At 36.9% G+C, this 65897-nt stretch overlaps 1 protein-coding gene and 1 pseudogene across 2 annotated transcripts; one reads left to right on the plus strand and one right to left on the minus strand.

The window, feature by feature from the left end:
• Nucleotides 1-10978: 10978 nt before the first annotated feature.
• Nucleotides 10979-12010, minus strand: LOC308346634 (olfactory receptor 11H6-like; the record flags this gene model as incomplete). The annotated part of the gene is made up of 1 exon (XM_080809697.1): nucleotides 10979-12010. The coding sequence occupies one exon, from the start codon at nucleotides 12008-12010 to the stop codon at nucleotides 10979-10981; it is 1032 nt and encodes a 343-aa protein (XP_080665823.1).
• A 12870-nt stretch (nucleotides 12011-24880) lies between these two features.
• LOC308346635 (olfactory receptor 4Q2-like) lies at nucleotides 24881-44484 on the plus strand (annotated as a pseudogene). Its single transcript has 2 exons — nucleotides 24881-24959; nucleotides 43566-44484. The product of its transcript is annotated as an olfactory receptor 4Q2-like (transcript).
• The last annotated feature ends 21413 nt before the right edge of the window (nucleotides 44485-65897 follow it).

Raw genomic sequence — 65897 nt, forward strand, 5'->3', positions numbered from 1 at the left:
TATAATTCTTTACCACTTGTCATCTTGATTATGGGAGTCTGAAAGCTCATATAAAACATACTTCCTCTCCATAATTCCTGTCTTTTCAGATAAGGCAGTTTTTTTTACATATTAATAGTTGGTAGAAATAATCATTTTCTTATGTGGAATTAGCTATAATTTTTATTTTTACATTGCATAATGCAGGTCCAGAAAATGACAGAACCCTATTTCAAGAACTTTGGGGTAGCCATGAAATTCCTCCTCCAAGATCACTCATGAAAATAAGAATTTCTAGGAATCCTCATTATAGCTTGTTTTAAACTTTTACTCTTTTATTATATTCACATTTTCCTATATTTTTCTACTGTATTCTGTTTTAATAATCTGTTACAATGTTACCTATTTTCTAGGCTCAAATCTTTAGAATTTCCTAAAGGAATTCCACAACTATTATTACTGAAAGAAAAATTAAGTTCTCATTTTTGAGCCAGAGGGTACCAATTTATTATGGACCTAAAGGCAGAAGCAATTCTAAGAGTGACATTTATAGTGATACAGGGCTACATACAGAAAGTAAAAAAATGTCTCTGTGCTATTTCTTATGTTCCACATAGGAGTGAAATTGTATAATTGTCTTCCTCTGCTTGACTTATTTCACTTAGCATAATCCCCTTGGGGATGGGGAGATTGGGTAACTGGATAATGGGTATTAAGGGGGGGGCACATGTTGTGATGAGCACTGGGTGTTATATGCAGCTAATGAATCACTGAACACTACATCAAAAACAAATGATGTACTGCATGTTGGCTAACTGAACATAGTAATAATTTTTAAAAAAAGTAGAATACCATCAAAAAAACAATCTAACCTTACACTTAAAAGAAGAACAGCAAAGGCCAAAGTTAACGGAATAAAGGAAATAATAAAGATTAGAGTAGAACTAAATGAAATACAAAGGAAAAAAAAAAGAAAGAAAGAAAGGTTCAATGAAACCAAGAGCTAGTTCTTTGAAAAGATAATTAAAATTGGTAGATGTATATCCAGACTAATCAAGAAAGAACACAAATAAATGAAACCAGAAATGAAAGAGCAATATCAGCTGATACTACAGAAATACACAGGAGTATAAGAGAATACTATGAGAAATTACATGCCAACAAATTGGATGGACTAGAATAAATGGATACATCCCCAAGAAACATATATTGAACATCCTAAAAACATTTTCCAAAGATGAAACAGGAAGAAATTAAAAACCAGAACAAAACAACTGGTAGTAACAAAATCAAATCAACAACCCTAAAATTCCCAACAAATAAAAGCCCAGGACTTGATGGATTCACATGGAAATTCTAACAAATATTTATAGAACAGTTAACAGTGAGATTGGCTGAGCTGGTTAAGGGCCAACTCAGGTCATGATCTCAGGGTTACGAGATAGAGATCACACTGGGCTCCATGCTGCACACTGAATCTGCTTAAGATTCTCTCATCCTCTCTCCCTCTTCCTCTCCCCCTCTCTAAAAAAGATAATTAAAAAGGAACAATTAATACATGATACATTGCATCAACAAGAGAAATGAGAAAAATCATTCTATCACTCCAAAAGGTGGAGAAAAAGCATTTGACAAAGTACAACATCCATCCATGATAAAAACCCTCAACAAAGTAAGTTTAGAGGAAACATACTTCAACATAATAAAGGCCATATACGAAAAGACTCTTATCTAACATCATACTCAATGGTAAAAACCTGAGAGCTCTCCTTCTGAGATCAGGGATAAGACTAAGATGTTTGATTTCACCCCTTTTATTCTTCATAGAACTGGAAGCCCTAGCTATAACAATTAGACAAGAAAAAAAAATAGGCAACCATACTAGTAAAGAAGTTGTTCAACTGTCACTATTTGAAAATTACATGATCTACATACAGAAAACCCTAAAGACTCTACCAAAAGAAACAAAACAAATGAACAAAGTAAAAAAAGAAACAAACAAAAACCATATTCATAAATATAGAGAATAAGCGAATGATTACCAGAGGAGAGGTGGGTAGGGGCAATGCGTAAAACAGTAAAGAGGATTAAGAGTACACTTAACCATGATGAACACTCAGTAATGAATAGAATGTTGAATCACTATATTGTACGACTGAAAGTAATATAACACTATATGTTAATTATACTATAGTTAAAAAATAAAAAGAGAAAAATAAAGAGTTAACATCTCAAATTATTCAAAAAAAGAAAAGAAGAAGAAGAAGCTTCCAGTTCATTCTACAAGGCCAAACTAGACAGACTCCACAATAAAAACCAAACTACAGGCCAAAATCACTCATTAACACAGATGTAAAAATCCTTAACAAAATATTAGCAAATGAAATCCAAAAATACATTAAAAAAATCATTCACCATGATTAGGTGGGATTTATTCTGAGGATGCAAGGATGGTTTAGTATTTGCAAATCAATAAACATAATACACCATATCAAAAAAGGGAAGATAAGAATCATATGATCATCTTAATAGAAGCAGAAAAATGACAGTATATCATCCATTCATGACAAAAATCCTTAATGGGCACCTGGGTGATTCAATTGGTTGGGTGGTTGATTCTTGGTTTTGGCTCAAGTCATGAAACAAGAAATAAGCATAATGATGGCAGTGTCGCAGCCTAAAAACATTAGGGGTACTCTATTCAGTATGCTTTTTACACCCAATCCATTTTCCTTTGTTTTCTTTTTCTTTTTCCTTTGTTTTCTTTTTTGTTTTCATACTGAGGTATGATTGGCATATAAGAGATGATGGGGATTAATAAGTGCACTTGTGTGGGGGCGCCTGGGTGGCTCAGTGGGTTAAAGCCTCTGTCTTCAGCTCAGATCATGATCTCAGGGTTCTGGGATCGAGCCCCACATCGGGCTCTCTGCTCAGCAGGGAGCCTGCTTCCTCCTCTCTCTCTCTCTCTCTCTCTCTGCCTGCCTCTCTGCCTACTTGTGATCTATATCTGTCAAATAAATAAATAAAATCTTAAAAAAAAAGAAGTGCACTTGTGTGATAAGCACTGCATATTGTACAGAAGTGCTGAATCTCTATATTTTATACCTGAAACTAATACCACACTGTAAGTTAATTGGAATTTAAATAAAAACAAAAAGTTATCCATATTTAAAGTGTACCTCTTGATGTCAGAAACAAGTCTAAATCCTTGAAGTCATCATCCCTTTAACCCAAGAATGTCACCTGGATAAAATGAATACCTGCTTTAATTCCTTCCTCAAACAGCAATAAGCATGTGATATTCTGCAAGATGGCCACTATCAGAAATGCTCCCATTATAACATTTTATTTATACCAACATATCACAATTAAAAAAAAAACACCTAGCATACAAATGTTAAAAAATAAAGGGTGATAAATTTATCAAATCATTAAAATATGGTTTTCAAAGAGTTACATATGAAAATGTGAACATTATTCTTCATGTAGCAATAGATGGAAAATGAACCAAAAGTTTTGAAAACATTACTAACAGTTTAGACACAATAAAGCCTTTTCTTAACCATCTCTTGTTTTCCTTATATTTAAAGAATATTATTATTATATTTCACCATAATTATTACAATAATTCTACTAACTCTACCCTCCCTTTTATACTATATTCCACAATTGGCCTATTTTGTATGCTTTTTTTCAACAATTTATTTCTCATCCTATTCTCTGGTCCTGAACCAATGTTTCAAATGTCTCAGAGAAGTAATATTTCACAATATATGTTACAAATATTTAGTTTTAAAAGATTATATCAAGATTTGACAAACTAAAAGAAATAATCAAATATATTTCACTTGAATATGTGGTATAAGATAATCTTGAAGAGATTATCTTGTTTCAACAAAACATGAAACAGATGATTATGCAGTGACTCATATGGCTTTATAAACTGTGAAACACATACGAATATGCTAAAAGTTTTTGTGGAGCTTTTACTTCAGAGTAGTTATTTGGGGCCGCCTGGGTGGCTCAGTGGGTTAAAGCCTCTGCGTTTAGCTCAGGTCATGATCCTAGGGTCCTGGGATCAAGCCCCACATCAGGCTCTCTGCTCAGCAGGGAGCCTGCTTCCTCCTCTCTCTCTGCCTACTTGTGATCTCTGTCTGTAAAATAAATAAATAATATCTTTAAAAAAGGGGATGCCTGGGTGGCTCAGTTGGTTAAATAGCTGCCTTCAGCTCAGGTCATGATCCCAGGATCCTGGGATCAAGTCCCGCATTGGGCTCCTTGCTCAGCAGGGAGCCTGCTTCCCCCTCTGCCTGCTCTGCCTGCTGCTCCCTCTACTTGTGCTCTCTCTCTCTCTCTGACAAATAAATAAATAAGAATAATTTTTAAAAAGTTACCTTAAAAAAGTCTTTTAAAAAAACAGTAGTTATTTGGAACTTGCATATGATTTCAGTCTTAACAAATTCCTATTAAAAAGTCCAAATAAATTCAAAAGTTCTAAACATAACCTGCACTGAAAAATAATAATATAAACACCCAGAGGAGTAATTTTTGTGACCATGGATTAGAGAATTGTTTCTTATACTTGACACCAAAAGCAATAGCATTGTTATGTATTTAATCCAAAGGATACAAAGAACTCAAACTAAACAACTGAAAAACAGGTAATCATGTAAAAAATGGGCAGAAGACATGAACAGACACTTCTCCAAAGAAGGCATACAAATAGCTAACAGACACATGAAAAAATGTTTATCATCACTAGCCATCAGGGAAATTCAAATTAAAACCACATTGAAATACAACCTTATACCAGTTAGAATGGCCAAAATCAACAGGACAGGAAACAAGTGTTGGAGAAGATGCAGAGAAAGGGGAACCCTCTAACCACTGTTGGTGGGAATGCAAGTTGGTGCAGCCACTTTGGAAAACAGTGTGGAGATTCCTCAAAAAATTATAAATAGAGCTACCCTATGGCCCCACAATTGCACTACTGGGTATTTACCCCAAAGATACAGATGTAGTGAAAAGAAGGGCCATATGTACCCCAATGTTCATAGTAGCAATGTCCACAATAGCCAAACTGTGTAAAGAGCTGAGATAACCTTCAAAAGACAAAGGGATAAGGAAGATATGGTCCATATATACAACAGAATCTTATACAGCCGTCAGAAAGGATGAATACCCAACTTTTGTATCAACATGGACAGGACTGGAGGAGATTATGCTGCATGAAATAAGTCAAGCAGAGAAAGTCAATTATCATATGGTTTCATTTACTTGTGGAGTATAAGGAATAACATGGAGGACATTAGGAGAGAGGAAAAGTGAATTGGGGGAAATCGGAGGGGGAGATGAAAGATGAGAGACTGGATTCTGAGAAACAAACAGAGGGTTATGGAGGGGAGGGAGGTGGAGGGATGGGTTTGCCTGGTGGTGGGTATTATGGAGGGTATATATTGCATGGAGCACTGGGTGTGGTACATAAACAATGAATCTTGGAATACTGAAAAAAATAAAAGTAAGAGGTTAAAAAAATAAAGAATGCACAGGCTTAAAAAAAAAAAAGAACAAAACAAAAAACCAAAGGATACAAAAATAATGATTCAAAGGGACACAAGCACCTCAATTTTTACAGCAGCAATGTCCTCAATTGCCTAAATATGGAAAGAGACCAGATGTCCACTGATGGATGAATGGATAAAGATGATGCGGCATATATATATATATAGAGAGAGAGAATGGAATATTATTATTCAGCCATCAAAAAGAATGAAGTCTTGCCATTTGCAAAACATGGGTGGAACTAGAGGGTATTATGTGAAGCGAAATAAGTCATTCAGAGAAAGACAACTACTATATGATTTCACTCAGGTGAAATTTGTGGAATTTAAGAAACAAAACAGATGAACATAGGGGAAGGGAAGGAAAAATAAAATAAGGCAAAAACAGAGAGGCAAACCAAAGAGACTCTTAACTATGGGGAACAAACTGAAAGGTTTGGAGGGGATGTGGTTGGGGGGATGGGATAATTGCCTGATGGGCATTAAGGAGAGCAACTGAGGCAATGAGCACTGGGTGTTATATGCAACTGATCAATCACTAAACTCTACCCTGAAACTAATACTACATATTGGTTAACTAACTTGATTTCAAATAAAAATAAATTTAAAAATATATTTACGGGGCACCTGGGTGGCTCAGTGGGTTGAGCCTCGGCCTTTGGCTCAGGTCTTGATCTCAGGGTCCTGGGATCGAGCCCTGCATCAGGCTCTCTGCTCAGTGGGGAGCCTGCTTCCCTTCCTCTCTCTCTGTCTGCCTCTCTGCCTACCTGTGATCTCTGTCAAATAAAAAAAAATCTAAAATATATGTGTGTGTATATATATATATATATATATTTTTTTTTTAAGAAAGTAAAAAGCCTACAGATTAGGAGAAAGTAATTGCAAATTACATATCTGGTAAGGGACTTATGTCTAAAATATGTTATTAATACTTCCTACAATTCAACAATAAAAAGACAAATAACCCAGTTTAAGTGCTCAAAGGATTTGAATATATATTTCCCGAAAGAAGATAAACAAATGGCCAAAATAAGCACATGAAACAATGGCCAGTAACATTAAGGGAAATGTCAACGAAAATGAAAAGATAACATTTCACATCTACCAGGATGACTCAAGTCAAAAAAGCAAAAAAAAAAAAAAAAAATAAATAAATAAATAACAAATATTGGTGAAAATACAGAGAAAGTTGAAATCCACATTATATACATTGTGAGTATGATATAAAAATGTTGTAGCTTCTTTGGAAAATAGTCTGACAGTTCCTCAAAATGTCCAATTTACAGTTAACTTATGATCCAGCAATTCTACTCACAGGGATATACCCTATGGAAGTGAAAAAGGTTCAAATAAAGATCATGACTGTTCACAGCAGCATTACTAATAATAGTCACAAAACAGAAACTACTCAAATGTCCAGCTGTTGAATAGATAAGGAAATGCTTTATATTCAAAAGATAGAATTCTATACAGCCATGAAAAGAAACAGTACTGATACATGCTGTGACATAAATGAACCTTGTAAACATTATCCGAAGGGAAAGAAAGAAGCCAGTCACAAAATGCCACATATTGTAGGATTTCATTTATGTGATGTCCAGATTAGGTAAGTAAAATGGACAGTGGTTGCAAGAATTTGAGAGAAGGGAGAGTAGGGTACAGGGAGAGTTATTGCATACAGGCTTTCTTTGTAGAATAAGGAAAATTCTAGTTGAGAGTATGTGATATAGCATTCTTGAGACTGCGAGTAAAGGTATATCTAGTAACTCCAGCAACTATAGCAGTACCTGACAGCTACTAGTCATTACACCCTAACTTACAGTAGGCAAAAATGGGCATATCAGGAAAAGGAAAAGCATTGTTCATCCTAAATAAAGCTCTTATCAAAAACAATTCTTAGGGGGCACCTGGGTGGCTCAGTGGGTTAAAGCCTCTGCCTTCGGCTCAGGTCATGATCCCAGGATCCTGGGATTGAGCCCCACATCAGGTTCTCTGCTCAGGGGGAGCCTGCTTCCCTCCCTCTCTCTGTCTGCATCCCTGCCTACCTGTGATCTCTGTCAAATGAATAAACAAAATATTTGAAAAAAAATTCTTGGAAGTAAATATATAAAAGAAAAATTGCATTGGCAATTGCACTGGCAAACGTCTGGATCTAAATATTCAGAGTAGTTTCACTAAAACCTGGTGAGAAAGTGGGGAGACATGTAATTATGATCAATGATGAATCACCTTTCATAAGACTATATCTTGCCCTGTTTTTAGTATTGACACAAGAATTAACATTTAAATGTTGTTTTCTAAATTCAGCATATATATAAAGTATCATGTCATCTGCAAAGAGAGAGTTTGACTTCTTCTTTGCCAATCTGAATACATTTTATTTCTTTTTATTGTCTGATTGTTGCTGCTAGGACTTCTAGTACTATGTTGAACAAGAATGGCGAGAGTAGACATCCTTGTCATGTTCCTGACCTTAAAGGGGAGGCTGTCAGTATTTTCCCATGGAGGATGATATTTGCTGAGGGTTTTTCATGGATAGATTTTATGAAGTTGAGGAATGCTCCCTTTACCCATATACTTTGAATCGTTTTAATCAGGAACGGATGCTGTATCTTGTCAAATGTTTTTTCTGCATCAATTGAGAGGACCATGTGGTTCTTCACTTTTCTCTTATTGATATTTTATATCACATTGATTGATTTGCAAATGTTGAACCACCCTTGCATCCCATGGATAAATCCTACCTGGTCATGGTGGATTATCTTTCTAATGTACTGTTGGATCCTATTAGCGAGGATCTTGTTGAGAATCTTGGCATTCATATTCATCAGGGATATTGGTCTGAAATTCTTTTTGGTGGGGTCTTTGCCTGGTTTGGGGATCAGGGTAATGCTGGCTTCATAAAAAGAGTCTGGAAGTTTTCCTTCTGTTTCTATTTTTTGAAACAGCTTCAGGAGAATAGCTATTATTTCTTCTTTGAATGTTTGGTAGAATTCTCCAGGGAATCCGTCAGGTCTTGGGCTCTTGTTTTTGGGGAAGTTTTATGATCACTGCTTCAATCTTGTTACTAGATATTGGTCTATTCAGGTTGTCAATTTCTTCCTGATTCAGTTTTGGAAGTTTATAGGTTTCCAGGAATGCATCCATTTCATCTAGGTTGCTCAACTTACTGGCATATAACTGTTGATAATAATTTCTGATGACTGTTTCTGTTTCCTTGATGTTAGTTGTGATATCTCCCTTTCCATTCATAATTTTATTAATTTGGATCCTCTCTCTTTTCTTTTGGATTAGTTTGGTCAATGGTTTATTTATCTTATTGATTCTTTCAAAAAAACCAGCTTCTAGTTTCATCGATGTGTTCTACTGTATCTCTAGTTTCTGTCTCATTGATCTCTGCTCTAATCTTGATTATTTCCCTTCTTGTGTGTGGGGTTGTCTTAATTTGCTGTTGATTCTCCAGTTCTTTAAGGTGTAAAGAGAGCTGGTGTATTCTGGATTTTTCAATTTTTTTGAGGGAGACTTGGATTGCTATGCATTTCTACCTTAGGACTGCCTTTACCTTATCCCTTAAGTTTTGGACCAAAGTGTTTTCATTCTCATTTCATTTCATTCCTGGTTGATCCAAACATTCTTAAGCAGGGTGGTCTTTAGCTTCCACGTATTTGAATTCCTTCCAAACTTTTACTTGTGGTTGAGTTCCAGTTTCAAAGCATTGTGGTCTGAGAAAGATTCTACCCCCAAACTACTAGAACTCATACAGCAATTCAGTAATGTGGCAGGATTAAAAATCAATGTACAGAAATCAGTTGCTTTCTCATACACTAACAATGAAAATATAGAAAGGGAAATTAGAGAATCAATTCCATTTACTATAGCACCAAGAACCATAAGATACTTGGGAAGAAACTTAACCAAAGCGGTAAAGGATCTGTACTTGAAGAACGACAGAACACTCATGAAATAAATTGAAGAAGACACAAAAAGATGGAAGAGCATTCTGTGCTCATGGATTGGAAGAATAAACATTGTTAAAATGTCTATACTGCTTAGAGAAATCTATACTTTCAATGCCATCCTGATCAAAATTCCACCGGCATTTTTCAAAGAGCTGGAACAAACAACCCTAAATTTTGTATGGAACCAGAGGAGATCCCAAATTGCTAAGGAAATGTTGAAAAACAAAACTGGGAGTATCACGTTGCCTGATTTCAAGCTTTACTACAAAGCTGTGATCACCAATACAGCATGGTACTGGCACAAAAACAGACACATAGACCAGTGGAACAGAGTATAGAGCCCAGGTATGGGCCCACAACTCTATGGTCAAATAATCTCCAACAAAGCAGGAAAAAATATACAGTGGAAAAAAGACCGTCTCTTCAATAAATTGTTCTGGGAAAACTGGACAGCTATGTGTAGAAGAATGAAACTCAACCATTCTCTTATAACATACACAAAGATAAACTTGAAATGGATAAAAGGGGGTGCCTGGGTGGCTCAGTGCATTAAAGCCTCTGCCTTCGGCTCAGGTCATGATCCCAGGATCCTGGGATCCAGCCCCACATTGGGCTCTCTGCTCAGCAGGGAGCCGGCTTCTGTATCTCTCTCTCTGCCTGCCTGTCTGCCTACTTGTGATCTCTGTCAAATAAATAAATAAAATTTTAAAAAAATGGATAAAAGACCTCAATGTGAGGCAGGAATCTATCAAAATCCTAGAGGAGAACTTAGGCAGTAACCTCTTTGACAACGGCCACAGCAACTTCTTTCAAGATATGTTTCCAAAGGCAAAGGAAATGAAACCAAAAATGAACTTTTGGGACTTCATCAAGATCAAAAGCTACTGCACAGCAAAGGAAACAGTCAACAAAACAAAGAGGCAACCCACGGAATGGGAGAAGATATTCGCAAATGACATTACAAACAAAGGGCTGATATCCAAGATCTATAAAGAACGCCTCAAACTCAACACACACAAAACAGATAATTACATCAAAAAATGGGCAGAAGATATGAACAGACACTTCTCCAAAGAAGACATACAAATGGCTAATAGACACATGACAAAATGTCCATCATCTAAATTCAGCATACATAAATTTTGACTCACTTGAGAAAATTTTAGCAATAAATGTAACATAAAGGTCAGATTGACTTCATGTATGCATGTGTGTGTGATATTAGCAGCAAAATTTTAACTAGTATTAAATCTAAGGGTTAGAAAGATTAGTGATTTTTCCTTTTTATTTGAATTTGAAAGATTTTACTATTGATAATTATCCCTAATAATAAAAATGAAGAGATGGATACAGTTTATAAACATTCTATTACAATGACTGTTCCTCAACCCAAAGATATTTAATTCCATTTATACAACTGAATATCAAGCTTTTAATTATTTATTTACATACATTTTTTCAGTTGTGAACAAAAGTACTTCAAAGATTTCTTCCATGCCTCTGACTAAATCTCACAATCCTGAATAATTTTCTCAGAGCTACCTTCATCTCCTTATTTCGGAAACTATAGATCAAGGGGTTGAAAAGAGGAGTTAAAACAGAATAGAACAAACTCAGAATCTTCTGTATCTCAGCTGGATTGCCTGCTGTTGGGCTTACATATATGACCATGATAGAGCCATAGAACAAGGACACCACAGCCAGATGGGAGCCACATGTGGAGAAGGCCTTGTGCTGACCTTCTTCTGAGGGGACCCTCAGCACAGCTCTAATCACCAGGATGTAGGTGCTGGTAATAAAAAGGAAGGTGGAGAAAATGATTACTGAGTTATAGATGGCACAGATGATCTCAGTGGCAGGAGCTGGCACACAGGACAGCTTTATAAGGATATCTGGGTCACACAGGAAGTGATCAATCTTCTTGGAACAACAAAATGGGAGTTGAGAGATGAGGTTCATAGGCAACAGGAAGTATAGGAAGCCACACACCCAGCACCCAGCTCCTATTCTGATGCAGCGCTGAATAGTCATGACAGTGGGGTAGTGCAGGGGCCTGCAGATAGCAAGGTACCTGTCAAAGGCCATGGCAGACAAGAAGAAGGTCTCGGTGGCACCCATGGAGAAGAAGAAGTAGGACTGGAGGAAGCAGCCATAGAAGGAGATGGTGCTGGTCTCAGAGAGTAAGTTGGCCAGCATATTAGGCACAATGGAGGTGATAAACCAGATCTCCAGGAAAGAAAAATTGGCCAGCAGGATGTACATTGGAGTTTGCAGTCGATGGTTCCACCTCACAGCACAGATAATGCACAGATTTCCAGTTAGTGTCAGAATATAAGTCCCAGAGAAGACTGAAAAGAGGAAAACCTGAATTTCACAGGTATAAGAGAAGCCCAAAAGGATGAATTCACTCACAGAGCTAGAGCAATTATTTATGTTCAAATATTCATTTGTTTGTAATGCTGTAGGAACAACAAATTTCCATGAGATAAATGACCTTTTAGTATTACTCATTAAGGCAAATATATTGATTACGATTATATCACTCTGCATGTCAATAAAATAATAATATAACTCATGGAGAAATATCTTCATTATTTTTAACTGTTCATAGTCCTATTCTAGATATAACAAATATAAAGTGAACAGATACTTGCCTGTCATCCTGAGTGTTACAATCAAAATTGTTGGTATTGACAATAAGCAATTCTATATACAAAGATCTACAATGTTTGGTCAAGCAGTTAATGAATACAGACTGAAAGAATACAGCTAAGAGATAACTCAGCATTTTTAACATACAAAGATATTAAGATAATAATATTCATTAATCTTTGCTCTATTTGTGAGAGAAAAATGTCAAGTGGATTTGAAGACAATATCCAATTTGTTAAGTACTATATGCAAGATAATTAATGTTTTATTAATTAATAAATAATTTTTTTGTTAGGTTATGGACAATACTCATATCTATTTTAGAATAGATTATAAGTCAATGTTAAAATGAGATTTAAAAAATTAACAGACAGGAAGCAAAAAGTTGTTGGCATGGATGTGGGGAAAGGGGAACCCTCTTACACTGTTGGTGGAAATGCAAGCTGAACACTACAATGCCATATGATTGGTAAGGAGGGTAAGTCTTCAACTCTCAGGTGTTTTATATGGAAAGGACAAAGACTCAAAAGTTATGTCTAGAAAATAGTGGTTCTCATAGTATGGTCAGGAACTCCTGATAGTCTCTGAAGATTTTTCAGGGCATTAGGGTCAAAAGTAATTTCACAATAATGCTAAGATATAATTTGCTTTATTCACTCTTATTTTTTCTTGATTACTGAATGGAGTTTTCTAGACTGCATGATGGGTGATCTCCTGCCAAAATGTTTGCTCTGACAGCAAATGTTTGGTGATTCAAACCAAACAACATCCTACTGTTTTCTCTTAAAGTAAACTTTAAAGAAATTTATTAAAAATATTTAAAAACACAATACTTTCCATTGATTTTTGTTATGTTGACAAAAGTAATTATCTTTGAATTGACATTTATGGTAATCTGATTACTTTATTATTGCCACTTTAAAAGGAATTTAGTATAAACTTTATTTTTTGTTTTAATTTCTAAGTGGTAAATATGAATAGCTATAACTCATATGAACAAAACCACTTTGGGGTATTTGATGAGTTTTAAGATTTAGAGGGGTCCTGAAATCATCAAGTTTGAAAACCACTTAATTTGCAAAAATTACATCTATCTATAAATAAAATGAAAAGATTAGATTTTTTGTTTTGGTTTGGTTTGGGTTTGGAATCGCATAGATAGTTGCATGTTAAGCTGTAAATAACACTGTGAGGTCATAGCAGATTTCAAGTATACAAATTATTAACTATTGCTACCATACTGTACATTAGATCTGTAGAACTTACTCATCTTGTAACTGAAGAGAAGTAAAAGTACTACAGGAGGTGATGGATAATTAATTTGGTTAATTAGTTTGACTGTTGCCATCATTTTATGATGTATATCAAATCATGTCATTATACCCTTAATACATACAATTTTTGTCATTTTTACCTCAATAAAGTTGGCAAAAATGAACTATAAAATAGGACAGTTTGGAAATTAAGAGCAAATAAAGAAGAAAAATAAATTAATCCATATTACTAAAGTCTTAATTATGAATTCACATATATTCATAGTCTTTAAAGGAATTATATACTTTTAAGGTTTTTCTTAAAAACAAACTTTGAAATTTGAAAAGTAACAGACTCATACTTAGGAAGAATTTTTCTAAAACAGTAATTTCATCTAAATTCCAAAGTAATCACAGATAAAAACCCAGACTGATGCCCTGGATTTAGTATGTAGACAGTGTTACAAAATTGCAGCCCACTTAACCCCTCAATAATCTCCTATTACTTCTGCCATCAACTTTGGGTTTTCCCTCTTCGTGTTTTTCTTCATTTATTCTACTATTTCTTTATGTGTGTGGAAATGTCTCTAAACATCTTAGTGTCTACCTATTTTTCTTTGTTTCATTTGGCTTTTTTCTATTATGAGTACATGCATGCATGTGTGTGTGTGTGTGTATGTGTGAATATTTTGCAATTCTTTCCACATCTATAATTTATTCACATGTGATTACATCTTCTCCAGATTTCATAAAACAACTGCCTGGAGTCTAACCTTCTAGCCAGTCAAGTTCTTTCTCTTGCCTCCTCCCCCAACTTTGTATTTACCTTCTCTTTTCATAATCTATTTCTCCAGTGTAACTGAATATGTATGAAAGTTAAATATATTTCATTTTATATATGGACACACATATATACACATACATATTACATATATTTATGGAACGAGAGAGGATGTGTTTTTACAAATATTTTCAAGTTGAAAAACTGATGAGTAAAATACTTCTTTCTTCAAAAGGAAATTTTTTTAAGATTTTATTTATTTGTCAGAGAAAGAGAGCACAAAGGCAGGCAGCGTAGCAGGCAGAGAGACAGAAGGAGAAGGAGGCCCCACACTGAGCAGGGAGCCTGATGCAGGGCTGGATCCCAGAACCCTGGGATCATGACCTGAGTCGAGGGCAGCCATTTAACCCACTGAGCCACATATACATCCCTCGAAAGGAAATACATCTTAAAGATATTCATAAAAATCCTCATCTTTAACATATAAAAAACATTTTGCAGATTGAAATAAGGACAGGAATGTGAGCAAAACTTAAAAATACAGAATAGAAAAAATACAGATACCCTGAAAGTAGAATGTTGCGTAGTAGAAAACATCATTAAACAAGGCTTAGAAAAGACAAATTACTTATTAGACATTAAAGTCAAATATGTATCATTCATAAAGCTATGTCAAAGTTCACTGTGCTCAAAGAGGCTGATCCTCAACTTCTGCAAAACATGAATAAAATTTCCTTCTTTCTTATCCTCTAAAAATAACAGAAATTAACAGGGCAATAGGCAATATATCACTTGAGTTTCATTGAAGGAAACAGTCACTTACTGGAAACACATTCACTTACTGGAATTTTCTCTACCTGCAGACCCCAACTCCTACACAGAGCAATACAAATGGGGAACTAGCAAACTACTTTAAGAGTTCTAATACATTTTTGAAGTAACATTTGCTTATAAGCTCTAAAAAAATGCCTGGCTTTGATCCTGAAGAAAAAATATTTTCATAATTCATATATTAAGTGGTGGAATATAAAACTAGGAATGGGTAGAAGGGGGACATAGAGGGGCTCGGAGTCATGTGAGCTTTACCTTACCTGCAGATACAAGATGGGTACCATAGAAATCTGTATGGTTGAACACCATTTTCTATATCACAGTGAAAACTCTAGTCTCAGATCTCAGAAAAAGAACAAATATAATAGTGTTCCATGCACTACTGTGGGGATTCATAGAACTGTGGACCCTTTTAGGAGAAGAACATCACAAAACCAGTCATGGGCCTCTTCAGGCTTGCCCTCTTATACTTCTCTTGCTTATATAAACTGACAAAGCAACAGGAAACTTGACAGTTGAAAAGAGAATCATAGTCTCATGATCTACACAGAACAAAATGAACAACTGAAATAGGAAGCCCTTTTACTTTCTGTGAGGATCATCTTCGGGGAGTGGCTCTCTAGAGAGGGAATTTATAAAACAATGGCCCCATTTCCTGACTCCACATGCTGGAATTTGTTCAAATTCAAACACGTTTCCCTACTTTATTTTTTTTTTAATTTTTTATTCCTTTTCAGCGTAACAGTATTCATTGTTTTTTCACCACACCCAGTGCTCCATGCAATCCATGCCCTCCCTAATACCCACCACCTGGTTCCCCCAACCTCCCACCCCCCCGCCCCTTCAGAACCCTCAGGTTGTTTTTCAGAGTCCATAGTCTCTCATGGTTCACCTCCTCTTCCAATTTCCCTCCACTCCCTTCTCCTCTCCATCTCCCCTTGTCCTCCATGTTATTTGTTATGCTCCACAAATAAGTGAAACCATATGATACTTGACTCTCTCTGCTTGACTTATTTCACTCAGCATAATCTCTTCCAGTCCCGTCCATGTTGCTACAAAAGTTGGGTATTCATCCTTTCTGATGGAGGCATAATACTCCATAGTGTATATGGAACACATCTTCCTTATCCATTCGTCCATTGAAGGGCATCTTGGTTCTTTCCACAGTTTGGCGACCATGGCCATTGCTGCTATAAACATTGGGGTACAGATGGCCCTTCTTTTCACTACATCTGTATCTTTGGGGTAAATACCCAGTAGTGCAATTGCAGGGTCATAGGGAAGCTCTATTTTTAATTTCTTGAGGAATCTCCACACTGTTCTCCAAAGTGGCTGCACAAACTTGCATTCCCACCAACAGTGTAAGAGGGTTCCCCTTTCTCCCCATCCTCTCCAACACACGTTGTTTCCTGTCTTGCTAATTTTGGCCATTTTAACTGGTGTAAGATGGTATCTCCATGTGGTTTTAATTTGAATCTCCCTGATGGCTAGTGATGATGAACATTTTTTCATGTGTCTGATAGCCATTTGTATGTCTTCATTGGAGAAGTCTGTTCCTATCTTCTGCCCATTTTTTTATATGATTATCTGTTTTGTGTGTGTTGAGTTTGAGGAGTTCTTTATAGATCCTGGATAGAAAGTTTTTAATCACTTCAGATTTTAACACACCTCTCTTGGTAACTAGGAAAACAGATAAAAAATATCAGTAAGATTTTAGATGTATTAGCATGAGTAACTAACTTAAACTGACATATGTAAAAACTAAAATCATAGTTGGGCAATAACCCCAAAATGCACAATCTTTTGCAAGAGCACATAGAACACTTACCAAAATAACCACTTTTCTGGTCCAAAATGCAAGTCTTAACAAGGGTTAAAAGCATAGATTTTATGTTCTCAGACAACTGTAGAATTAAGTAGGAAATCTGTAACATAAAGTTAACAATACTGAAAAAGAAAAAAAAAAAAGAAAAAAGGAAAACCCCAGATATTAAGAATAGAAAATTTTAAACGGCATCACTACAAGTCCTACACACACTAAATGGTTAATAAGGGAATATTATGAACCACTTCAGTAAAAATTTATTTTTTGAAAGAGAGAGCCAGAAGAGTGGGGGCAAGGGGTGAGAAACTCTGACTGACTGAGCCACCCAGGCACCCCTTGAGTAAATTTTAACTTTTAGACAATGAATGAAAAAACTGAAACGCAGAGTAGACCAAAACTACAACCATTAAATATGGAAAATTTTAACAATGTCAAGCATATTAATGCTATTGAATCTTTAACTTAAAACCATCTCCAAAAACTCCAGGCCTAAGCAGTTTCATTGATGAATGCTTTCAAATATTCATGGAAAATATTTACATGATTATTCTTTCCAGCACCAGGAGACTACATATTCTTCTCAAGCACACGCAGAATATTTTCCAGAGCATAAATTAAGTCACAAAACAAGCCTTAAAATAGATAGGAAGATTGAAATAATAGTATTTTCTCCAGCCATAATGACATGAAACCAGAAATGAGTAACAGGAAGAAAACTAGAAAATTCACAAATGTGTGGAAATTAAACAACACACTCCTGAACAACCAATGGGTAAAAGAAGAAATCAAAAGGGAAATAAAAAAAATAACTGAAACAGGGACACCTGGGTGGTGGCTCTGTTTTTAAGCATCCGACTCTTGATTTTGGATCAGGTCATGATCTCAGAGTTGTGGGACTAAGCCCCTCCCCACCCCATTTGTGTTCTCCTCCTCTTTCTTTTTCTCTCAATAAATATAAATAAAAAATAACTAAAATAAATGAAAATGTGCACACAACATATTAAAACTTATGGTGAGCAGCAAAAGTTTTAAGAGGTAAGTTTACAGATAAAGGCATACATTAAGAAGAAAGATACCAAATGAAAAGCATGATTTTACACTTCAAGGAACTAGAAAAAGAATAATCAAATCCAAAGTTAATAGAAGAAGGAAATAACAGCAATCAAAGCAGAAACAAGTGAAATGGAGAACAGAAACCCAATAGAAATGATCAATAACGGATGAGTGGATAGAGAAGATATGTTCCATATATACTATGGAGTATTGTGCCTCCATCAGAAAGGATGAATACCCAACTTTTGTAGCAACATGGACAGGACTGGAAGAGATTATGCTAAGTGAAATAAATCAAGCAGAGAGAGTCAATTATATGGTTTTGCTTATTTGGGAAGCATAAGGAATAACACGGAAGACACGGGGAAATGGAGAGGAGAAGGGAGTTGGGGAAATTGGAGGGGGAGATGAACCATGAGAGACTGTGGACTCTGAGAAAGGAACTGAGGGTTTTGGAGGGGAGGGGGGTGGGAGGTTGGGTGAGCCTGGTGGTGGGTATTATGGAGGGCATGTATTGCATGGAGCACTGGCTGTGGTGCATAAACAATGAATTCTGGAACACTGAAAAGAAATTTTAAAAAATGAAAAAGAAATCTCTTAGAAATCATTATAGTTCATCACTTGGCAAAAAAAAAAAAAAAAAGAAATGATTAATAAAACTAAGAGCTGTTTTTTTTAAAGTTAAAGAAAACTGACAAAGCCTTAGCTAGACTAAGAAAAAGAGAAAGAAGACTAAATAAAATCTGAAATAAAAGGGGAGACATTATAAATGATACAACAGAGATATAAAAGAATCATGAGACTACTATGAATAACTGCATGCCAACAAATTGGATAACCTAGGAGAAATGGATAAATTCTGGGAAAAACTACAACTTATAAACACTGAATCATGAAGAAACAGAAAACTTGAATATACCAATAACAAGTGAAGAGATTGCATCAGTAACCAAATGACTCCCAACAAAGAAAAGCACAGGACCAGATGATTTCACTGGTAAACACTATAAAATATTAAAGAGGAACTGACAGTCTTCCACAGAAGATGGTGGAATAGAAGGATCTCAAACTCACCTCCTCCTATGAATGCGAATAGGTAACACACACATCAGTGTAAAAATAACCCAGAAACTGACCCGAAGACTGGCAGAAGAGACACTCCACAACTAACCATAGAAAAGAGGTCTCAGAGAAGAGGGTCGGAGGGCAGAGACAAGACTGGAAGCCAAGATGATCCACAGGATTGTCTGCAGGAGGGAATGATCAGGCAGGTATGAAGAAGATAGAGGACCAGGCCCTCACACTGATTACCCCAAGCAAAAGGGACCCACAAAGGGAAGAAGAATTCACAGAACATTTGGCTTTGAAAACAAGAGGAGCCTAACAACTGGAACTAAAAATCAGTGCTCTTGCCCAAAGAGTGGAGACCCCACACTTAAAGGGACAGCAGAACAAATAGCCCCACTGAGACACAGCACAGAGGCAGCAGTTTAAAAAATGCCTGGAGTATATGAAAGATTTATTTCCTCATCTGAGAGTATGTATTGGAGGGCATGTATTGGAGGGGCAAGGGATCTTTAGGAGACTTCTCCGAGAACCAAAGAGTAGGCTGGCACCATTTACATCTCCTACACCCTAGCCTAGATACAAGGACAACTGCAGGAATCAGCACAGTTCCAACACTTCCCCCAGCTTGCTAACAGTGTGCCCCACCCTGGAACACTTCTGCAAATCTCCCCCTTCCATTCCAGCTGGCTTTGGTAGGACTTTTTCCAGGTGGTTACATGTTTCCTCACACAGCTGATCACCATGGATCTACTGAAAGAGAGATGATATTTGCAAATGACAGGGTAGGTATCCAAAATATATAAAGAACTCATACAACTGAACACCAAAAATCCCCATAAAATAACACTTAAAAATGGGCAGAAGACATAAAAAGACATTTCTCCAAAGAAGATATACAGATGGCCAACAGACATATGAAAAGATGCTCAACAGCTGTCATCATCAGGGAAATGTGAATCAAAACCACAATGAGGTATCACCTCACACCTGTCAGAATGACTAAAAGCAAAAACACAAGAAACAACAAATGCGGTTTTATTGGTGGGAATACAAACCAGTGCAACCACTGTGGAAAACAGTATGAAGCTTCCTCAAAAAATTCAAAACAGAATTACACTGTGTTTCATTAATTCTACTATGGAGTATTTACCCAAAGAATACAAAACCACTATTTCAAAAAGATATATACACTCTTATGTTTATTACAGCATTATTTGTGATAGTGAAGATACGGAAGCAACCCATGTCCATCAATACATGAATTGATAAATAAAATGTGGTATATATATTTAATGCAATTTTATTCCTCAACCATAAAAAAGAATGCAACATTGCCATTTGCAATAACATGTGTGGAGAGGGATAGAGGGTATAATGCTAAGTGAAAAAAAGTCAGAGAAAGACAGATACCATATGACTCCACTCATATGTATAATTTAAGAAACAAAACAAATGAGCAAAGAAAAACAAAAGGGACAAACCAAGAAACGTACTCTTAGTCTTTTTATTATTTGTACAAGTCAGTGATAATATGTCTGTTTCATTCAATTATTTTTCTAAAAATCTCTTGGTTCAGACAAATTCTCATATTTGCAGGTTCATTTGCTTTCAGTTATTTACTATATATTTTGCCAGAGATAATTATTATTACTTTTAAAGTGATCACATTTACATGACTATAGTATCACTTAGTGTAGACCTTAGTTTAATTTACCATAAATTGAGAAAAGAAGTACATTGATGCTTGTAGATATCACCCATTGATTAAAATATCACTTCTGCCACATTTACTACAATTTCAATAGATTAGAAGGTACAACATGAATTCTTTCAAGAATTCTATCATGCTTTTTAAAAATTTAAAAATTTTTTTTATAAACATATAATGTGTTATTAGCCCTAGGGGTACAGGTCTGTGAATCACCAGGTTTACACACTTCACAGCACTCACCATATCACATACCCTCCCCAATGTTCATAACCCCACCACCCTCTCCCTACCCCCCTCCTACCCCTCTGCCACCCTCAGTTTGTTTTGTGACATTGACAGTCTCTTATGGTTTGTCTCCCTCCCGATCCCATCTTGTTTCATTTTTTCTAAGAAACATACTCTTAACTATATGGAACAAACTAATGGCTACCAGAGGGGAGGTGAGTGAGGATGGATGAAACAGGTGAAGAAGATTAAGAGTACAGTTATCATGATAAGGACTAGATCAAGATTTGACAAATACATAAGCAGATTCCTCCTAAAAATGTGTGCTATGAAATAATCTATTCAGGGATATCAAAACCATAAAATTAAAAAAAATGATTATACTTTGACTCATATGACCCTATAAACTTTGTGACATATTTGAATATGCCATCAAGTGTTTGAAGAGCTTTTATTTCGAAGGAGTGATTTGGAGCTTGCATTTGATTCCTCTCTTAACAAATTCCTATAAAATAACCAAGTGAATACAAAAGTTGGAAAAAGTCATCTGCAACAAAACATAAAAATATAAATGAATGTAGTAAGTTTTGTGAACATGGGTTAGGCAATGACATAACATCATATATATGTAATATCAATATCCCAAGTAACATAAATATGAGGAACAGAAGTAAAAAATGGATAAATTGGACTACATCAAAACCCAAAATTTGAAAGGACACAATTAAGAAAGTAAAAAGGCAGCAAATAGATCAAAAAAATTTGCAAATTCTATGTCTGATAAGGGACTTGTATCCAGAATAATGATCTTCTACAACTGTAAAAAGACAAAAAACTCAATTAAAAAATGGTCAAGGATGGGGCACCTGGGTGGCTCAGTGGGTTAAAGCCACTGCCTTCGGCTCAGGTCATGATCCCACCATCCTGGGATCAAGCCCCGCATCGGGCTCTCTGCTCAGTAGGGAGCCTGCTTCCTCCCTTCTTTCTCTGCCTGCCTCTATGCCTACTTGTGATCTGTCTGTCAAATAAATAAATAAAATCTTTTAAAAAAATGGTCAAGGATAAGAATATATATTTTTCCAAAGAAGATATACAAATTGCCAATAAGCACATGAAAACATACTCAACATCATTAGGACAATGCAAATGAAAACCACAGTGGAATACCACTTCTTATCCACACAGACAGCTAAAATTAAAAAAAAAAAAAAGTAAAGAAAAAGAAAACAAGCATTGATGAAGACACAGAGAAACTGAAATACATACATACATACATACATACATACACTGTGCTCTGGGCTGGTATGATAATAATATGGTGCAGCCACTTTGTGAAACTGCCATCCATTCCTCAAAATGTTAAGTACAGAGTTCACATGTGATCCAGCAATTCTACTTCCAGGAATAGACCCTAGGAAAGCGGAAACATACATTCACACAAAAAATTTCTTTTTTTTTTTTACTTTTATTTATTTACTTGAGGAGAGTGAGAGTGAGAGAGAGAGAGAGAGAGTATGAGAGGGGACACACAAAAAATTTCTTAATGCATAACTCATAATAGACCAAAAATGGAAACAACTCAAATGTCCACAAACTATTGAATAGATAATACAAGGTGGTATATCCATATAAAGGAATGTTATTCAGCCATCAAAAGAAATGAATTACTGATATATGTTACTACTTAAATCATCCTTCTACACATTATGTTAAGTGAAAGAAGCCAGTGATAAAAGGCCACGTATTCTGTGATTCCATTTATATGAAATGTCCAGAATAGGTCAGTCTACAGAAGCAGAAGTAGATTAATGGTTTCCAGGGTCTAGAGAGAGGTGAGGTTGGAAAGTGATTGCCTATGGGTCCAGCATCTCTTTGTGGGAAGAAGAAAATTCTGTTTGAGAGTATGAGATACTAGGGTCCTTGATGTAATTGGTAGAAGCAAATATAACAATTTCTCTAATTATAAGGGTATCTGGGAGTCACTGGGGCTTATCTCCTAAACTGTGTAACATTATAGAGCTTTCTAATATGGCCTTAAATGGTTTATTAGAAAAAACACAATCCATGGTTTATTCAAAATAGAGCTCTTAAAAAATAATTCATGAAAGTGGATATACAATGGAAAAATTATTGGCAATCATTTGGATCTACATACTAAGAGTACTTTAACTAAACCCTGGTGAGAAAGTAAGAAGAAACACAATTACATAAGATAATATTCCTAAGAAAGTGAATGCATCTTAGATTTTTTAATACTGACACAGGAAATAAAACAGCAGATTGAAAAGCACCTAGTCCAGAAGCAAGAGGGGAGTGACTGACTAATTTTAAAGCTGGAGACACAGGAACCTGAAGGGACTTTATCCAGAGATGGAAACACTCATTGACACCATTTTTGCAACCTCATTCTGACCCGCTATGGAAGGAGTATCCTGCAGGTACCATTTTTAGTGCCTTCCCTCATGCCTGCTAGCATTGGAGGACATATTTCATCCACCCTGCAAAGAGAGCATGGTAAAACCAGGATGGGTAAGCATTTGGTGTCCTGCCCCTACCACTCCCCCTAACCTCTTCAGCATTTGATATGTAAACAGCAGGGCAGGGAGAGTGCCCTGAACCCTACCCATGCCATGCAGAAGACAAGGTACAACTGGAAAAACAAATGACTTAAATCATGCTCTCCCTGTGCAGTAGCCAAGTCTGAAAATGCCCAGGTAGGTGCTCCCAGCCCTGACCTCCCTGGGCAATAGTGTGGCCCTACCACAGCTGGAAGGCACACATAGCCCACACAGAGTGCATGGCTCATCAGGGAAGACTGTACTTCTGGCCCATGTAGAATAGCTCATACACAAGACACTTCCTTCAAGACTAAAAGAGGTTGCTACTTCACCTAATGTATTTAGACCATCGCAGAGTGACAAGCAGAATGAAGAGACAGAGGAATATGTTCCAAACCAAGGAATAAGACAAAACCCAGAAAAAGTCCTTAATGAAACAGTTAAGCAACCTACTCGATAAAGAGTTCAAAGTAATAGCCATAAAGATACTCACTAATCTCAGGGAAAGAACAGATGAACACAGGAAGAACTTAAACAGTAAGCAAGAAAATGTAAGAAAGTACTAAACAGTGAAGAAAACCACCAACAAAATGACAAGGCAAGCTCCAGAATGGAAGAAGATACTTATAAAACCATATCTCTAATAAGGGGTTGATATCCAAAATATATAAAGAACACATACAACTTAATAATAAATAACAACCAAAAAATATTAATAAAGGGGCAGAGGACTTGAATAAACATTTCTCCAGATGGCCAAAAGACAGAGGAAAAGATGGTTAACATCACTAGTCATCAGTGAAATACAAATCAAAACCACAATGAGATACCACCTCTCAATATTACCCAGCCATAAAAAAGAATGAAATATCACCATTTGTGACAACATGGATGGACCCAGAAAGTATGATGCTAAGTGAAATAAGCCAGACAAAGACAAATACCTTATGATTTTGCCTGCATGTGAAATCTTAAAAACCACAGAAATGGACCAAAAAGACAGACTCTTAAACACAGAAAACAAACTAATGATTGCCAGTGGGGAGGTCGGTGGGGGAATAGGTGTAGTAGATGGAGATTAAGAGGTTGAAACTCCCAGTTACAAGATAAATGTGATTGGGATGAAAAGTATACCTTAAGAAATATAGTCAATAATATTGTAATAATGTATGGTGACAGATGGTGACTACATTTTTTGTGGTAAGCAATGAGTAATAGAATTGCTGAATTAAGATGTTGTAATCTGACAGCAATATAACATTGTATGTCAATTATGCATCAATAATAAAAAAATAAAAATTAAAAACAGAAACAAGGAATAGAAGCAGAAAAGTACCTCAGTATAACACCTATGAAAAGCCATAGCTTAACATTACAGTAGTGAAACACTAAAAGCTCTTTCTCCAGATCAGGAATAAGGCAAAATGCCCATCCCCACCACTTCTTTCAACATGATATTGGAAGTACAATCCAAAGCAATTATGCAAGAAGAAGAGTTAAAAGGTATCTTCTATATAGGAAAGTGAGAAATAATATATATTTGTACACTACATGATCTTATATGTAGAAAATCATTAAGATTTCATCAAAAACACTTTTGGAACAAATAAATTCAGCAAAGTTGCAGGACACAAAACTAACACACAAAAATCAATTGTGGGGAGGAGTCAAGATGGCGGAGAAGTAGCAGGCTGAGACGACATCGGGTAGCAAGAGATCAGCTAGACAGCTTATCTAACCATTGTGAACACCTACAAATCCAACGGGAAATCGAAGAGAAGAAGAGCAACAATTCTAGAAACAGAGAATCAATCACTTTCTGAAAGGTAGGACCTGCGGAGAAGTGAATCCAAAGCAACGGGAAGATAGACCCCGGGGGGAGGGTCCGCCTCCCGGGAAGCGGTGGAGCAACGGGAGCACAAAATCGGGACTTTTAAAAGTCGGCTCCACTGGGAGACATCGCTCCAGAGGCTAAACCGGGGGGAAACCCAGGCGGGGTCAGCATAACCCCAGGTCCGGCGGGGTCACAGAAGGACTGGGGGTGTCTGAGTGCTGCAGAGCTCGCAGGTTTTAGAGCGGGGAAGCTGGCTACAGCGACAAAGCCGAGGAGTGAGCTCTAAGCCCGGGGTTACCTTGTGCCAGTCGCAGGCTGGGTGGGCTCGGAGTGCGGGCGGAGGCCACGGAGACAGAAGCGACCTGGCGCTTTTCTCCAGCTCCAGCAATTGACTGCTTTCCTCAAGGCGTGACTGCAGGCCAGGGAGGCAGGGCGGTTGGGCTCTTTGCTCTGAGAGCGCACTGAGGAGCGGAACCCCAAGCTCTCGGCTCCTCCGGGCCGGAGATTGGGAGGCCGCCATCTTCATTCCCGTCCTCCGGAACTCTACGGAAAGTGCTCAGGGAACAAAAGCTCCCGAAAGCAAACCCGAGCAGAATATTTAGCCCGGCCCCTGGCAAGGGTGGTGCAATTCCGCCTGCGGCAAAGACACTTGAGAATCACTACAACAGGCCCCTCCCCCAGAAGATCAACAAGAAACCCAGCCAAAACCAACTTCAGTCACCAAGAACAGCGGAATTCCACAGCAGGAGAAAGCAAATCTTATCTGGACAAAATGACAAGGCGGAAAAACTCACCTCAAAAAAAAGAACAAGAGGCCATACCGAAGACTGGAGACCTAATCAATACGGATATTGGTAACATGACAGATCTAGAGTTCAGAATGACAATTCTCAAGGTTCTAGCCAGGCTCGAGAAAGGCATAGAAGATATTAGAGAAACCCTCTCCAGAGAGATAAAAGCTCTTTCTGGAGAAATAAAAGAACTAAAATATAACCAAGTTGAAATCAAAAAAGCTATTCATGAGGTGCAATCAAAAATGGAAGCGCTCACTGCTAGGATAAATGAGGCAGAAGAAAGAATTAGTGACATAGAAGACCAAATGACAGAGAATAAAGAAGCTGAGCAAAAGAGAGACAAACAAATACTGGACCACAAGGAGATAATTCGAGAGATAAGCGACACCATAAGACGACACAACATTAGAATAATTGGGATTCCAGAAGAAGAAGAAAGAGAGAGGGGAGCAGAAGGTATATTGGAGACAATTATTGGAGAGAATTTCCCTAATATGGCAAAGGGAACAAACATCAAAATCCAGGAGATGCTAAGAACGCCCCTCAAAATCAATAAAAATAGGTCCACACCTCGTCACCTGATAGTAAAATTTACAAGTCTTAGTGACAAAGAGAAAATCCTGAAAGCAGCCCAGGAAAAGAAGTCTGTAACATACAAGGGTAAAAACATTAGATTGGCAGCCGACCTATCCACAGAGACCTGGCAGGCCAGAAAGAACTGGCATGATGTATTCAGGGCACTAAATGAGAAAAACATGCAGCCAAGAATACTATATCCGGCTAGGCTATCATTGAAAATAGAAGGAGAGATAAAGAGCTTCCAGGACAAACAAAAGCTGAAAGAATTTGCAAACACCAAACCAGCTCTACAGGAAATATTGAAAGGGGTCCTCTAAGCAAAGAGAGACCCTAAAATCAGATCAGATCAGATCAGAAAGAAACAGAGACAATATACAGTACCAGTCACCTTACAGGCAATACAATGGCACTAAATTCATATCTCTCAATAGTTACCCTGAATGTTAATGGGCTAAATGCCCCAATCAAAAGACACAGGGTATCAGAATGGATAAAAAAACAAAACCCATCAATATGCTGCCTACAAGAAACTCATGTTAGACCCGAAGACACCTCCAGATTTAAAGTGAGGGGGTGGAAAACAATGTACCATGCTAATGGACATCAGAAGAAAGCTGGGGTGGCCATCCTTATATCAGATCAATTAGATTTTAAGCCAAAGACCATAATAAGAGATGATGAAGGACACTATATCATACTCAAAGGGTCTTTCCAACAAGAAGACCTAACAATCTTAAATATCTATGCCCCTAACATGGGAGGAGCCAACTATATAAACCAATTAATAAGAAAATCAAAGAAATACATCGACAGTAATACAATAATAGCAGGGGACTTTAACACTCCCTCACGGAAATGGACAGATCATCTAAGCAAAAGATCAATAAGGAAATAAAGGCCTTAAATGACACACTGGACCAGATGGACATCACAGATATATTCAGAACATTCCATCCCAAAGCAACTGAATATACATTCTTCTCTAGTGCACATGGAACATTCTCCAGAATAGACCACATCCTGGGTCATAAATCAGGTCTCAATCAGTACCAAAAGATTGAGATCATTCCCTGCTTATTTTCAGACCACAATGCTCTGAAGCTAGAACTCAATCACAAGAGGAAATTTGGAAAGAACGCAAATACATGGAGACTAAACAGCATCCTTCTAAAAAATGAATGGGTCAACCAGAAAATTAAAGAAGAATTGAAAAAATTCATGGTAACAAATGATAATGAATCACAATGGTTCAAAATCTGTGGGACACAACAAAGGCAGTCCTGAGAAGAAAATATATAGCGGTGCAAGCCTTTCTCAAGAAACAAGAAAGGTCTCAAATACACAACCTAACCCCACACCTAAAGGAGCTGGAGAAAGAACAACAAAGAAAGCCTAAACCCAGCAAGAGAAGAGAAATCATAAAGATCAGAGCAGAAATCAATGAAATAGAAACTAAAAAAAAAAAAAAAAAAAAAAAAATAGGACAAATCAACAAAACTAGGAGCTGGCTCTTTGAAAGAATTAATAAGATTGATAAGCCCCTGGCCAGACTTATCAAAAAGAAAAGAGAAAGGGCCCAAATAAATAAAATCATGAATGAAAGAGGAGAGATCACAACCAACACCAAAGAAATACAAACAATTATAAGAACATACTACGAGCAACTCTATGCCAACAAATTTGACAATCTGGAAGAAATGGATACATTTCTAGAGACATATCAACTACCACAACTGAACCAGGAAGAAATATAAAACCTGAACAGACCCATAACCAGTAAGGAGATTGAAACAGTCATCAAAAATCTCCAAACAAACAAAAGTCCAGGACCAGAGGGCTTCCCAGGGGAATTCTACCAAACATTTAAAGAAGAATTAATTCCTATTCTCCTGAAACTGTTCCAAAAAATAGAAATGGAAGGAAAACTTCCAAACTCATTCTATGAGGCCAGCATCACCTTGATCCCAAAACCAGACAAGGATCCCACCAAAAAAGAGAATTACAGACCAATATCTTTGATGAACACAGATGCGAAAATTCTCACCAAAATACTGGCCAATAGGATCCAACAGTACATTCAAAGGATTATTCACCACGACCAAGTGGGATTTATTCCAGGGCTGCAAGGTTGATTCAACATCCGCAAATCCATCAATGTGATACAATACATTAATAAAAGAAAGAGTAAGAACCATATGATACTCTCAATAGATGCTGAAAAAGCGTTTGACAAAGTGCAACATCCCTTCCTGATTAAAACTCTTCAAAGTGTAGGGATAGAGGGCACATACCTCAACACTATCAAAGCCATCTATGAAAAACCCACCACAAATATCATTCTCAATGGAGAAAAACTGCAAGCTTTTCCGCTAAGGTCAGGAACACGGCAGGGATGTCCGTTATCACCACTGCTGTTCAACATAGTACTAGAAGTCCTAGCCTCAGCAATCAGACAACAACAAGAAATTAAAGGCATGCAAATTGGCAAAGAAGAAGTCAAACTATCACTCTTTGCAGATGATATGATACTATATGTGGAAAACCCAAAAGGCTCCACTCCAAAACTGCTAGAACTTGTACAGGAATTCAGTAAAGTGTCAGGATATAAAGTCAATGCACAGAAATCAGTTGCATTTCTTTACACTAACAACAAGACAGAAGAAAGAGAAATTGAGGAGTCAGTCCCTTTTACAATCACACCCAAAACCATAAGATACCTAGGAATAAATCTAACCAAAGAGGCAAAGAATCTGTACTCAGAAAACTATAAAGTACTCATGAAAGAAATTGAGGAAAACACAATGAAATGGAAAAATATTCCATGCTCATGGATTGGAAAAACAAATATTGTGGAAATGTCTATTCTACCTAAAGCAATCTACACATTTAATGCAATCCCTATCAAAATCCCATCCATTTTTTTCAAAGAAATAGATCAAATAATCCTAAAATTTATATGGAACCAGAAAAGACGTCGAATAGCCAAAGGAATATTGAAAAAGAAAGCCAAAGTCAGTGGCATCACAATTCCAGACTTCAAGCTCTATTACAAAGCTGTCATCATCAAGACAGTATGGTACTGGCACAAAAACAGACATATAGACCAATGGAACAGAATAGGGAGCCCAGAAATAGACCCTCAACTCTATGGTCAACTAATCTTCGATAAAGCAGGAAAGAATATCCAATGGAAAAAAGACAGCCTCTTCAACAAATGGTGCTGCGAAAATTGGACAGCCACATGCAGAAAAATGAAATTGGACCATTTCCTTACACCACACACGAAAATAGACTCAAAATGGATGAAGGACCTCAATGTGAGAAAGGAATCCATCAAAATCCTTGAGGAGAATGCAGGCAGCAACCTCTTTGACCTCAACCGCAGCAACTTCTTCCTAGGAACATCACCAAAGGCAACAGAAGAAAGGGCAAAAATGAACTATTGGGATTTCATCAAGATCAAAAGCTTTTGCACAGCAAAGGAAACAGTTAACAAAACCAAAAGACAACTGACAGAATGGGAGAAGATATTTGCAAACGACATATCAGATAAAGGGCTAGTATCCAAAATCTATAAAGAGCTTATCAAACTCAATACCCAACGAACAAATAATCCAGTCAAGAAATGGGCAGAGGACATGAACAGACATTTCTGCAAAGAAGACATCCAGATGGCCAACAGACACATGAAAAAATGCTTCACATCACTGGGCATCAGGGAAATACAAATCAAAACCACAATGAGATACCACTTCACACCAGTCAGAATGGCTAAAATTAACAACTCAAGAAATGACAGATGCTGGCGAGGATGCGGAGAGAGGGGAACCCTCCTACACTGCTGGTGGGAATGCAAGCTGGTGCAACCACTCTGGAAAACAGTGTGGAGGTTCCTCAAAAAACTGAAAATAGAGCTACCCTATGACCCAGCAATTGCACTCCTGGGTATATATCCTAAAGATACAAACGTGGTGCTCCGAAGGGGCACGTGCACCCGAATGTTTATAGCAGCAATGTCCACAATAGCCAAACTGTGGAAAGAGCCTAGATGTCCATCAACAGATGAATGGATAAAGAAGAAGTGGTATATATACACAATGGAATACTATGCAGCCATCAAAAGACAGGAAATCTTGCCATTTGCGACGACGTGGATGGAACTAGAGGGTATCATGCTTAGCGAAGTAAGTCAATCAGAGAAAGACAACTATCATATGATCTCTTTGATATGAGGAAGTAGAGATGCAATGGGGGGGTTGGGGGGAGGTAGGAAAAGAAAAAAATGAAAAGATGGGATTGGGAGGGAGACAAACCATAAAAGACTCAATCTCAAGAAACAGACTGAGGGTTGCGGCAGGGAGAAGGGACGGGAGTGGGTGGTGGGGGGAAATGGACATTGGGGAGGGTATGGGCTATGATGAGTGCTGTGAAATGTGTAAACCTAGCGATTCACAGACCTGTACCCCTGGGGATAAAAATACATTATATGTTTATTAAAATAAAAAAATTTAAAAAAATCAATTGTACTTGTGATAAGCACTGGGTGATATATGTATGTTTTGAATCACTAAAGTTTACACTTGAAGCTAATATTACACTGTGTGTTAACTAACTGGAATTTCAATAAAAAGTAAAAAGTAAAATTACTTGCATTTCTATGTGTTAACACTAAGAGTACAAAAAGGAAATTAAGAAATCAATTTCATTTACAATAGCATCAAAACAAAAACTTAGGAATAAATCTAAGCAAGGACATGAAAGACTTTATCCTGAAAACTATTAACATCGATAAAGAAATTAGAGACACAAATAAATGTAAATATATCCTGCACATTCATGGATTGGAAGACTTAATATTGTTAAGATGTCCACATAACTAACAGTAAACTACAGATTCAATGTAGTATCTATGCTATGTGAATTTAGCAAATTCGCTACAACCAATCTAGAAAATAGAGGGGAAATGTTTACAATAGTTCAAAAATGTCATAAAGATGAAAAAAACTCTAACAAAAAAATGATACAAGACCTTTCATCTCAATACGAAAACACATAACTGAGAGAAATTAAGTGAAGAAATTTCACCACACACAAAATTTAATTTAAAACAGATCATATTCTCAAATGTAAAAGCTAAAATATTTAGGCATCTAGTTTATAACAGAATATGTTCATGATTTTCAGAGAGATGAGTTCTTAAAACACTACTGTCTGTAACCATATATATGTATATATATATGTGTATATATATACATATACATATACATATATATGTGTATATATATACACACACATATATATATATATATATAAAACCTGACATCTTTAAAGAACTTCTGTTTACTGAAATACACCACTAAGAAAGTGAAATGCTAAGTCATCAAAAAGATTACATCATTGCAAACATATATCCAACTAAGGGTTTTATTATACATTATTCAAAAAAAAAAACTTGTGTAAGTCAATAAAATACAGATGATCCAACTAACAACTGAGCAAAAAATCTGAATGGACACTTCATGAAAAAGATTTCCAAACAAAAGGCAGAAATAGCCATAAATACAGAGAGCAAACACAGTTGCCAGAGGGGAGGAGGATAGGGGAATGGGCAAAATGGGTGAATGGGGAATGGGAGACACAGGCTTCCAGTTATGGAATGAAGTAGTCATTGGGGATGGAAGGTATAGCATAGGGAATATAGTCAATTATATTGTAACAACATTGTATGGTGACAGTAGCTACACTTGTGAGCACAGCATAACATAGAGATTATCTAAACCATGATACCGTACACCTGAAACTAATGTAACATTGTTAATTATATTCAAATAAAAAAATAAAAATTTTGAGTGAAAAAAATAAAAATATTGAGCAGAAAAAAATTTCCACGTGAAAAATGTGTTCATTATCATTACTTACCAAGAATATACAAATTAAAGCACAGATACACACCCAGAAGAATGACTAAAATATGTGTGTGTGTGTGTGTGTGTGTGTATTTATTTATTTTAAAGATCTATTTACTTTAAAGACAGCAAGAGAGAGAGTGTATAAGGGGTAGAGGGAGACAGTAAGAGAGGCTTAAGCAGATCCACATGGGGCTTGATCTCACAACCCCGAGATCATGACCTGAGCCAAAATCAAGAGCTGGACACTTAGCTGACTGTGTCACCTAAGAGTCCCTCAAACATATATATTTTAAAGATGGATAATTACAAGTGTTTAAGAGGATGTGGAGACACATAAACTCTCTTAAAATGTTGGGAGATTGTAAATTAGTACAATCACATCTGAAGAATATCTGACAGTTTGTAACACTAAATCTCTATCTACTCAAGGATTAAAAAGTCCCACTTACTATAACATCCAACAGAAATGAGAGTTATTTCCTTCAATAAACATGTATATGAATTGTCATAACATCTGTATTTGTATCTTCCAAAAATGAGAAACCATCCAAAAAGTCCAGCAGTGTCATGTGTAAGTAAATTTGATATGTTCATACAATGCAAGCAATAATACATCTCAATGGCAATAAAAGTGTACAAATACTGATAAACATCAAGGTTTGGATAAGTTTCACATCAAGTAATCAAATATATGGAGCACATGTATCGTATAATCTCATTTAGATGAAGTTCAAAGTTAATCAAATGTGATATAAATCATTTAAAAAAGTTAACCATAAGGATTACTGACTGAGGGGGTGGCATGAGGATACCTCTTTGATGTTCTATTTCTCCATTTGGTTGGAAGTTTACATAAGTAAAAATTCAATTGATTGTAAATTTGAACTAAAAGTAAATATTCCAAACATCTGCATCATGCAATATCTTTATATCTAGAGAACTTCTGTATATTAATAATGAAAACAAACACTCAGTATGTAAAGTGACAATATGAATGTGAAACCTTCAGAATATGTAACTAATAAAAATCTTTTAATTCAAAAGTTTGCTTTAATTCATTTGATAACATTAGCATACCCCCATATTAAACTTAACAATGGTAGTACAAAATCCTTAATAAATCACAGGCATCTGGAATTTGGAAGGATATTTTAATACTATCTTCTGACCAAGTAGAGTTTATCAAGAAGCAGTATAGTGGTTTAAGACACCAGACTCTGGAGCCAGATAGCCTAGGAATAGTTTAACATCATTTTTTTTAATTTTTTAAATTTTTTATAAACATATAATGTATTATTAACCCCAGGGGTACAGGTCTGTGAATCGCCAGGTTTATACACTTCACAGCACTCACCATAGCACAAACTCTCCCCAATGTCCATAACCCCACCACCCTCTCCCTACACCCCTCCCCCCGGCCACCCTTAGGTTGTTTTGTGACATTAAGAGTCTTTAATGGTTTGTCTCCCTCCCAATCCCATCTTGTTTCATTTCTTCTTTTCCTACCCCCCCAAACCCCCCCCCCACCTTTGCATCTCCACTTCCTCATATCAGGGAGATCAAATGATAGTTGTCTTTCTCCGATTGACTTATTTCACTCAGTATAATACTCTCCAGTTCCATCCACATCATTGCAAATGGCAAGATTTCATTTCTTTTGATGGCTGCATAGTATTTAATTGTATATGTATACCACATCTTCTTTATCCATTCATCTGTTGATGGACATCTAGGTTCTTTCCATAGTTTGGCTATTGTGGACATTGCTGCTATAAACATTTGGGTGCACGTGCCCCTTTGGATCACTACATTTGTATCTTTAGGGTAAATACCCAGTAGTGCAATTGCTGGGTCACAAGGTAGCTCTATTTTCAACTTTTTGAGGAACCTCCATGCTGTTTTCCAGAGTGGTTGCAACAGCTTGCATTCCCACCAACAGTGTAGGAGGGTTCCCCTTTCTCTGCATCCTCACCAGCATCTGTCATTTCCTGACTTGTTAATTTTAGCCATTCTGACTGGTGTGAGGTGGTATCTCATTGTGGTTTTGATTTGTATTTCCCTGATGCCCAGTGATGTGGAGCACTTTTTCATAAGTCTGTTGGCCATCTGGATGTCTTCTTTGCAGAAATGTCTGTTTATGTCCTCTGCCCATTTCTTGATTGGATTATGTGTTCGTTGGGTGTTGAGTTTGGTAAGTTCTTTATAGATTTTGGATACTAGACCTTTATCTGATATGTCATTTGCAAATATCTTCTCCCATTCTGTCAGTGGTTGTCTTTTGGTTTTGTTAACTGTTTCCTTTGTTTCCTCTGCTGTGCAAAAGCTTTTGATCTTGATGAAATCCCAATAGTTCATTTTTGCCCTTGCTTCCCTTGCCTTTGGCAATGTTCCTAGGAAGAAGTTGCTGCGGTTGAGGTCAAAGAGGTTGCTGCCTGTGTTCTCCTCAAGGGTTTTGATGGATTCCTTTCTCACATTGAGGTCCTTCATCCATTTTGAGTTTATTTTCGTGTGTGCTGTAAGGAAATGTCCAGTTTCATTTTTCTGCATGTGGCTGTCCAATTTTCGCAGCACCATTTGTTGAAGAGGCTATCTTTTTTCCATTGGACATTCCTTCCTGCTTTGTCAAAGATTAGTTTACCATAGAGTTGAGGGTCTATTTCTGGGCTCTCTATTCTATTGCATTGACCTATGTGTCTGTTTTTGTGCCCATACCACACTGTCTTGATGATGACAGCTTTGTAATAGAGCTTGAAGTCTGGAATTGTGATGCCACCAACTTTGGCTTTCTTTTTCAATATTCTTTTGGCCATTCGAGGTCTTTTCCGGTTCCATATAAATTTTAGGATTATTTGTTCCATTTCTTTGAAAATAAAATGGACGGGATTTTGGTAGGGATTGCATTAAATGTGTAGATTGCTTTAGGTAGCATAGACATTTTCACAATATTTGTTCTTCCAATCCATGAGCATGAAATATTTTTCCATTTCTTTGTGTCTTCTGCCATTTTTTTATGAGTACTTTATAGTTTTCTGAGTATAGATTCTTTGCCTCTTTGGTTAGGTTTATTCCTAGGTATCTCATGGTTTTGGGTGCAGTTGTAAATGGGACTGACGCCTTAACTTCTCTTTCTTCTGTCTTATTGTTGGTGTATAGAAATGCAACTGATTTCTGTGCACTGATTTTATATCCTGACACTTAACTGAATTCCTGTACAAGTTTTAGCTGATTTGGAGAGGAGTCGTTTGGGTTTTCCACATATTGTATATCATCATCTGCAAAGAGTAATAGTTTGACTTCTTCTTTGCTGATTTGGATGCCTTTAATTTCTTGTTGTTGTCTGATTGCTGAGGCTAGGACTTCCAGTACTATGTTGAATAGCAATGGTGATGATGGACATCCCTGCCGTGTTCCTGACCTTAGAGGAAAAGCTCTCAGCTTTTCTCTATTGAGAATGATGTTTGTGGTGGGTTTTTCATAGGTGGCTTTGATAATATTGAGGTATATTTCCTCTATCCCTACACTTTGAAGAGTTTTGATCAAGAAGGGATGCTGTACTTTGTCAAATGCTTTTTCAGCATCTATTGAGAGTATCATAGGGTTCTTGTTCTTTCTTTTATTAATGTATTGTATCACATTGATTGATATGTGGATGTTGAACCAACCTTGCAGCCCTGGAATAAATCCCACTTGGTCGTGGTGAATAATCCTTTTAATTTACTGTTGGGTCCCATTGGCTAGTATTTTGGTGAGAATTTTTGCATTTGTTCATCAATGATACTGGTCTGTAATTCTCTTTTTTGATGGGATCCTTGTCTGGTTTTGGGATCAAGGTGATGCTAGTCCATCAATGAGTTTGGAAGTTTTCCTTCCATTCCTATTTTTTGGAACAGTTTCAGGAGAATAGGAATTAATTCTTCCTTAAATGTTTGGTAGAATTCCCCTGGGAAGCCATCTGGCCCTGGGCTTTTGTTTGTTTGGAGATTTTTGATGACTGTTTCAATCTCCTTACTGGTTATGGGCCTGTTCACGTTATCTATTTCTTTCTGGTTCAGTTGCGGCAGTTTATGTCTCTAAGAATACATCCATTTCTTCCAGATTGTCAAATTTGTTGGCGTAGAGTTGCTCATAATATGTTCTTAGAATTGTTTGTATTTATTTGGTGTTGGTGGTGATCTCTCCTAATTAATTCATGATTTTATTTATTTGGGTCCTTTCTCTTTTCTTTTTGATAAGTCTGGCCAGGGGCTTATCAATCCTATTAATTCTTTCAAAGTACCAGCTCCTAGTTTTGTTGATTTGTTCTATTGTTTTTTGGTTTCTATTTCATTGATTTCTGCTCTGATCTTTATGATTTCTCTTCTCCTGCTGGGTTTAGGCTTTCTTTGTTGTTCTCTCTCCAGCTCCTTTAGGTGTGGGGTTAGGTTGTGTATTTGAGACCTTTCTTGTTTCTTGAGAAAGGCTTGCACCGCTATCTATTTTCCTCTCAGGACTGCCTTTGCTGTGTCCCACAGATTTTGAACCATTGTGATTTCATTATCATTTGTTTCCATGAATTTTTTCAATTCTTCTTTAATTTCCTGATTGACCCATTCATTCTTTAGAAGGATGCTGTTTAGTCTCCATGTATTTGGGTTCTTTCTAAATTTCCTCTTGTGATTGAATTCTAGCTTCAGAACATTGTGGTCTGAAAATATGCAGGGAATGATCCCAATCTTTTTTTTTTCTTTTTTTTTTTTAATTTTATTCATTTGTTTGACGGACAGATCACAAGTAGGCAGAGAGACAGGCAGAGAGAGAGAAGGGAGGAAGCAGGCTCCCCACAGAGCAGAGAGCCTGATGTGGGGCTTGATCCCACGACCCTGGGATCATGACCTGAGCCGAAGGCAGAGGCTTTAATCCAATGAGCTACCCAGGCGTCCCTGATCCCAATCTTTTGATACCAGTTGAGACCTGATTTATGACCCAGGATATGATCTATTTTGGAGAATGTTCCATGTGCATTAGAGAAGAACGTATATTCTTTTGCTTTGGGATGGAATATTCTGAATATATCTGTGATGTTCATCTGGTCCAGCGTGTTATTTAAGGCCTTTATTTCCTTGTTGATCTTTTGCTTGGATGATCTGTCCATTTCAGTGAGGGGAATGTTAAAGTACCCTACTATTATTGTTGATGTGTTTGAGTTTGTTATTAGTTGGTTTATATAGTTGGCTGCTCCCATGTTAAGGGCATAGATTATTTAAAATTGTTAGATCTTCTTGTTGGACAGACCCTTTGACTATGATATAGTGTCTTTCTTCATCTCTTATTATAGTCTTTGGCTTAAAATCGAATTGATCTGATATAAGGATTGCCACCCCAGCTTTCATCTGATGTCCATTAGCATGGTAAATTGTTTTCTACCCCCTCACTTTAAATCTGGAGGTTTCTTTGGGTCTAAAATGAGTTTCTTGTAGACAGCATATTGACGGGTTTTGTTTTTTCTTATCCATTCTGATACCCTGTGTCTTTTGATTGGGGCATTTAGCCCATTAACATTCAGGGTGACTATTGAGAGATATGGATTTAGTGCCATTGTGTTGCCTGTAAGGTGACTATTACTGTATATTGTCTCTGTTCCTTTCTGGTCTACTACTTTTAGGCTCTCTCTTTGCTTAGAGGACCCCTTTCAATATTTCCTGTAGAGTTGGTTTGGTGTTTACAAATTCTTTTAGTTTTTGTTTGTCCTGGAAGCTCTTTATCTCTCCTTCTATTTTCAATGATAGCCTAGCTGTATATAGTATTCTTGTCTGCATGTTTTTCTCATTTAGTGCTCTGAATATATGGTGCCCATTCTTTCTGGCCTGCCAGGTCTCTGTGGATATGTCCGTTGCCAATCTAATATTTTTACCATTGTATGTTATAGACTTCTTGTCCTGGGCTGCTTTCAGGATTTTCTCTTTGTCGCTAAGACTTGTAAATTTTACTACTAGGTGATAGGGTGTGGACGTATTCTTATTGATTTTGAGGGGTTTCTTTGCACCTCCTGGATTTTGATGCTTATTTCCTTTGCCATATTAGGGAAATTCTCTACAATAATTATCTCCAATATACCTTCTGCTCCCCTCTTTCTTCTTCTTCTGGAATCCCAATTATTCTAATGTTGTTTCATCTTATGGTATCACTTATCTCTCGAATTCTCCCCTCATGGTCCAATAGTTTTTTGCCTTCTTTCTCTCAGCTTCTCTATTCTCCATCATTTGGTCTTCTATATCACTAATTCTTTCTTCTGCCTCATTTATCCTAGCATTAAGAGCCTCCATTTTTTATTGCACCTCATTAATAGCTTTTTTTATTTCAACTTGGTTAGATTTTAGTTTTTTTTGTTTTTTTTTTTTTGTTTTTTGTTTTTTCTCCAGAAAGGGCTTTTATTTCTCTAGACAGGGTTTCTCTAATATCTTCCATGCCTTTTTCGAGCCCAGCTAGAACCTTGAGAATCATCATTCTGAACTCTAGATCTGACATATTACCAATGTCTGTATTGATTAGGTCCCTAGCCTTTGGTACTGCCTCTTGTTCTTTTTTTTGTGTGTGTGTGGTGAGTTTTTCCACGTTGTCATTTTGTCCAGATAAGAATATATGAAGGAGTAAATAAAATACTAAACAGGTGGCAAAGACCCCAGGAAAATGTGCTTTTACCAAGTCAGAAGAGACCCCAAATCGTGGGGGAGGGGGGATAAAGGGGAGTAAAAAGAAGTTCAGAAAAAAAAATTAAAAAAGAAAACAAATAACGAAAAGATATAAAAAAGAAAATATATATATATATTAGACTGGTGACTAGAACAGGTCACCCGCTTAATTTTGGGAGTATTTTGGTCTCTTAGAAGAAACTTCCTCCCAAAATTTTAAAGAATGAAAAACATATATAAGGGTAAACACAATGAAGGGATGTAATATGAATATAAAGATGAAATTTTTTTTAAATTAAATTTTTTATTTATTTTCAGCATAACAGTATTCATTGTTTTTTCACCACACCCAGTGCTCCATGCAATCTGTGCCCTCTCTAATACCCACCACCTGGTTCCCCCACCCTCCCACCCCCGCCCCTTCAAAACCCTCAGGTTGTTTTTCAGAGTCCATAGTCTCTCATGGTTCACCTCCCCTTCCAATTTCCCTCAACTCCCTTCTCCTCTCCATCTACCCTTGTCCTCTATATTATTTGTTATGCTCCACCAATAAGTGAAACCATATGATACTTGACTTTCTCTGCTTGACTTATTTCACTCAGCATAATCTCTTCCAGTCCCGTCCATGTTGCTACAAAAGTTGGGTATTCGTCCTTTCTGATGGAGGCATAATACTCCATAGTGTATATGGACCACATCTTCCTTATCCATTCATCCGTTGAAGGGCATCTGGGTTCTTTAAACAGTTTGGCGACCGTGGCCATTGCTGCTATAAACATTGGGGTACAGATGGCCCTTCTTTTCACTACATCTGTATCTTTGGGGTAAATACCCAGCAGTGCAATTGCAGGGTCATAGGGAAGCTCTATTTTTAATTTCCTGAGGAATCTCCACACTGTTCTCCAAAGTGGCTGCACCAGTTTGCATTCCCACCAACAGTGTAAGAGGGTTCTCCTTTCTCCACATCCTCTCCAACACACGTTGTTTCCTGTCTTGCTAATTTTGGCCATTCTAACTGGTGTAAGGTGGTATCTCAATGTGGTTTTGATTTGAATCTCCCTGATGGCTAGTGATGATGAACATTTTTTCATGTGTCTGGTAGAGAGCCCAGATATGGACCCTCAACTCTATGGTCAAATCATCTTCAACAAAACAGGAAAAAATATCCAGTGGAAAAAAGACAGTCTCTTCAATAAATGGTGCTGGGAAAACTGGACAGCTATATGTAGAAGAATGAAACTTGACCATTCTCTTACACCGTACACAAAGATAAACTCGAAATGGATAAAAGACCTCAACGTGAGACAGGAATCCATCAGAATCCTCGAGGAGAACATAGGGAGTAACCTCTTTGATATCAGCCACAGTAACTTCTTTCAAGATATGTCTCCAAAGGCAAAGGAAACAAAGGCAAAGATGAACTTTTGGGACTTCATCAAGATCAAAAGCTTCTGCATAGCAAAAGAAACAGTCATCAAAACAAAGAGGCAACCCACGGAATGGGAGAAGATATTTGCAAATGACAGTACAGACAAAAGGTTGATATCCAGGATCTATAAAGAACTCCTCAAACTCAACCCACACAAAACAGATAATCATATTAAAAAATGGGCAGAAGATATGAACAGACACTTCTCCAATGAAGATGAAATTTTTTTTATTATTTCTAACAAAGGAGTTGATAAAGTAAGTTAGTTGGGAGAATAAAGAAAAAGAACGTGGAGATAATTTGCTCAGGCTGGTGACTAGATGAAGCCCGGTGCTAGATTTAGGGTATATTTTTATCTATTAGAAGAAGTTGTACCCCAAATTTTTTAGAAGAAAAACCCTATGTGTATACAAAAAATAAAGTTAGATACAATGAAGTATAAAATATGACTATAATGAAGGTTCAAAAAATATTTTTTAATGAAATATATTAAGATAAACTAGTTAAAAAATGTTAAAAGAGGAAAGGGTAAAAGTTAAAAAAAATAGAAGAAAAAAATTTAAAAAAATAACTTCGCAAGACTAAAGATTCATGGGGAGAAAGCCATGAATTCCATGCTTTGCTTTCTCCTCCTCTGGAATTCTGCTGTTCTCCTTGGTAAGTGAATTTAGGCTTGGCTGGATTTCTTGTTGAACTTCTGGGGTAGGGGCCTGTTGTAGTGATTCTCAAGTGTCCTTGCCCCAGGTGGAATTGTACCACCCTTACCAGGGGCCAGGCTAAGTAATCCGCTGGGGTTTGCTCTCAGGAGCTTTTGTTCCCTGAGTGTTTCCCGCACAGTTCTGGAAGATGAGAATGAAAATGGAAGCCTCCCAATCTCTGGCCTGAAGGAGCCAAGAGCTCAGGGCCCCACTCTTCAGTGTGCCCTCAGAGAAAAGCACTCAGTCACTCCCGTACCCCTGGCCTCCAGCTACGCTCCAAGCTCACCCAGCCTGTGACCAAGCATCTCTGTGTCTGGCATACAGGCTCTGCCTGGAGTCTCTGAACCCCACAGATCCCTGAGCTTTTCCAGGTCGTGGTCTCCCTGGATCTTGTGGGGACCACACTCACAGAGCACCAGCCTGTGCCACAGATTACTGTTCAAGGTAACTCTGAGTTGAGAGCTCACTCCTCAGCTCTGTTGCTGTAGCCAGCTTCCCTGCTCTAATACCTGTGAGCTCTGTGACACTCAGACACCCCCGATCCATCTGTGACCCCACGGGACCTGAGGCCATGCTTTCTCCACGTGGGCTTCACCCTGGTTTAGCCTCTGGAGTGATGTCCCTCAGTGAAGCAGACTATTAAAATCCTGATTTTGTGCTCTGTTACTCCGCCGCTTGCCGGGAGCTGGCCCCTCCCCCTGTGGTCTATCTTCCCGTTGCTTTGGATTCACTTCTCTGCCAGTCCTACCTTTCAGAAAATGGTCAATTTTCTGTTTCTAGAATTGTTGCTCTTCTTCTCTTTGATCTCCTGTTGGATTTGTAGGTGTTTGGAATGGTTTGAGCTATCTAGCTGATCTCCTGCTACCTGATGTCGCATCAGCCTGCTACTTCTCCACCATCTTCATTCCTCCCCTCTAACTAATAAAAATCTTAAAAAATGTTCATTCACACTGTGATAAGGCAAATGCAAATTAAGTTAACAAGGTATAATTTTTACCCATCACACTTGTAAAATTAAAATTAAATAACAGTAACAACTGATATTATCCAGTGTGGAAAAGAGTGTGAAATTAGTGTCATGTATATTATTCATGGGAGCATAAGGTAGTCTAGCGACCCTGGGAGAGAAAAAAAATATTCTGTCAACATCTGCCTCAGAAATTTCACTTTCAGGTCTCTATCCCTTATAAATAATAAATGTCTAAAAAACAATGAACAAAATTCAAAATTCAATATTGTTTACTACAGCACTATTTGTAACAATAATAAAATAATAGATGATGTACATGTTGTCAAGAGAGTACTTCATTATAGCATACCATGTTTTAAATGCTAATTCTTTTTATCTCAGAGAAATAATTTCTTTTTACTCAATTTGATAGGATAAAAAAGGAAGTCACCTGAATGTATAAATAGCCCTTTTATCATTCTATTTTTATCATTAAGAGCACAACCTGCACCCTTATTTCCACCGTTAGTACAGATGATAAGAAATGTGTTAGATACAATAAGTTGGACAGAAATGTACTCTAGATGGGCAGACATTCAGGAAACTTAAGTGAGGGTCAATGACCTAGCAATAAACTCAAAGTGAAATGATCCTTCCTCCGGTCCTGTGCAAAGGGTAGAGCCCCATAAGAGTTATAGGAATACAGAAGTTAACAGGGTTACTACAGCAGCCTAACCATCTACATAGGGTGATTTGCTATCCCAAGGAAAATCTCTACAGATCCTAATGCCCGTCACATGGAATCTTAAATTCTACCTTTGAGATTTTTTTTCCTGAAGACTTTTATTAAACAAAACAAAACAAAAACTAGTATGTCAAGGAAAATTAACTTAGGTCTTGATAGTGAATGTAAAAATGAAGAGAGGAGGAAAATACTGATTTATGGAAGGCAGAGATACATCAGGTTGAAGTTAAAGGCCCCAGACCAGGTGACTTCATGTTCCAAAATACCTTGACTACTTCATTATTGTCTTAAAGTTGAAACTTACTGAAGAATATATATTCAGTATCAGCTAAGGAGAAAATAACTTCTAATGAATCAACAAGGTGTATCCTAGAGAGAAGTATTTCCTCTGAAATGTGAAGATTCTTGCATTTTGTATGAAGTATCTCATTCACTTCCATAGTTACTAATGCCCCTTGCTTAATTTCTTTGATCAAGGAGCCAGGTCAAATAGATAAAAACCAGAGGTGGTGAGAAACTTTGTCCTAGAAGGCTTCTCAGAGACCCCATCTATTGAGGGAAGGTTATTTGGACTATGTCTTTTCTTCTATGTGTTCAACGTGAGTAGGCAATGTCATCATGGTCATAGCGGCCTCTGATAATTATATTAATTCATCACCCATGCATTTCCTTCTTGGCAACCTCTCTTTCCTGGACTTATTATTATAGTTATTCAACAGTAACTACCCCTAAGCTTCTGGCTGACTTTCTTGATAAAGACAAACTCATTCCCTATGACCAATGCATCATGCAGTTCTTCTTTCTGCATTTTGAAGGTCAGCTGAGATATTCTTGTTCACAGTGATGGTCTATGATTGCCATGTTGCAAGTTGTAACCACCTGCACTATACCATTATGAGTTGAGGACTGTTTTGTGTGTTGGTGGCTCCCTAATGGATGGGAGGGTTTGTGCACTCTGTCCGGATGATTCTCACTATCCATCTGCCTTTTTGTGGACCAAAACAGGTGGACAACTTCTTCTGTGATGTTCCCCCTGTCCTCAATGTGCTTGTGCAGACACATTTGTCATTGAATTGTTAATAGTATCTTACAGTGGGCTGAGCTCTACCAGCTCCTTTGTGGTGCTGGTTTCTCCTTACTCCACTATCCTGGTCAAGATTCTCTCCAAGGAGGGAAGGTGAAAGGCACTCTCCACCTGTGGCTCCCACCTCATAGGAGTAACACTCTTCTTTGGACCCTGTATTTTAATCTATGTTCATCCCTTCTCTACATTTTTCTGTGGACAAGATGGTGTCTGTTCTCTAATATTATCACCCCCATGCCATATCCTCTCATCTATAGAGTTCAGAACAAAGAGGTCAAGTCAGCCCTGTGGAAACTGTGGGATAGGAGTGGACTTACTTGGAAAAAGCAGGAGACATAAGCAGTTGAAGTGATTTTTTGAGAGCAGAGAATCTGAGGTTAAAATAATTACTTTTCCACTAATGAGTTAGGAGAGGATAGCCTAATTGTTCAGTTTTTTCCCATTAAATCCTAATAGTCCTATTAATGGCACTATAATGAAACTCAGAAAAACTCCTTCCATACTGAATTATTCTGTCTTCTGCCTCCTTTTTCTTCTCTGAAGCATCTGTTTGCTGTTTTTCCATAAATTGTGCTATTTCATTCTACCCATCCATCTGATCAAACCTTATTCCATCCATTCTTTTCATTTAGTTTGACACCACACACTGGCATAAACACCTTTCCAAACTCTTACCACTTTCTTCTCCACATTGTCTCTGGTTTTACTGTCTTCTCAACTTTTACATGCTAACTAGATATCTGCAATGAACTGAATTAGGAATGTATATGTGTTTATTACTCTCACAAAATATTTAGAGCATTATCAGATGAATTAGAGTGAATCCAATTTATGTAACTTCTAACAACAAACTAATGGGATATATTAGTTGGCTTCATCACTTCATAATACCACTACCATCTGGTAGTACAATTCAGAGGGCAATTGCCTAATAGTGTGGGTTCAACTAACCTTTTTTGAATTACAAATCAAGTGAATCTTAGACAAGTCATTTAAGTTACTGCAGCCCTACTTCCCTTAGCTATAGCATACATAGAATGATGCTTACCTCTCAGTGACTTGGTGAGAGCTAAAATGGCAAGAGATGGGAATATGTTTAGTTTGGTGCTTGACTCATTACAGGACTTCACTATTATTTATTCATTATATTTTTCAATGACAGAAAGATACATATGGTGAAAATTTAAACTGGTTTATTACCCTTAATGAAACAACAGTATGATCTACCATAACCAGTTTCAGGAAAATGTTAGAAAGTGTACAGAAATGAACCAAGACATGTCCATCTTTATCCATTTGGGGCACACCCTATATTATTATTAACATTATCATAATAATACCCTCACTGGCATTTGCTATCCTCAGAATTAATACTAGTTCACAGGTTTATGTACTCCTTACTAAAATTTTATAATCAAAGACAGGAAAATTGAATTGTCATATAAGTTAAGAACTAACTGAACACAATACAAATGGATAATAAAACATCTTTAACAGCCTTTAATTTTTAAAGTTTTTTAAACACTTATTTGAGAGAGAAAGAGTACAAAAGTGAGCACAAGTGGGAGGGGCAGAGGGAGTAGGAGAGAGAATCCCAAGCAGATTCCACACTGGGCATGGAACCTGCTGTAGTGCTCAGTTTCAGGACCCTGACATCACCATCTGAGCAGAAACCAAGAGTCAGAGGTTTAACAGACTATGCCACTCAGGTTCCCCTATTTTCACTGTTTTTTTAAAGTAAGGGAATCACAGAAGAAATTTCAGCAACTAATTTGTGGGACAGAGACAAAAGCCAAAATTGTTAGGTAAATTCATTGAAGACTTCAGTTTTGTCTTTATTATCGCTCTGTTCCCAAAGCTTTTTAAAACACCTAAAATAAAAAAGACTCAATAAAAATATGTTCATTAAATGAAGGAGGTTTTTATATGTTCATTGATCAATTTGGTAAGGATTAAGGAAGAGTTAACTCAGAGCTGTTTTCTTTTCCCTCACTTGGAAAGATAAGTTGTAAATTTTTCATTGAGAAATAGGAAACATGTTGAGAGTTGTCATAGAAGCAATATTTAATAAAAAAAATAGACACATCAAAACACCTATGCATATATAGCACTGTCAGAGAAGTCAGATATCAAAATTAAAAAGGTAATTAAGTAATCAAATTCACAACACAAGCAACTATAAATCATGTGATTTCATCTATCAATACTGACTATGGAATCAGCAAAGTCAGAATTTTAATTCTTAGTACTTTAACAGCATTACCAACAGAGGAGGTATTTGAAGTTCAAAATTCAGCAAAATTGAGGAAATCATAATGACACAATCTAGTTTAGTTTTCACTAGAGATTAATAGAGTGTCTCTCTAGTACTGCTAGAAATTTCTCACTAATCAATGATAATGGAAAAAGGGATGTTTGGGAATTTAAAAAACTATTCAATATTTTGTGGTAGAAGGAGAAGATAAAAGTTAAGATAAAATCAGAGTTGACAGAAAATATAAACAGACATAACTGTAAATCCTATAGGATAAGTGAAAATACATATCTAAGGATAAAGCTTTCTAGAAATTCGAGAAAACAGACATATTTCAAAAATATTGCTTCTGTATATTTAAACAAAAACTCAAATTTTTCACCATACTAGCAATTTTAAATTGCTTTTCTTATCCTTTTCAAAGGCCACTTTCATTTCGACATAACATTAAACTCTATGAGAAACCTATCCAATGATACATTTAAATCTTCAAACCTAGTATATAATGCTTTTATTCAAATAAAATATGAAACCTCTGATTTTAAACAAAAATTCTTACCCAGTAGTGGAATTACTAGGTCACATGGTAGTTCTATTTTTAATTTTTAGAGGGAACTCCACACTGTTCTCTCCAGTTACTACACAATCTGCATTCTCACCAACAGTGCATGAGGGTTCCTTTTTGTCTACATCTTCATCAGCATAGGTTATTTCTTCTCGTTTGATTTTAGCCATTCTGACAGATGTGAATTGATATCTCAATAGGTGTGAATTTATTTCTCATTGTTGTTTTGATCTGCATTTCCTTGATGATGATTGATTTTGAGCATTTTTTTCATGTGGCTCCTGGCTATCTGTATGTATTCTTTGGAAAAAAAATGACCCCCTGCCCATTATTTTTTTTTTTCCCCTGCCCATTTTTAATGGGATTATTTTTGGTTCTTTTGGTGTTGGATTTTATAAGTTCTTTATATATTTTGTATATTAACCCCTTATCAGATATATAATTCAGAAATATTTTCTCCCATTGAATAGCTTGCCTTTTTGTTTTGTTGGTGGTTTCCTTCACTGTACAAAAATTTTGTTTTGATGTAGTCCTAACACTTTAATTTTGCTTTTGTTTCCTTTGCCTTTGGAGACATATCTAGAAAAAATTGGTATTGCCAATGTCACGGAAATTACTGCCTTTGTTCTCTTCTGAGATTTTTATGGTTCCAGGTCTCACATTTAGGTCTTTAATCCATTCTGAGTTTATTTTTGTGTATGGTGTGAGAAAGTGGTCCAATATCATTCTTTTGCATGGAGCTGTACAGTTTTCCCAGTACCACTGGTTGTAAAGATAGTCTTTTCCCCATTGTATATTCTTGCCTCCTTTGTCCTAGATTAATTGACCATAAATGTTGGGTTTATTTCTGGACTCCTCTATTCCATTGATTTATGTGTCTATTTTTGTGCAAGTCCTATACTGCTTTGATTACTAAACCTTTGTGGTATATCCTGAAATCTGGGATTGTGATATATCCAGCTTTGCTCTTGTCTCTCAAAATTTCTTTGGTGATTTAGGGTCTTTTCAGGTTATTCAAAGAAAACAGAAGGACTAAGTTGAAAATATACATGTACCCACATACTTATTGTAGCACTATTTACAGTACCCAAGATAAAGAAACAACCTAACCATGTCCATCTATTCATGAATGGATAAAGAATATGTGGGTGTGTGTGTGTGTGTGTGTGTGTGTGTGTGTGTGTCTGTATTACTCAGCCATAAAATAGAATGAGATCTTGACATTTGCAACAACATGGATGGATCTAGGGGTATAACGCTAAGTGAAGTGAGTAAGACAAAGACCACTACCACATTTCACTCATAAGTGGGATTTAAAAAACAAAACAAAGAAAAAAAAAAACACAGACAAAACACCAGGCTCTTAAATACAGAAAACAGGTGGTTGCTAGAGGGAAGAAGGGTGGGGAATGGGTGAAATAGATAAAGGGGATTAAAGGTTCACTTATACTGATGAGCACTGAGTAATGCATATAATTACAGAAGTATACTGTAAACCTGAAACCAATATAACACTGAATGTTAAGTATACTTCCATCATAAAAATAATTCTAAACCATGTTGACAGTATTATCAGCTTATAATAAAATCATAAACGATCCCTAAAATTTCATTCTCTTAACACAAGTATTTATTCCTCATTCCTACCAAACTATAGATATGGGTACAGATCAGCAGTTGGTCTCTGCTCCACCTCTACTTGGGACCCTATTAACATTAGGGTAGGGAAATGGCATGTGGTGAATCTCCACTTACTACAATGAGCTCTTCAATTATACCAATAAGTTCAATTATTTGAATAAAATTTCCCGAACACCATAACTATTCAAGGTGGTAAGGTTAGATCAAAAATATTAAATCTATTCTTAAAATCATTCCCCAAAAGAATTCACATTAGTGAATTCTTCAAACATATTAGGAGGAAACTCTACCTGTGAAAAATGGAAAACAAATTTTAAGTCTTTTTATGCCATCAGCTGTCTTTAATTCCAAAACATGACAATGAAGTTATAATAAAATTAATTTCACCTATGAACATGAAAGTTATAATCCTTAGTAAAATATTAGCAAAGTGAATCTAACTTGTGTTATTCCAGATATGAAAGGCTGTTTTGATATTCAAAAATCAATTCACATAATTGACCATGTTTATATACTGATATAGTAAAACATTTGATAAAATTCAATACAAATTCATTAAAAAAATTGTAAACTGCGAACTACATAGAATCTTTTTTTTAATTAAATTTTTTATTTATTTTCAGCATAACAGTATTCATTGTTTTTTCACCACACCCAGTGCTCCATGCAATCTGTGCCCTCCCTAATACCCACCACCTGGTTCCCCCACCCTCCCACCCCCGCCCCTTCAAAACCCTCAGGTTGTTTTTCAGAGTCCATAGTCTCTCATGGTTCACCTCCCCTTCCAATTTCCCTCAACTCCCTTCTCCTCTCCATCTACCCTTGTCCTCTATATTATTTGTTATGCTCCACCAATAAGTGAAACCATATGATACTTGAGTTTCTCTGTTTGACTTATTTCACTCAGCATAATCTCTTCCAGTCCTGTCCATGTTGCTACAAAAGTTGGGTATTCGTCCTTTCTGATGGAGGCATAATACTCCATAGTGTATATGGACCACATCTTCCTTATCCATTCATCCGTTGAAGGGCATCTTGGTTCTTTCCACAGTTTTGCGACCGTGGCCATTGCTGCTATAAACATTGGGGTACAGATGGCCCTTCTTTTCACTACATCTGTATCTTTGGGGTAAATACCCAGCAGTGCAATTGCAGGGTCATAGGGAAGCTCTATTTTTAATTTCCTGAGGAATCTCCACACTGTTCTCCAAAGTGGCTGCACCAGTTTGCATTCCCACCAACAGTGTAAGAGGGTTCCCCTTTCTCCACATCCTCTCCAATACACGTTGTTTCCTGTCTTGCTAATATTGGCCATTCTAACTGGTGTAAGGTGGTATCTCAATGTGGTTTTGATTTGAATCTCCCTGATGGCTAGTGATGATGAACATTTATTCATGTGGCTGGTAGCCATTTGTATGTCTTCATTGGAGAAGTGTCTGTTCATATCTTCTGCCCATTTTTTAATATCTTATACTAGGAAATACTCAATCTGATAGAGTATTCATACAAATACCTAAACTAAATAAAATAAATAGATACTGTGCTCACTTTGATAAAGGGAAATACATAAGAATGCTGGGTATGATCACTTTAACAACACCGTTTTGGAGGACCAGATGGTGTAATGAGGCAACAAAAAGAAATAAAATGGAATAGAATTTGAAGGGGAAAAAAAAAATTCACAGATGATACAATGTATATATATGGGAAATTAAAAAAAATCTACAAAAGCTCAATAAAGAAGTTTAACACAATTACTGGATACAAAGTCAATATTTCATTGTAAAATCAATTATAGACTCCCAGATCTGAAACAAGATGGAAAAAAATGTGCTTTTCTGTATTCTTTCTACTAAAAGCTGTTTTTTTTAAATATACACTAATTAACTTTCAGCTAGATTAAGAAAATAAGACTAAAAATAAGAAATGAAAGCAGAGATATTACAATGGATGCCAAAGAAAGACAAAGCATCATAAAACATCACTAACAATTATACACCAACAAACTGGATAAACCTAGAAGAAATGGATAAATTCCTAGACATATACAATCAGCCAAGACTGTCATGAAGTCCAGTACCAGCTGGTATTACTGGAAACTTCTACTAAACACTAAAAGATAAGTGATACCAATTCTTCCTAAAATTTTCCAGGTGAATGAAATGGGTGGGGGGTGAATGAACAGGAAGGAGCACTTCCACCTTATTCTACAAGGCCAGAATTACCTTGGTACTATAGCTAATTAAGTACACTGTAAGAAGTGTAGAGTATAGGCCTGCATATCCCTAGGATATGCAAAAATTATCAGCAAAATATTATCAAACCCAACTCAACTCCACATTAAAAGGATCATATACCATGAACAAACAGGAATTATCCGTGGGATGTAATGTTTCAATATACACAAATCAACAAATACGATACACCATCTATACAAAATAATAGGTAAAAATCTTATGATCATAGATGCAGAAAAGCATTAAAAAAAACTTTTCATGACTAAAACAGCAACAACAACAACAACAACAACAACCTGGTATAGAGGAAACAAATCTCAACGTAATAAAGGCTACCTATGACAGTCCCATAGTTAACATCACACTCAAAAGTAAAAGGTTGAAAGCTTACCATCTAAAAGAAGGAACAAGGCAAGAGTCCCCACTCTTGCCACCCCTATTCAACACAGGACTGGAAGTCCAAGCCAGAGCAATAAGGCAAACAAAACAAAACAAAACAAAGGCATCAAAATCAGAAAAGAAAAACTGTCTTTGTTTGCAAATGATATAACCCTATATAAAGAAAATTCTAAAGACTCAACCAAAAAAAGTTAGAAAAAAAAAATCAACAAATTCTGAAATATTGCAGGATACAAAAATCAACACTGATAAATCAGTTGCATTTCTATACACTAACAGCCAAACATCTAAAAAAGAAATAATACCATTCACAATAGTATAAAAAGCAATATAGCACTTAAGAATAAATTTGATCAAAGGAGGTAAAAGATCTATACATAGAAAACTACAAGACTGATGAGGGAAGCTGAAAAAGACACAAATGGGAAGACATCTTGTGTTCACAGAATGGAAGAATTAATAGTGTTAAAATGTCCGTACTATCCAAAGACTTCTATATATTTAATGTAATTCCTATCAATTTCACAAGAGTAATTTTTCAAAGAATTGAAAAAACAATCAAAATTTTTATGAAACCACAGAAGGCTGAATACCCAAAGAAATTCTGAAGAAGAAAAACAACATTGGAGGAATTATACTTCCTGACTGAGAGCTACAGTACTCAAAATGGGTTGGTTATTGGCATAAAAACAGATACATAGAACAATGGAATAGAATTGAAAGCCAAGAAATAAACCCTCACATATACAGCCAACTAGTATTTGACAAGTATGTAAACAACAGTCAATGGGGAAAGAACAGTCCCTTCAAAAAATGGTGCTGGAAAACTGGATAATCACACACAGAAAAATGAAACTAGATTTCTATCTTAAAACACTCACAAAAAATTAACTTGAAATGGATTAAAGACTTATTTTTTTATATTTATTAAAGAGACTTAAACATACTGCCTGAATCCACAAAATTCCTAGAAGAGAGCATAGGGAAAAATCCCTTGACCCTGGTCTTAGCACCAAGTTTTGTATACGATACCAAAAACATAAGCTACAACAGTAAAAATCAAAATGTGGGATATTATCAGACAGCTTCTACACAACAAAAGAAACAACAAAATGAAAAGGCAACATACAGGATAAGACAGAATATATGCAAATCATATATCTGTTAAGAAGTTAACATCCAAGGGTCACCTGGGTGACTCAATTGGTTAAGCACCTGCCTTCTGCTCAGGTCTTGATCTCTGCGTTCTGGGTTCAAGCCCTGCATAGGGCTCCCTGCTCAGCAGTGAGTTTGCTTCTCTCTCTCCTGCTGCAGCTGCCCTTCCCCCTCTCATGTGTGAGCTCACTCTCTTTCTCTCTCTCCTTCTCAAATAAATAAAGTCTTTTAAAAAAGTTAGTACCCAAAACATATAAGGAACTCATACAACTCAATAGCAATCAAGTAATCCATAAAAAAATCTAACTTATAAATAGGCTGAATTTAATAATAAAGCTGAACAGAATTTTTCCAAAGAAGACATTCAGCTGGCCGACAGGTACAGGAAATGGTACCCCATATCACTAATCATCAGGGAAGTGTAAATTAAAATCACAATAAGCTATCAGCTCACACATATTAGAATGAGGAAGGTCTTCAAAAAGAAAAGAGGTAAATATTGATGAGGATGCAGAGAAACGGGACTACTTGGGCACTGTTGGTAAGGATATTAACTGGTGCAGGCACTAAGGAAAAGAGTAAAAAAATAAATTAAAAATCAAACTACCATATAATCAAGCAATCCCACTTCTTGGTATATATCTGAAAAAAAAAAAAAGGAAAAGAAAAAATGATGTCAAAGAGGTACCTACACTCAATGCAGCATTGTTCACAATTACCAAGATATGGAAACAATGTAAATATCTGTCAACAGGTAACTCAATAAAAGAAAATGTGAGATATAGATACATACACACACACACACACACACCCCACACACACACAGGCAATTATTCAGCCATGAGAATAAAGGACATTTGTGACAATATGGATGGATCTTGAGGGCACTATATCGAGTGAAATAAGTCAGAAAGACAAATACTGTATGATATTACTTATATGTGGATGTAAGCTTACAGCAGGTAAAAATACAATATTATTTACCAGGGGTTTAGGAGAACTCAGAGAAGTTAGTCAAAGGGTGTAATTTCCAGTTATGAGACAAGTAAGTTTTGGGGACCAATGTATAGCCCAAGATTATACTTAATAATATATTACATATTTTAAGATTGCTGAGAGTGTAGATATTAAACATTCTAACCACAAAAATATGTAAATTATGTGATGGGATGAAGATGTTAACTTCTAACAAGCTAACACTATAGTGGTAATCATTTTGAAAAATCTATGTATGAAATCAATGTATTTTATACCTAAAACTTACTCAACACTGGATGTCAATTATATCTCACTAAAGCTGGGGGGAAAAAAGAGCTACACTGAGACTCTGCAGATAGATCAAAATAAAATTCTAAATATTCAAGTAAGCCCAGGACAGCAAAAAAAAAAAAAAAAAAAAAAAAAAGAGAGAGAGAGAGAGAGAAAAGAAAAATAAGGAAACAAGCATAAAATAAAATATATGGGGAGACTCAGACTTGACATATCAACATTTCATTAAAGAGTTTTAATTCACTAATTTAAGGAGACAGGTTGGCAAAAGCGGAAAAATGACCCTTTAATGCCATCTATAAGAAACAATTCAAATGTAATGATACACTAGTTGAAAATTAATTACCATGCACACAACTGAAGAAGCTAGAATAACTATTAATACGAGAGCAAAGAGAATTACCAGATACAGGGAATATTATACAGCAAAAAGGGAGACAGTCCAATAAGAATAGCAATCATAAATGCATATATACTGAACAAGAGAACTGCAAAATATGTGAAGAAAAAACTGACAGGGCTAAAAGGAAAAAGAGCAAATTCACAATTATATTTAGACACTTCAATACCCCTTTGCTCAACAACTGATAAAACAACAAGAAAGAAATTCAGTATATAGTATACAGAAGAATTTGACTATACCACCAACTGACAGAACCTAATGGACATTTATTAGAATACACCATCTAACTCCAGGAGAATACACAATCTTTTCAAATATGCACAAAACAATTACTAAAACAGACTGTATCTTGGGACATAAAATAACCTCAAAAAATTTAAAGCAATTAAAATTGTATAAAGATTGTTCTCTAAAATGGTCACTTACTGGAAAGCAAGAATAGAAGATAATTGGATAGTTCCAAACCGTTGGAAATTAAACAAAACACTTTTAAATAATCCATGACTCATAGCACAAATTTAAAAGACAATGAAAAATATATTGGACTAAAAATAATGTAAAATGGACTGAATGAAGATGAAAATACAACATATCAAAATTCATGGGACAAAGTTAAATGAATACTGAAAGGGGGATTTATACCATGAAGTGCTTATATTAGAAAAAAGAAAAGTCTCAAATCAATTATGTAAGTTCCCACATTGAGAACCTGGAAAAGTAAGAGCAAAATAAATCCAAAACAAGCAAAAGTACATTATAAAGAGAAGAGAATGAACCAAGGAAATTGAAAGCAGAAAAACAGAAAATCACGATATAAAAAGCTGGCTCTTTGAAAAGATCAATAAAATAAATAAATCCCTAGCAAGACTGAGAAAAAAAAAAGAGATAAGACATAAATCACCAATGTTAGGAATAAAATGAAATATCACCACATAACTTTCAGATATCAATAAAATAATGGAATACTGCCAATAACTCCACATATATACATTTGACAACTTAGACAAAATGGTCCTTGTTCTCAAAAAGCACAAACTAGCCTGACTCACCCAACATAAAACAGGTAATTTAAATAGCTCTGTATGCTCAAAGAAATTCCAAGACACAGTTCTGAAAAATTACCTATCTCTGGAATAGGTAAAGAATTCTCACAGCTCCACAAGGGAAAAAAAAATCCAATTAGAAACTGAATGGAAATACCTCACTAAGGTATATACATGGTAGCAAATACTTGAAAAGGTGTTCAGCATCACTATTCTTGAGGGAAATTCATACTAAGACCATGATGGGATATTACTACATGCCCATTAAGACAGCTGATTTTTTTTTTTAAGTGAGAATACTAAATACTGGTGAGGATGTGGATGAACTGGAGTTCTCATACATTTCAATGGAAATGTAAAATGGTCCAGCCCCTCTGCAAAATAATTCGACAGTCTCTTAAAGGACTGTGCACATAGTTGCCATATATCCTAGCAATAGCACTCTTGGACATTTATCTCAGAGAATGACAATTTATATCAACAAACTGGACACTAATGTTTGGCACCTTTACTTGTAATAATCAAAAACTTAAAACACCCAAAGTGTCCCTCAGTAGGTGTGTGAGTAAACAAACTGTACAATATCCAAACCATGGGATATTACTCAGCAATAAAAAAAAAAATAATGAACCACCGACACTGCAACAACTTGAGTGGATTGCAAGAGCATTATTCTAAATGAGATAAACTCAATCTCAAAAGACACCATATTGCTTGGTTTCATTTATGTAACATTTTACAAATGACAAAATTATACAGATGGAAAACAGATTAGTTGTTGCCAGGGGTTAAAGACGATGGGGACAATGGGTACAAGAGACAGAATTGTGATGGAATAATTCTATATCTTAACTGGGTTGGTGGTTACATGAACCTAACAATTGACAAAATGTCATAGAACCAAGCAATTGTTTCAATGTCAATTTCCTGGATTTGATCCTGTATGATAGACATATAAAATATAAGCCTTGAGAGAAATTAGATCAAAGGCCCTTGTGCTTTTGATATATATATCAAAAAAATATATATATATATAAAATACATATATATATATATATATATATATATAAAATACCTCTAAATCTGTATTTAAAAACATGACCCTGCAATTGCACTACTAGGTATTTACCCCAAAGATACAGATGTAGTGAAAAGAAGGGCCATCTGTACCCCAATGTTTATAGCAGCAATGGCCATGGTTGCCAAACTGTGGAAAGAACCAAGATGCCCTTCAACGGATGAATGGATAAGGAAGATATGGTCCATACACACTATGGAGTATTATGCCTCCATCAGAAAGGATGCATACCCAACTTTTGTAGCAACATGGACAGGACTGGAAGAGATTATGCTGAGTGAAATAAGTCAAGCAGAGAGAGTCAAGTATCATATGGTTTCACTTATTTGTGGAGCATAACAAATAACATGGAGGACAAGGGGAGATGGAGAGGAGAAGGGAGTTGAGGGAAATTGGAAGGGGAGATGAAACATGAGAGACTATGGACTCTGAAAAACAACCTGAGGGTTTTGAAGGGGCGGGGGGTGGGAGGTTGGGGGAACCAGGTGGTGGGTATTAGGGAGGGCACAGATTGCATGGAGCACTGGGTGTGGTGAAAAAACAATGAATACCATTACGCTGAAAAGAAATAAAAAATTAAAAAAATATGAAGTTTTAAAAGTCTATTGTATTTCTATCATATACACTAGCAATACGAAAATTGAAAACATTATTAAAAGCAAAGCACTAAAACTATGATGCATAGAATAGCACCAAAACCAAAAGAAGTAAAAGATAAAAATAGTTGTTTATTTAACTCAACAAATATAGAAAACTGGATGAAATGCATTATCCACTTCTGATGAAACTCCCTAGGAGAATAAAAATAGCAGGAAATTCCTTAATCTTAGATAGGATATCAACTAAGACCTACTGGAAACACCCTACTTCATGTGAATTTCTTTTTTAAATTATTTTTTAAAAACTTCTTTGAGAAAGAGAGCAATAATGGGGGGGAGGGCAGAAGGAGAGGGAGAGAGAGAGAGTCTCAAGCAGACTCCCTGCTCAGTACAGAGCTTGATGCAGGGCTCAATCCTAGAACCCTGAGATCGTGACCTGAGCCAATATCAAGAGTCAGCTGCTTAGCCAACTGAGCCACCCAGGCACCCCTTCACGTGAATTTTGTAAAAGTTTTTCCCATGATATGGTAAATGAACCCAGGATTCCCAATATGATGGCTTATGTCTAATATTTTCCCAGATTTCCTATCTAGGAACAAAGAAAAGAAACTCAAAGCCATACATTTTGAAAACAAAAAGACAAAACAGTCATTTACAAATGATTGTGCCACTAGTGCACATACTGCATAATTTCTGTAAGTTCAAGAAAAGAAAAAAATAATGCATGCATGAAAAGTCTTATAACTATACCCTTAGCGGTAGAGAATGAAAGGGAAAGTGAAGGAGCTTTTGGTGTACTGATGGTGTTTCTCCACGTGGGTGCTGGTTACACAAGTATGCTTACTTTTTGAAATTTTATTGAGTTATAAAATTATTATTTGTGTACTCTTCTGAATGTACATAATTCTTCAATAAAAATGTTTACATAAAAATGGTAGAAAGGTAAAGTGTTATTTCAATAGCAATAAAATATACTTGGAGCCAAATATAAATAAGGTCAAAAGAAACTGAATTTTGGTAGCAATACTTTCCTGTTTAATCCTTCCCCAATGTACCATGCTGTAAAAGCTTTATAAATGATCTTGATGAATTTTCTGGAAAATAATTCTGGAAAATGTTTTCCCTTACAAAGAAGTATTCCAGAAAAAAATACGTTCTCAAACTAATCATAAGATGCCAAAGGAAGAAAAGAACAGCAAAATAAAATTATAAACCAACCTAATATAACAAATGCAAAAAAAATTCACACTTTTACAAACTCAAACCAATACTATATTTAAGCATTCCTAAACCAAGTGGGTTTTATCCTAGGATGATCTGTCAAAATATGGATCAATTTTACAGAAATTCTCAGTGCTATACTAATAGATTAAAGAAAAACTGTATTATTTTAATTTATGCAGAAAAAAATCATTTGACAGAATGTAAAGAAATTATTCAATTGACAGGTCTCCAAATTTGGCAATGGAGCTACTCTCTACTATTTACAGTCACTGCTTTTCGTTTATAATTGAGCAAAGCTGTGAATTCAACAATATAACCGAGTTTTCTCCTTCTTTCAAACTTTTCATGATGAACTTCTAATTTCCACCCAGCACCTCTAATGGTATCACTAGAATCTTATACTCCATTTATCTCACTCATATCTAGGCTTATTTTCAGGAAAGGAAATTTTCTATCTCTCACATGGCCCATGTCTTCTGCTTCTGCCTAACATGGAGTAACACAGACTGGACTTACTCTCCCATCTGAGACAACTTAAAAACATGAAATAACCATTCTCAGAATCCTGGACTTCAGACAGTGAAGGGTATAGTAGTCCCTGAGACAGGAAACAAATAAATTGAATCCTACAAGTGTCCAGGCTTTTTTGCTGTGAGAGATTTGAGGCTGCAGCACAGAGAAAAGAAACCCAGATAGAGTCCGATGAACTTCCTCAGTTGAGGAGATAAAGCTGAGAAACTGGTGTGCCCAAGGAAGCTAGCCTTCACACCACAGTCTCAAAGAGGAGAGACTTGTATACTCAGATAATTGTCATAGTCTCTAATTTTCAAAATACCTACATTTGAAGAATCTAGATAAAAATGGAAATAGACTGAATTTAACAAAGATAGACCTGGGGGGGAGACAAGATGGCGGGGAAGTAGGAGGAGGCGCCTTTTCAACCTGCACCCTAAAGTGACCTGATTACCTACCAAAGAACTCCGATCACCCATGAAATCAGCCTGAGATCAGAATTATACACGTCTGGATCTCTACGGGGGCCAGAAGACGCCAGTGGGCAGGTAAAGTGGAGTGGGAATGTCGGACTGATATCGGAAGATAAACAAAAGGGGGAGGGAGCCACCAGAGGCGACCGACTGGAAAATAATACCCCAATACGAGAGTGCCCGGCATCTGGGGACCAGCATTAACTTGGAGTCTTGTTGAAAGCACTCAAAAGAGCAAAGACTCGAGCGGGGAAATTGTGGGAATCGGGGCGGATAGGGATAGGGGCTTAAGTCCCCAGACCCAGGGCAGCATCCCCTGGTGCTGAGCCGGAGAGTGCGGCGGAGAAACCTGGTCTTTGTCCCGGAGCCGCCAGTGCGCCCGAGAACGGGTGGAGTCCGGCTCCCGTGAGGGGCTGGGAGCCACACCAGACGGCAGAACGCGCACCTTCCTGGAGATGCGCGCGTGCCTCAACCTCCCCTGAGAGAGGTGCACGCCCAGCCTGGTGTTCTGGGACCCACGCGGCGATAGACCCACGCGGCGATAGAGCCGATAGAGCTGGAGGCGCCGCGCCCCAAACCATCCCCTGGGAGAGGTGCGCGCAAGACCTGAGCTCTTAGCCCCAGCCAGCGGGAAAATCTCAGTGTGCGATTGCTGCTTGGAACCTCTCTGGCGGTCTGGAGCTGCCCAGACAGCCACAGCTGCCTTGGTTTTGCGTACAAGCAGGAGATCCTGCGTCCCCAGGGACCGTGACTCAGAACCTGCTCTGCCAGCGGCCCAGCGGCTGCAGCACCTGCAGGGGAGCAGACTGAGGCTTCTCTCTGAGAGGGAGGTTGGGGTGCAGTTTTCTTTCCTCTAAACATCCAAAAACCATCAAAAGCTGTCAAGGCGAGAGAATAGAAGTGAACAAACATAAAAACCTCCAGAGAACAAAAACCTGAAAAAAAAAACGTTTTTCTCAGAGCCCACCCCCTTGAGGGGGTCGGGAGGACTTAACTCAGGGAACATCATTGACTGAAAACCCACGTGGCAGCCCCCTCCCCCAGAAAACAAATCAGGAAAAAAAAAAAAAAAGACTACAAGAGAACAACCACCACTACTTCATAGATACAACTTTTATTTTTAACTCTTTCCCACTATTCTGGTTCATTTTTTTTCTTTTTTTATATAGATAATTTTTTAACCTATTTACCATCACAGTGAGATGTCCAGTACATCAAATTCCATGATAAACTTCTAACCTGAATTTTTTGATACATACACATGTGTTTTTCTTTTGCTTTTCTATTTTCTTAATTTTTAAAAAAATTTTTAATTTAGTTTAGTCCAGTTTATTCCTTTTTTATTTTTATTTTCTAATATTCATATAGAGTTAAACTTCAAGGTAATCCCCTTTCTCCAAGCAATGCTACCCCTATAGGTGAACCAATTTTTAATCCCCCTTTTTCTTAGGAAAGTTGAGTCCTTTAACAAAGATATCAAAATACTTCCAGGAAGAATCAAAATAACCTTCCTCGCCCACACCGAGAATCTATAACCATGCTCCGATCTTTTTCTTCTGCCAGTGTCTCTGTGTATTTATGTTTGTCCGGATAGTATATAAATCTTATACTTGGGGTTCTTCTTGACGAGGCTCCTCCTTTTTTTTGCTTATATATATATATATATATATTTTCTCTCGTCATATACTTTTATCAGTCTTTTTGTTTGTCTGTTTTTGTTTGTATATGTCATAAACCTTACCCTGGGGCCCATTTGGGCTGAACCTTCACTTTTATCTTCCCTTTTTTTCCTGTCTCTCTCTCTCCCTCTTTTTTCTTTTTCTTTTCTTTTTTCTCTCATTTGGGTGGGGAATCCTGAGTGCTCAGAAGCGTTCCAGGGTGCACCTTGACTGCACCACGGTCAATACATCCAGCTACATCTGTCCAGTCATCTCTCACCAAAATGACTAGGAGGAGGAATCCCCAACAGAAGAAAAATACAGAGGATGGGCCTTCTGCAACAGAGCTAACGGCTATCAACATAGACAATATGTCAGAAAGAGAATTCAGGCTAACAATTATCCAGGCAATAGCTAGGTTGGAGAAAGCCATGGATGACCAAACAGAATTGATTAGGGCAGAATTGAAAGTGACCAGAGAGGAGGTTCATAATGTTAGGGCAGAGCTGAAGGCCACCAGGGATGAGGTTCACAATGCTCTCAATGAGTTCCAATCTAATCTAAATTCTCTAAAAGCTAGGGTAACTGAGACAGAAGATAGAATTAGTGATCTGGAGGACAAACAAATAGAGAGAAAGGATCAGGAGGAAGCCTGGAACAAACAGCTTAGAAGCCACGAAAACAGAATCAGGGAAATAAATGATGCCATGAAACGTTCCAACGTCAGAATTATTGGAATCCCTGAAGGGGAGGAGAAAGAAAGAAGTCTAGAAGATATAGTGGAACAAGTTTTTCATGAAAATTTTCCCAATCTTGCGAATGGAACAAGTGTTCATGTACTAGAAGTAGAAAGGTCCCCCCCCAAGATTATAAATTCAAAAAAAACATCCAGGCACCTCATAGTAAAATTGAGGAATCATAATTGTAGATACAATCTCTTGAAAGCCGCTAGGACAAAGAAGCTCCTTACATACAGAGGAAAGCCCATCAGAATAACGTCAGACCTGTCCACAGAGACCTGGCAAGCCAGAAAGGGCTGGCAAGATATATTCAGGGCACTAAATGAGAAGAACATGCAGCCAAGAATACTTTATCCAGCAAGACTGACATTCAAAATGGATGGAGAGATAAAGAGTTTCCAAGACCGGCAAGGCTTGAAAGACTATGCAACCACCAAGCCGACACTGCAGGAAATATTAAGGGGGGTTCTATAAAAGAGGAAAAATCCTAAGAATAGCATTGAACAGAAATATAGAGACAATCGACAGAAAGAAAGACTTCAAAGATAACACAATGTCAATAAAAACGTATCTCTCAATAATCACTCTCAATGTGAATGGCCTAAATGCACCCATAAAACGACACAGGGTTGCAGATTGGATAAAACGACAGGACCCATCCATATGTTGTCTACAAGAGACCCATTTTGAACCTAAAGATACACCCAGACTGAAAGTGAAGGGATGGAGAAGCATCTTTCACGCCAATGGGCCTCAAAAGAAGGCCGGGGTAGCGATTCTCATATCAGATAAATTAGATTTTAAACTAAAGACGGTAGTCAGGGATACAGAAGGACACTACATCATTCTTAAAGGGACTATCCACCAAGATGATCTAACAATTGTAAATATCTATGCCCCCAATATGGGACCAGCCAATTACATAAGAAAACTATTAATCAAGATAAAGAGTCATATTGATATGAATACATTAATAGTAGGAGATCTTAACACGCCTCTCTCAGAAATAGACAGATCATCGAAGCAGAAAATCAATAAAGAAATAAGAGCACTGAATGATACATTGGACCAGATGGACCTCATAGATATATACAGAACATTCCACCCTAAAACAACAGAATACTCATTCTTCTCGAGTGCACATGGAACCTTCTCCAGAATAGACCACATACTGGGTCACAAATCAGGGCTCAACCGATACCAAAAGACTGAGATGATTCCCTGCATATTCTCAGATCACAATGCTTTGAAACTGGAGCTCAATCACAAGGAAAAGTTCAGAAGGAACTCAAATACCTGGAAGCTAAAGACCACCTTGCTTAAGAATGCTTGGATCAACCAGGAGATCAAAGAAGAACTTAAACAATTTATGGAAACCAATGAGAACGAAGACACTTCACTCCAAAACCTATGGGATACAGCAAAGGCGGTCCTAAGGGGGAAATTCATAGCCATCCAAGCCTCCCTCAAAAAAATTGAAAAATCCAGAATACACCAGCTGTCTCTACACCTTAAAGAACTGGAGAATCAACAACAAATCAAACCAACTCCACACGTAAGAAGGGAAATAATCAAGATTAGAGCAGAGATCAACGAGGTAGAAACCAGAGATACAGTAGAACGTATCAATGAAACTAGAAGCTGGTTTTTTGAAAGAATCAATAAGATCGATAAACCATTGGCCACACTAATCCAAAAGAAAAGAGAGAAAGCCCAAATTAATAAAATTAAGAATGAAAAGGGAGAGATCACAACTAACACCAAGGAAGTAGAAACAATCATCAGAAGCTATTATCAACAGTTATATGCCAATAAGCTAAGCAACCTAGATGAAATGGATGCATTCCTGGAAAACTATAAACTCCCAAAATTGAACCAGGAAGAAATTGACAACCTGAATAGACCGATATCTAGTAACGAGATTGAAGCAGTGATCAAAAACCTCCCAAAAAACAAGAGCCCAGGACCTGACGGATTCCCTGGGGAATTCTATCAAACTTTCAAAGAAGAAATAATACCTATTCTCCTGAAGCTGTTTCAAAAAATTGAAGCAGAAGGAAAACTTCCAGACTCTTTTTATGAAGCCAGCATTACCCTGATCCCCAAACCAGGCAAAGACCCTACCAAAAAGGAGACTTTCAGACCGATATCACTGATGAATATGGATGCTAAGATTCTCAACAAGATCCTAGCAAACAGGATCCAACAGCACATTAAAAAGATTATCCACCATGACCAGGTAGGATTCATCCCTGGGTTACAAGGATGGTTCAACATTCGCAAATCAATCAATGTGATAGAACAAATCAATAAGAGAAGAGAGAAGAACCACATGATCCTCTCCATTGATGCAGAAAAAGCTTTTGACAAAATCCAGCATCCGTTCCTGATTAAAACGCTTCAAAGTATAGGGATAGAGGGAACATTCCTGAACTTCATCAAATCTATCTATGAAAAACCCACAGCAAATATCATCCTCAATGGGAAAAAGCTTGCCGCCTTCCCATTGAGATCGGGAACACGACAAGGATGCCCACTCTCACCACTCTTGTTCAACATAGTATTAGAAGTCCTAGCAACAGCAATCAGACAACAAAGAGAAATAAAAGGTATCCAGATTGGCAAGGAAGAAGTCAAACTCTCTCTCTTCGCAGATGACATGATTCTTTATATGGAAAACCCGAAAGACTCCACCTCCAAACTACTAGAACTCATACAGCAATTCAGTAATGTAGCAGGATACAAAGTCAATGTCCAGAAATCAGTGGCTTTCTTATACACTAACAATGAAAATACAGAAAGGCAAATTAGAGAATCGATTCCATTTACTATAGCACCAAAAACCATAAGATACCTCGGAATAAACCTAACCAAAGAGGTTAAAGATTTGTACTCGAGGAACTACAGAACACTCCTAAAAGAAATTGAAGAAGACACAAAAAGATGGAAGACCATTCCATGCTCTTGGATGGGAAGAACAAACATCGTTAAAATGTCTATACTGCCCAGAGCAATCTATACTTTTAATGCCATTCCAATCAAAATTCCACCAGTATTTTTCAAAGAGCTGGAGCAAATAATACTAAAATTTGTATGGAATCAGAAGAGACCCCGAATTGCTAAGGAAATGTTGAAAAACAAAAATAAAACTGGTGGCATCACGTTACCTGATTTCAAGCTTTACTACAAAGCTGTGATCACCAAGACAGCATGGTACTGGCATAAAAACAGACACATAGACCAGTGGAACAGAGTAGAGAGCCCAAATATGGACCCTCAACTCTATGGTCAAATAATCTTTGACAAAACAGGAAAAAATATCCAGTGGAAAAAAGACAGTCTCTTCAATAAATGGTGCTGGGAAAACTGGACAGCTATATGTAGAAGAATGAAACTTGACCATTCTCTTACACCGTACACAAAGATAAACTCGAAATGGATAAAAGACCTCAACGTGAGACAGGAATCCATCAGAATCCTCGAGGAGAACATAGGGAGTAACCTCTTTGATATCAGCCACAGCAACTTCTTTCAAGATATGTCTCCAAAGGCGAAGGAAACAAAGGCAAAGATGAACTTCTGGGACTTCATCAAGATAAAAAGCTTCTGCACAGCAAAAGAAACAGTCATCAAAACAAAGAGGCAACCCACGGAATGGGAGAAGATATTTGCAAATGACAGTACAGATAAAAGGTTGATATCCAGGATCTATAAAGAACTCCTCAAACTCAACACACACAAAACAGATAATCATATTAAAAAATGGGCAGAAGATATGAACAGACACTTCTCCAAGGAAGACATACAAATGGCTACCAGACACATGAAAAAATGTTCATCATCACTAGCCATCAGGGAGATTCAAATCAAAACCACATTGAGATACCACCTTACACCAGTTAGAATGGCCAAAATTAGCAAGACAGGAAACAACGTGTGTTGGAGAGGATGTGGAGAAAGGGGAACCCTCTTACACTGTTGGTGGGAATGCAAACTGGTGCAGCCACTTTGGAGAACAGTGTGGAGATTCCTCAGGAAATTAAAAATAGAGCTTCCCTATGACCCTGCAATTGCACTGCTGGGTATTTACCCCAAAGATACAGATGTAGTGAAAAGAAGGGCCATCTGTACCCCAATGTTTATAGCAGCAATGGCCACGGTCGCCAAACTGTGGAAAGAACCAAGATGCCCTTCAACGGATGAATGGATAAGGAAGATGTGGTCCATATACACTATGGAGTATTATGCCTCCATCAGAAAGGACGAATACCCAACTTTTGTAGCAACATGGACAGGACTGGAAGAGATTATGCTGAGTGAAATAAGTCAAACAGAGAGAGTCAAGTATCATATGGTTTCACTTATTGGTGGAGCATAACAAATAATATAGAGGACAAGGGTAGATGGAGAGGAGAAGGGAGTTGAGGGAAATTGGAAGGGGAGGTGAACCATGAGAGACTATGGACTCTGAAAAACAACCTGAGGGTTTTGAAGGGGAGGG

The sequence above is a fragment of the Martes martes genome, assembly GCF_963455335.1.
Source record: "Martes martes genome assembly, chromosome: 7".
Lineage (NCBI taxonomy): Eukaryota > Metazoa > Chordata > Mammalia > Carnivora > Mustelidae > Martes > Martes martes.